General features: G+C 38.8%; 2 protein-coding genes across 4 annotated transcripts in view; one reads left to right on the forward strand and one right to left on the reverse strand.

Moving 5' to 3' along the window:
* Positions 1-16,450: 16,450 nt before the first annotated feature.
* PYROXD1 (pyridine nucleotide-disulphide oxidoreductase domain 1) lies at positions 16,451-44,083 on the forward strand. Of its 3 annotated transcripts, none has more exons than XM_002926570.4 (12): positions 16,451-16,626; positions 21,743-21,823; positions 26,933-27,052; positions 29,528-29,656; positions 32,043-32,116; positions 34,991-35,151; positions 37,534-37,634; positions 38,647-38,782; positions 39,657-39,769; positions 40,351-40,473; positions 42,651-42,788; positions 43,389-44,083. In XM_002926570.4, the coding sequence occupies exons 1-12, from the start codon at positions 16,543-16,545 to the stop codon at positions 43,635-43,637; spliced, it is 1,509 nt and encodes a 502-aa protein (XP_002926616.2). In that variant the 5' UTR covers positions 16,451-16,542; the 3' UTR covers positions 43,638-44,083. The 3 variants fall into 3 exon arrangements, with proteins under 3 accessions (XP_002926616.2, XP_019662876.2, XP_034502417.1); XM_019807317.2 differs by lacking the exon at positions 16,451-16,626 and adding an exon at positions 16,643-16,905; XM_034646526.1 differs by lacking the exons at positions 16,451-16,626; positions 21,743-21,823; positions 26,933-27,052 and having other exon boundaries at positions 29,600-29,656; positions 35,065-35,151.
* Positions 44,084-56,670: 12,587 nt separating this feature from the next.
* LOC117796813 (cationic amino acid transporter 3-like) overlaps positions 56,671-72,089 on the reverse strand; it is a 19,417-nt gene continuing 3,998 nt past the window's right edge. Inside the window, 2 exon segments of the mRNA XM_034646509.1 lie at positions 56,671-58,472; positions 58,474-59,212. Coding sequence (XP_034502400.1) covers positions 57,084-58,472; positions 58,474-59,025 — 1,941 coding nt within the window. The 5' untranslated portion in view covers positions 59,026-59,212 and the 3' untranslated portion in view covers positions 56,671-57,083.

Genomic DNA, 72,089 nt, shown 5'->3' on the forward strand with positions numbered 1-72,089 from the left:
TTGGTTTATGATGAAATATTCTGAATGCACCTGTGAAGTCCATCTGGTCTAGTTTGTCATTCAAAGCCCTGGTTTCCTTGTTGATCTTCTGCTTAGATGATCTGTGCATTGCTGTGAGTGGGGTATTGAAGTTCTCTACTATTATTGTTTTATTATCAATGTGTAATTTAATTTTGTTATTAATTGGTTTACAAATTTGCTGCTCCCAAGTTAGGGGCAGAAATATTTACAATTGTTAGGTCTTCTTATTGGTCCCTTTAATTACGATATAGTGTCCCTCTTCATCTCTTATTATAGTCTTTGGTTTAAAATCTTATTGGTCTGATATAAGGATTGCTACCCCAGCTTTCTTTTGGTGTCCATTAGCATGATTAATGGTTCTCTACCCCCTCACTTTCAATCTGGAGGTGTCTTTGGGTCTAAAATGAGTCTCTTGTTGACAAGATATTGATAGGTCTTGTTGTTGTTGTTGTTTTTAATCCAATCTGATACCCTGTGTCTTTTTATTGGAGCAGTTAGCCCATTTATATTCAGACTAATATTGAAAGATATGAATTTAGTGCCATTGTATTACCTGTAAATTCTGTTTCTGTGTATTATCTCTGTTTCTTTCTGGTCATTGTTACTTTTAGGCTGTCTTCGCTTAAAGGATACCCTTTGATATTTCTTGCAAGGCTCATTTAGTTATCACAAATTCTTTAAGTTTCTGTTTGTCCTGGAAGCTTTTTATCACTTCTTCTATTTTGAATGACATCGTAGCTGGATAAAGTATTCTTGACTGCATATTTTTCTCATTTAGTCCCTTGACTATATCATGTCAGTCCTTTCTGGCCTGCCAGGTCTCTGTGGACAGGTCTGCTGCCAGCCTTATGTTTCTACCCTTGTACATTAAGGACCTTTTGTTCCCAGCTGCTGCTGCTTTCAGGATTTTCTATCTCTCAAATTTTCAAGCTTCACCATTATATGTCAGGGTGTTGACCTATTTTTATTGATTTTGAGGGGTCTTCTCAGTGCCTCCTGGACTTGAATGCCTATTTCCTTTCCAAGATTAGGGAAGTTCTCAGCTATAATTCATTCAAATAGACCTGTCTCTCTCTCTTTCTCTTTCCTCTTCCTCTGGGACTCCAGTTATTCTGATATTGTTTCAATTTATGGTATCACTGATCTCTTGAATCTTCCCCTCATGAGCCAGTAGTTGTCTATCTCTTTTTCTCAGCTTCCTTATTCTCCATCATTTTGTCTTCTATATCACTGTCTCTCTCTTCAGCCTCATTAATCTAGCAGTAAGATACTCCATCTTTTATTGCATCTCAGTAATACTCTTTTCCATTTTAACCTGATTTGATTTTAGTTCTTTTATTTCTCTGGTAAGGAATTCTCTAGAGTCTTTATGTTTTTTTCAAGCCCAGCTAGTAATTTTATAATTGTTTTGAATTCTAGTTCCAACACCTTACTTATATCCATATTGATTAAATTCCTGGCAGTAAGTACTACCTCTTATTCTCTTTTTGGGGGTGAGTTCTCCCATCTTATCATATGTCCAGAGAAGAATAGATGAAAGAGAGAGAAAATACAAAAATAGCAGCAATGAAAAATATACACTAAACAAATCAGAAAAGAACAGAAACCAGAAAAAAAAAGAGAGAGAGAGAACGAGAATAGTCAAACAGAAGGTGAACAGAACAGAACAATAAACTAGATCCTGACTCTGTTTGTTAGAAGAAACTATATCCCAAAATAGGAAAGAAAGAAATATATATATATATATAACTATATATAACTATATAACTATAAATATAACTATATATAACTATATATAATTATATATATATATAATTGAATACAATGAAAGGAAACAAAAAATGAAAAATATATATAAAAACATAAATATAAAATTGAAAATTAAACAAGACTTAAAAAAAGAATTGATAGAATAAGAAAATATCTGAAAAGGAAAAAAACTGAAACTGAAAGACAAAAGAATCATAAAACAATACCACAAATGCTGTATACTATTTTCCCCTAGCACTGGAGTCTTGCAGTTCTCTATGATCTGTAAACCTGGTATTAGCTGGATGTTCCTGCTGGTCTTCTGGGGTAGGGGCTTGTAGCGCTGATTCTCAAGTGTCTTTGCCCTGGTTGGAATTGCACCACGTTTGTCAGGGGGCCAGGCTGAGTAAGCGGCCCAGATTGCTCTCTTTGTTCCCCAAAGGATTTCAGCACTGATTTGAGGGATATAAATGGCAGTGCCCTGATTTTTAGTCCCAGAGTGGAAAGTTCGCACCCTTCATTCTTCAGTGCACCCTCGCAGAAAAGCAGTCAGTCACTCAGCTCCCAGGTTTCCCTTCAAACTCTACGTTCACCCACCTGTGACCAAGTGTTTTTATCTCAGGTATGTGACCCTGCTTCAAGTCTCCATACTTTACAGACTACAGTGGTGCATACCCATGCTGCTCCTCCTGGGGCAGGGAGGGGGTCTCAACATGGTTCTGCCTCTTGCTGGGCCCCTGAGAAGAGAGCAGTCATGCAGCAGTTCACAGTTTATGGCAACACTGAGCAAAAAGACAGCACCTGGGCTCACTGTTTGCAACCGATCTCCCTGCTCCAAAGCCTGAGATCTCTGCTACATTCAGGCATCCCTGTTCTTTTCGTGATCCCAGGGGTCCTGAGACCATGCTGCCCCACCTGGGATTTCACCCCTCTTCACCACCTGAGCACCTTTCATGCAGGGATGTCCCCCACTGGAGCAGACTTCTAAAAGTTTTGATTTTGTGCTCTGCTGCTCTATCACTTTCCAGTAGCTGGCTTATGGAGGCTCCCTCCCCCACAGTATATCTTCCAATGTATCACCTTGGATTCATGTCTCCACACCTCCTATCTTGAAAAAAGTGGTCACTCTTCAAATTGTAGAACTTCAGCAATTCTTTTCTCAGGTCTAGAGTTGATTTTTCAGGTGTTCAAAATGATTTGAAAACTATCTAGCTGAATTCCAGGGACCAGACGAAATTAGGGTCCCCTACTCCTCAGCCATCCTAACTCCAGGTTCCCCCAAATGTATATTTTTTTAAAAACTAAATTTTTTCAAGTGATGCCTTGATATGTTGATCTTTAATATATCTGGAGTCGATTTTTCTATATGATATGAGATAGTAATCCAATATAGTTATTGGACAATTTCTCATTTCCCCATTGATTTTTCATGACACCACAGTCATATACCAATTTTCCAAACACATTTGGGCCTCTTTCTGGGCTCTCAGTTTATTCTATTTGTCAATTTATTTCTGCAGTATTACCACACTGTGTTTATTACCATGTCTTTATAATAATTATTAGAATAATAAACTAAGTCCTATACACCCACAGACTTTCCTTAAAAGCACCCTGTTTGTAACCTTTTACTTGGCCATATAAAATCAAGATAATCATCAAGTTTCATGTCTATGAATTATACTAAATCTATAGATCAGTTTTGGGGGGAAATGCCATCAGTATGATATTTAGCCCTATTTATGATCATTGTATATCTATCTGGAATTTAAAAAATTTCTAAAGTTTAATAATTTTTCCTATAAATATAACAAATATATTTTGTTAAATTTAATCATTTCATAGATAATTTTATACGTTTAAGATCCCTTTCCTTCTATTCCTAAGTTATTTGAAATATTTACCATGATTACCTGTTAGATTGTTTTAACTATTAATCAAATGATAATATGTTTTTATCTCTTAATATGTTAATGAGTTACATTCATGAGTTTGTTTTGTTAGTTATCTTTTTTTTATATATATAATTTTTATTGTTAGTCACCATACAGTACATCCCCAGTTTTTGGTGCAATGTTCCATGATTCATTATTTGCATATGACACCCAGTGCTCCATGCAATATGTGCCCTCCTTAATACCCATAACCAGCCTATCCCAATCCCCCACCCCTCTCCCCTCTGAAGCCCTCAGTTTGTTTTCCAGAGTCCACAATCTTTCATGGTTCATTCCCCCTTCTGTTTACTCTCCCCTTCATTCTTCCCTTCCTTCTCCTACCAATCTTCCTATTTCTTATGTTCCATAAATGAGTGAAACCATATGATAATTGTCTTTCTCTGCTTGACTTATTTCACTTAGCATAATCTCCTCCAGTCCTGTCCATGTTGCTGCAAATGTTGGGTAATCGTTCTTTCTGATGGCTGAGTAATATTCCATTGTATATATGGACCACATCTTCTTAATCCAGTCATCTGTTGAGGGGCATCTCGGCTCCTTCCACAATTTAGCTATTGTGGACAATTCTGCTATGAACATTGGGGTGCATATGGCCCTTCTCTTCACTACGTCTGTATCTTTGGGGTAAATACCCAGTAGTGCAATTGCTGGATCATAGGGTAGCTCATTTAAGAGAACCAATTTTGGACTTTCTCCCTCTTTGAGAAGTAAGAGTTAATTTATCCAAAACTAATTCTCTGTAGCCTAGCCTCTGGAAAGTTCCACTGGAAACCAGCTACTTTTTAGTCCTTGGAGCAATCATTCTTGGTAGACTTTTAAGGTGAAGACTCAGACCCCAAGTTCTGTAAGGTTTGGATCTCAGCCCCTGATGGCTTGTGCTTTCCCATTAATGAATGTGGTAGTAAAGGATTAGGGATAAAAGACCAAGATTCTACCATGTTACAGTGCTGTGACTTGTACTCTGGACTTCAGCCCTTGAATGAGCCAGGAAAAATATCTTATGACTTACTTAACATAGATACTTAGTTTACTAATTATGATGCTTTCTTCTTTTCTAATGTAAGTCCTCAAAGTTATAAATTTATCTTGAATTTCCACATATTTTGATATATAGTATTTTCTTACCATTCAATTCTAGGCCATTTTTAATTTTTGCTATTTTTTTAACCTATGGCTTATTTGGTAACATTTTTTAAAAATATCCAAGTGTGTGGGGATTTTGTATTTATGTTTCATTGTTAACTTCTAATTCATTCTAGTTTGTTAATAGTTTTGTTCAGATATTTTAAATCTTTCTAACCTCCTATATGTTTGACTTATCAATAATCAGAAGAGTGTATGACATTCAGTACTGTCAAAATTAATTTGTATGTCAGTGACCTGGCCCATGTCACCAATGTAAACCTAAATCAGCCTGCACTCACAGGAAACACCTCTCAAAGAATCGTAACATACACCAATTACAGTTCTCCAACTTAGCTTTAGTAGGTTACCTTACCCTAGAAATTAGGACCTGCTACCCTAAACTTCCAGCCAATAATGCCTTGTTTCCAAGTGGCCTCTTCTAAAGTTCTACAAAACTCCCTCTTACCGGAAATCCCTTGGGACAGTGTTCCACTGCTTGTGAGGCACTATAATCCCCCAACCCATGAATTGCTTTCCCTTGAATAAAGGGCATCCTTCGTTGCTAAATTGTTTTAGTTTTATCATTTGACCATACAATAGTGGATATATCAATGTCTTTAATGTCTATCAATTATGATTCATGTATTTTAAGGTTTAAAATTTCTACGTTTTCCAAACGTATTGAAATCTTTATCATTATGTGATGATTTATTGTATTCTTTTTTTTTAGGGGGGAGGGACAGAGGAAGAGGGAGAGAGAGAATCTTAAGCATGCTCCATGCCCAGTGTGGAGCCCAACCCAGGACTTGATCACATAGCCCTGATCATGACCTGAGTGGAAATCAAGAGTCAGACACTTAACCAACTGAGCCACCCAGGTACCCAATTCTATTCTTAATAGTTATTTTTTATCTTGAAGTCTATTTTATCTGATATAAATAAATATACCAACTTCATCTTGGCTAACATTTGCCTGATATAATTTTTTAATATTTTTACCTCTGATCTTTGCATGTTTTTATATTTGGTATTTCTTTTGTGAAGACTATATGTTTAGATTATTTGTCCTATTGATCAATCTGTATCTTTTAACTGGTGAGTTCAGTCTAATTGTATTTCTTTTAATTATTTGGACCTGCTTCTACCTAATATACTTCTACCTAATATACTGGACCAGCTTCTACCATCTTAATTCATTATTTCAGCTTGTCTCCCTTTTACTAAGTTTCTTATTAATTCAGTTCAGCTGGATCAGGGGAAATGAACAGCTTAAGGAGGGAAAATTCTAAGGAAAAACAAAAACCAATACATTAATGATGTGTTTGAAACTATTGAGCTGGAATATTAAGTGTTTGAACTTAGTGATTTAGAATATCAAGTGTTTGAACTTACTGATCTAGAATGTTAACTTCATGAAGGCAGTAAGTAGCACATAGTAGGTACTTAGTATGTTAATTTTCTATATTCCTGTCATATCTTCAGTTTTTGGACAGTTTGGGAAGAAAGTAGAGATAGGAACAAGGAAAACTAAGGAAATGAAAAAACAAGGCAACTATGAACTCCAGGAAAAATGAAAAGGTTGTATAAGACAAGAAGTGTAATCACAGTGTAATAGCTTTGAATAATATTTATATAGTCATAACTATATAAACATTGAATACATGTTTAATCACAATCATAACTGACTATACTGGGATCCTATCAAAAGGAGTACTGTATGTGTAGCCATATGTATAATGGATTATTTGAGAGTTACATCTTCCATAGGGAGAAATAGATAAAAAGCATAAAGCCAGTTAGTTAGATTTAAAAAAAAAAAAAAGTGATGCCAGAAAAAAAATAAAATAAAAAATATTAAACATAATTTTCTTTGATGAAGGATTGTTTGGAAATGGGGAAAAATGACAAATACTATTTATTATTTTTTTTGCAAGTTTTGTAAAATTATTGACTTTTATTCCTGCATAATTTTGGCACTTATACAACCAATTCATTAAAAACAATTTATTAAAATAATTCATTAAAATATATAAACGAAATATAAAAAGAAAAACTATATGAACTGGTATACTTACTCAATGACCTAAACTATGTATAAAGATGGGAATTGGTGCATATCAAAGATAAGTTAAATTATGCTAAATTTCCTCAATTGTTTGGGAGGATAATGGAAGCATACACATTTTAGAAAAGTACAATTGCACATATGTATTGAAATTTAAGGATAATCAACAAACTTATAGAAATAGAATGTTGAGCTTTGCTTCTAGCTTTATGTCAGATAAGAGTGCTGAGAGACTTTCTCAATACACAATATCTTCTCCAGAACACCTCCAGGTTCTGGAAAGAAAAACATACTTTTTTCCAACATGGCATGGGTCTCCACAGAAGTAGGGGAGGTCTATAAGAGTGCCAAAACTTTATAATCCCACTCCCACTCCCACCCTCCACCTAGGTTGCCCTAAGGATGAAGACAACAGCAATACTAGTATTGGGACGTCTCCTTCCTTGAGCTAAAATTCTAGATGAAGGTTTCAAGTCAGTGGTGCCCCTGGGTACCAGCTGAAGGAGAAGGAAATCCTACCTGGAGAAAAATGTATCTCAATTTAGTTACATGATTAAGTAAATAATTAGCTACACAAAAAAAAAATGGGAAGGCAGATCTCTTTGAGTGAGAGTCAGAAGAAATAACAGAATCAGACCACTGAGAACAGCATATACTGGAAATTTCAGGCACAGGATATAGAATGGTTATTTATAAAGCTTTAAAGAGGTAAGGGAGTTTCCACTTAAAACAGAGCATTTAACTATTGATACATGCAACAAGCTGGATGATTCTCCAGAGAATTATGCTGGGTGAAAAAAAGTCAACCCTAAAAGGTTACTTATTGTCTTATTACATTTATATAACATATTTTAAATAATGAAATTATACAAGTGGAGAACAGATTAATGCTTACCAGGAATTAAGCAGTAGATGAGGGTGATAGAGAAGGGGAATGTGGCTATAAAAAGGAAGCATGAGTGATTCTTGTGGTGATAGAAATGTTTTAAATGGTTGTGATACTGTACTGTAGCTTTTCAAAGTATTACCTTTGGGGGAAACTGTGTAAAGGGTACATGGATCTTTCTGTAGTATTTCTTACAACTGCTTGTGTATCTTCCAGTATCTCAATATGAAATGCATAATTTTTTAAAAGTATGAAAGTATCACATGAAATTCAAATTTCAGTTTCCATAAATAAAGTTGTATGGGAAAATAGTCATGCTAATTTGTTTACATATTGTGTATGACTACTTTCATGCTTCAGTGACAGATTTGAGTAGTTATGAGAGAGACCATATGTTCTGCAAAGCCAAAATATTTATTATCTGGCCATTTACAAGGAAAGTTTGCTGACCTTTGATCTAGATAAATCAGATCAACCTGCACACTGAAGTAAATATATGTATATATGTATGCTGACCAAAATCTAGCAGAAGATAAAATGTGATGTAATTCTAGCATTCAACCATTCAGTGCTGCTTTTGTCCAGAAGACATTTGTTTCTGATTTCAGATAAATAATTTCAAAACTGACCAATTTCTATAGGATGTGGATGCAAAAGCTTGACTGGAGCAAATTTAAGAGAAAAGGAGAAAAGAAGTAGTATTTCTGTAAAGGGGTCACAAACGATTAGGGTGAACTTATGACCGTCTTGCCCTGATCTGTTCCCACTTATGCCTGTTGTCTTTGCATCAAAATTAATATCCACCCTTCTTTTTGGTTTCTGAAAAGTCAAGTTTGAATGATAATGGTTAACCCACCAATGACCTTCCATCACTAAATCTAATGGACATCTTTCAGTCTTCTCTTATTTGACTTATCAGGAGCATTTGATAAGTTTAGGATCCCTTTCTCCTGTAAACTCTCTTCACTTGGCTTCCAGGACACCACATTTCTTGGTTTTCCTCCTAACTTACAGGTGATTTATTTCTGTCTGTCCTGATGGACCCCCTTCTTCTGCATGATCTTCTAACACTGGAATACCTCATGGCTCAGTCCTTGTTCATCTTCTCTAATCTATATTTACTTCCTCAGTGATCTTATCAAGTTTAATGGCTTATAAATACTCCCTATAGGCCCGGATATTACTAGTAAACTTCAGAAATAATAGTATATCAAACTTAACATGCACAAAACAGAATAAAATTTCCCCTTCTGCCATCTCTCACTTTAAAAAAAAGAAAGACCCTATTCCACCTTCAGGTTTCCCTATCCCCATCCCCATGATATGGATGGCATATCATCCCATCATCCTTCTGGCTACTTAAGTAAAAAAAACCTCTGGAGCAATATTTGCTTCTCTTTATCTTCCTGCATTTCTCTCCCAGAATTCAATATTTATTTTGCCCAGAGGACATTTTTTTCTGACCCAGGATAAATAATTGCAAAATGGATTAAATTTTGTGGATTATGGGGCAAAGTTTGACTGGAGAGGAAAGAACAGAAGAAATTGTTCTGCAAATGGTGGGGAGGGGAAGATCTTTCAAGGTCACTAATGACTAATGATTTTATGTCCAGTTTTATTCAGGACAGTTCTGGCTTATGTCTCTTGTCTTGACAGAATACGTAATGGCATCCCTTTCCAGTTTTAGAAATGTCTAGTATACTTGATAAAAAGTATGTGGTCAACCTCCCCAGCTCCTGTTAATTCTTTCTTCAAAATATATTCAGAATCCAAATGCTTCTTACTGATACAAGCCACCATCTTCTCTTACCTGCTGTGTTTTTTCTCTTTGCTTTTGACCTTGCCTTCAGAGATTGTCATTCATGTTCAGAACCCTGCAATGATTCCTCATTTCATTAAATAGGTGGCAAAGTTCTCACATGGTCTACAAAGCTCTGCTTAATCTATCTACCTCTTCCTTGATCCTTTCTCACCTCATATCTTACTCCTTCCCCATCAGGGCTCTATTCTACCCAGATTGGCCTCCTGGCAATGCCTTGTTCATGCCAGATATGTTCCCATTTAGGGGCCTTCACACTTAGTGCCCACCACGTTGTCCTTGCCCCATCACTTATAATGTTCTTCTCCCAGACATCTGCATTGCTCTTCACCGCCTTCATGTCTTTTTTTTTCTTTTTTTTAAATTTTATTTTATTAGATTATGTTAATCACCATACAGTACATCCCCAGATTCCGATGTAAAGTTTGATGCTTCATTAGTTGCGTATAACACCCAGTGCACCATCCAATACATGCCCTCCTTACTACCCATCACCAGTCTATCCCATTCCCCCACCCCCTCCCCTCTGAAGTCTTCAGTTTGTTTCTCATAGTCCATAGTCTCTCATGTTTCATTCCCCCTTCTGATTACCCCCCTTTTCTTTATCCCTTTCTTCCCCTACCGATCATCCTAGTTCTTATGTTCCATAGATGAGAGAAATCATATGATAATTGTCTTTCTCTGCTTGACTTATTTCACTTAGCATTATCTCCTCCAGTGCCGTCCATGTTGCAGCAAATGTTGAGAATTCGTTCTTTCTGATAGCTGAGTAATATTCCATTGTATATATGGACCACAGCTTCTTAATCCAGTCATCTGTTGAAGGGCATCTCGGCTCCTTCCATGATTTGGCTATTGTGGACAATGCAGCTATGAACATTGGGGTGCATATGGCCCTTCTCTTTACTACGTCTGTATCTTTGGGGTAAACACCCAGTAGTGCAATGGCTGGGTCATAGGGTAGTTCAATTTTTAACTTTTTAAGGGACCTCCACACTGTTTTCCAGAGTGGCTGTACCAACTTGCATTCCCACCAACAATGTAGGAGGGATCCCCTTTCTCCACATCCTCTCCAACAATTGTTGTTTCTTGCCTTGTCTATCTTTGCCATTCTAACTGGCGTAAGGTGGTATCTCAGTGTGGTTTTGATTTGAATTTCCCTGATGGCTAATGATTTTGAACATTTTTTCATGTGTCTGTTAGCCATTTGTATGTCTTCATTGGAAAAGTGTCTGTTCATATCTTCTGCCCATTTTATGATTTGTTTATTTGTTTCTCGTGTATTGAGTTTGAGAAGTTCTTTGTAGATCTTGGATACCAGTCCTTTATCTGTGGTGTCCTTTGCAAATATATTCTCCCATTCCGTGGGCTGTCTCTTAGTTTTTTTGACTGTTTCCTTGGCTGTGCAGAAGCTCTTTATCCTGATAAAGTCCCATAAGTTCATTTTATCTTTTATTTCTCTTGCCTTTGGAGATGTGTCGTGAAAAAGGTTGCTCTGGCCGATGTCATAGAAGTTGTTGCCTATGTTCTCCTCTAGAATTTTGATGGATTCCTGTCTCACATTGAGGTCTTTCATCCATTTGGAGTTTATTTTTGTGTATGGTGTGAGAGAGTGGTCAAGTTTCATTCTTTTGCATGTAGCTGTCCAATTTTCCCAGCACCATTTATTGAAGAGACTGTCTTTTTTCCACCGGATGTTTTTTCCTGCTTTATCAAAGATTAGTTGCCCAAAGAGCCGAGGGTCCATTTCTGGGTTCTCTATTCTGTTCCATTGGTCGATGTGTCTGTTTTTGTGCCAGTACCATGCTGTCTTTGTGATCACAGCTTTGTAGTACAGCTCGAAATCCGGCATTGTGATGCCCCCAGCTTTGTTTTTCCTTCAACAGTTCCTTGGAGATTCGGGGCCTTTTCTGGTTCCATACAAATTTAAGGACTATTTGTTCCAGTTCTTTGAAACCGCCTTCATGTCTTAGCTCAAACATCATCTTTTCAATGAGACCTCCCCAGTGATTTTGATGAAAATTGTAAACAGCACACCTCCACACATATTACTTATCCTAATTTTCTTGTTCTAATTGTTTTCCATTCATTTAGCACTTTTAAACATACAACCCTGTATATTTTATTAATTTTATTGTCTGTCTTCCCCTGGTAGGGCAGAAATTTTTGTTTGTGTTATTCACAGATATATTCCAAGTGCCTAGAACAATGTCTGGCTCATAGCAGATGCCCAGTAAATATTTGTTGAATGAATAAGTCAGTGAAAATGTAATGATTTTTAATCTTTTAAATAACATTAGAATGATTACATTCATTTGCATTCGCATAACCCAAATGTTCACCTGTTAATTCATTTTATGTTCTTTATTACAAAATTAAAAATTATTGACTTTATTGAGCATGTTTGCCTAATTTTGATTAATTCAAACTTTTATGAAACTGAAGGAATATATTTAGACTTAGAGACTTACTACATGAAATTAAATAGAATCCATGATGATTGGGAGGGAAACAAAGCCATTTCCTTGGAAACAGTTGTATTTAAGTAACTACTTGATATCTCAGTCACATCTAGACATAATTATGGATATGCATAGGTGCCTGGGTGGCTCAGCTGGTTAAGCATCCGACTCTTGGTTTTGGCTCAGTTCATGATCTCATGCAATTGAGCCTTCTGTCCCACTCCATGCTCAGTGGGGAAGCTGCTTAAAGATTCTCTCCCTCTGTCCCTCACCCCCACTCATTCTCTCTCTCTAGAATAAATAAATAAACCTTAAAATATATAGATATGTAGATATAAATGTAGATGTGAACATCCATATAGATAGGTACATTATTCATTATAAGTTAGTCTGCACAGTGGCCTACCTCTTGCTCACTGCTAAGCAACCTCAATGTAGGAAGGGTAGGAAATTGAAATCTGTGTCTAATAAAATATGACATGCCTTCTCACAAAGCAAATTTACAAAAAGATTAATTTGGACTGGATTTGCAGGAATGATTAACATGAATTGACATAAATTGTGGTCAGGAATGGCATAAGGAAATCAAACCATCAGCAGGGTCTCCAAATTATAAATCATGTCATACTTACAGCAAAATGTTGCGGATAAATCACAGTGACAAATGCCGCAATAAATCACTGAACTCCTTTGAACTAAAAGCAATTTGTCTGATTTTGTAAATGATATAAAATATTACCTTCGGTTTTGTACACTTTCAAATACCACATTGAAGGGTAATCGGAGATGAGTAATAGGAATAAATATAGCTTGAAGATATGATATAACAGGAGTGAATCAAATGTTTCTGTCCTTAGGAAATAAAATAAAAGGGAGCTAGGTTCAGATTATGTTGAGCAATAAGCACAGAAAACTAATAGTGGCTTAAACATCCAGAGATTTATTTGTCTTAGGCAATGAGAGGCTTGGGGGTAGGCAATCCAGAGTTTTAAAAGGGGCTCAATTAAGTCTTAGAGAAGGGTCTTTCCATCTCTCCCCTGCACATCATTAGCAAATATATCTTCATCTTCATACTTCTGATCTCATGGTTGCAAGGTGGTTGCTCTACCCCTAATCTCACATCCACATTCCAGACAGGAAGAAGGCGAAAGAGAAAAGGAGGAACTAGTGGCACCTGTATCAGGAGAACAAAGGTTTCCTAAATGCCTGGCTGATTTCTACTTACTCAATGACCAGAACTGTGTCCCATGGACACCTCAGCAGTGAAAAGAGAATGGAAAGACACATATTTCTAGGTAGCACATTTTCGATTTAAACAAACTTAGGATTCTGTTAGTAAGGACGAGGGGAAGAATGTATATTCAGTAACCAACCAGAAGCAGATGTGTTATAAAAGCAGTATAGAGAGGAAAGAGAACTTCACAGAGAATAGAACTTTGAGAGACAAGCGCTTTTAGGGGCAGGCAAAAGAAAATGGGTCATCATAGGACAGAGCAAAAGGACCTAGAGATTTAAAAGGAAAATAAGAATATTGTGAAAAGAGTTATCCAAGTTTTGCAATATTATTAGGTTTGTATAATTTTATGACACATTTCTAAATTACTTTTAACTATGGGGAAGGTCATTACATTATGATTCCATAAGTCATGGCTATCTGATAATTGACATCAATATTCATTTTCAAATGGAGCATTGGTAAATACAAAAAAAAAAGATAGTGTAGGTTGCTGGGGCAGATGTCTGGGGCTAAAGAAAGGGGGAAATAAATGGTGTCCAATTTTCTACAAACACCAGACGCTGTAAATATTCTACCACTGGTAATACATTAGATTACTTCGACATGTCAAAAAGTGAATCATTGCACAGCCAGCTGATGTGTCTCTTTAAACATGTTTCATCCTCCTGAAGAAAAACTTTTTCCTTTATGAATGCAATTTCATAGCCACAGTAATAACTTTTTTTGGTGTTATATAAAAGTTTTTTTTAAACATCTGTTCTTCAAAATGTGATCCATACAATAAATAGCATCAACTGAGCCAAACCAGAACTAGGTTAAATTTGTGTCTCCCAAATCTAATGACACGTGAATTTCCTTGCATGTTGAATGTGAATCATTGTTGCTAGCAAATGCATATTGATTGAAGATCAGTTTGATGGCTAGAATTCCAAAGTCTCATGTAAACCTGGAAGTATTTTCAAGGCTAAAAAGGAGAATTTTGCCTAAACTTTCATATAAATCTGTGTTGGGTTAATGTGAACTTAAAAACAAATTAATAGAGAAGATAATGTAGTATTTGCAGTATTATTTGAAACAACATAATTTTTTTCTTTTTAAAACAGATAAAATTCTTTGATACAACTATTCTATTGCAAGTATTTTGTATCAACTAAAATAAGCCACATCCATTTGATACCATAATTCAGCATTTTTCTCATTTGGAAGGAAATATGCTTTACCTTCTTTATACTTCCATTTATTTTATGGGAACTACAATTTCAATAAACAAAAAGTAATAATACAAAGTGTTGTTCCTTTCCCTTCCCTTAGTATAATAACTAGCTGAGAGAAATATTTTACTTATCAGGAAACAATTTGAGTTTCTCTTACCTTCAGTGCAGCTGATGTTAAAATATTGCCTTATACACTAAAAATGGAAAATAGTTAAGTACCAGATAAGTAAACAATAATTCCATTCCAGTGGCCTTTCTCCATTTCCTCTGAATTCCAGGCTTTTCTTCTCTTTGCCCTTCCTCAAGGGGAACTAGCTTTCATAATATACAGGAGGATCTTGACCCTGGAATATGAATCTAAAGGTCTTTAGAGGACATCCGGGCAGTCTCGTGCTCCACCTATACTAATTCATTCAGGACATCTACACTGAGCACTCTCTACTAATTGAAGATTCGGGATATAAAGAGAGACAAGTAATAATCCCTGAGATTAAGGAGTTTATGGTGGTGGGGGGTGAGGGTCAGGTGGGATAGTAGGTAGTTTTAAAATAAGGTGATGTAAGTCTAAATTTAGGGGATGACAAGGTGCCATTGGAACATAGAGAGGAGACCTAGCTCAGTCTTAAGGACATTTGATAAAGCTTCTTAGGGAAGGTGATGGCTGGTTGAAACCAAAGGTCAGCGAGGATTTAGCTCCGGAAAATCAGGTGGAGGAAGAGCATTATAGAAAAAGTTATGTGCAAATGCTTAGAAAAGAAACATGCCATATCCTGGATGCTGCCAGTGTGGTTCAATCTAGATAGAGGACAGTGTGGGTGAAATCATGTGAAAATAAGAAGCTACAGAAGTAAACAAGACTGGATTTCAATGGGCTTAAAGTACTATTTCCTCATCGTAGAAATGTTTTGTTTGGTTGCCTAAGCTGGTAATAGGAATTAGAATCACTAGTGAACTCCTTATTATTTAATTTATTAAAACACAATAATTACTAGGATATCAGTAAATATCTGTAATTATGTGGTAGGTTTTCCTATTTATATAGAATGGTTATTTCCAGAGTTTAAAGAATTAAAGGGGGGGTTGTAATTGCCAGTTTTAGAGTGAGCCATTTAGAGAAATTGTACCTTCTTAATATTAGAGTAAAACACTAAAGGAAAATACTAGACACTAAAGGCAATAGTAAATAGCAAAATAATGAAAATAGTGAATACTGTAATTATGGGAATATAGTAAAAAAAGGTTTTTAAAAAACTTTAGCCATTTCTCAAAACAAATGAATGCCACAAAGAAAGGTATTAGTAGTAAAATTAAGATTGGGAATATTTAATTCAGTCTGCACACATACTATTTACCAGACACCGGAGAAATGTTCATTTATTTTGACAAAATGACGAGCAGTTCTCTATACTACTGGAAATTTTAGCTGAAGTCAAAATTGTAAATGGAAATAACTTCTCAGAGAACAATTCAGTAGAATTGCTTTGCTTTGCTTTAATATGCCAAGAAGAACATGCTTCCAAAATATAAAATCTCGGATAGCTAGGCGAAAGGTAGGTAAGGGTGATATTGTCTACCGCATGAGTTTAAAAGCTAAGTCTATGTCAAGAATGAATAGTGAAAACTTCAGTGGTTCATTTATTCTGAGAACGCTCTGTCCTGTGAGAACTCTGGTCTGTGTTTAGGCAATTTGCCGAGCTTCTTTTGGCGACCTATCCTCTTTACTTTGTTTTGTGTCTTCTCTTTAACAAATCTAAGTGGAAAAACCACATTCAGGTGTAGTGTTAGTAAAACAAAACCATGGCATCAAAGAGACGATCTTTGCGCTTCTGAATTGCCGCCAGAAGCGTATACGCGAGGAGACTAAGTATGAGCTGCTGGGCACCCGTAGCTCAGATTCTCAGGCTCAGGAACCGCACCGGAAGTAGCCGGCAGCTTTGCTTCCGCTCCCAGAGTACGAGCTTCTGCGGCCCTCCCACCGGTTGTAAGTAAAGCGCTAGGAGTCTGGGAGCATGGAAGCAGCGCGCCCTCCCTTGACGGTGGGGAGGTTTGTGGTGGTCGGCGGCGGCATCGCAGGTGTCACTTGCGCTGAGCAGGTAGGCTGGCGCGCCGAGTTCCGCCTCTTCCCCGACCCCGGAGGTGGCACCCTCCTGCCCTTCCCCTTGTCTCTCGTTTGCAGCTTCCTTTCCCGCCCCCCGCACTCCTGGCTTGCAGATGTTAGAGACTGCGTAGTGGCCTTTGGGTGAAGTTCTTAGTGCCTCTCAAGCTTCGCCTTAGGCGTAGGGAGTGGGGAGCAAGGTTTTGGTGGGGGGGGAATCCCCAAAGCTGACTGAACCAGACTAGTTATGCCAGAGCAGCAAGAAGGCTTAAAACTAGTAAGTACTTGGTCAGAAAATTCAGCCCCCTTTCTTAATTAGCTGACTGAATTCAGCTTCCAGATAAATGCCAGTTACTTAGTTCATCGTAACTAACTGATAAACTCTTACGTTTTCTCCTATACTTTTTCCTGTACTTCTATCCTATACTATACTAGATAGAAGAGATTTCATCTCTAGTAATGTTTTGTAAAACAACGAGCAAGTTATTAAATGTAGCTGGGGAGTGCTTTTCCGATTCTAGTGAATAATCAGACCGTATATATACATATATATTCGAAAAAGGACTAGATTATTTTGTTATAAAGTAAACATAAGCAATTATTGAAGCCACAGAAGAAGTGAAAGAAATTCAAGAGGTTTTTTGTTTTGGTTTGGTTTGGTTTTTTGGTTTTTTTGGCAAACTTTTAATTTTTAGGTGTGTTTTTTCTTTTTTTTTTTTCACCAAATAAATCGTTATGATCCAGGCATTGCACCTTATAAGGGCTCATTAGTTATGTATAAACAAAGCATGCCACCTCCTTTTTTAGAACTCACAATCTTGTGGAAGAGACATGAAAATAAATCGTTCCAATTTAGGGGTGCCTGTGGAGTTGGCAGGGTGTAAATTGGGGAGGGGGTGTCCTTTTGTCTCAGTATAGAAGATTGAGTAAAAGTTCACCAGGTAGACAAGAAAAACCAGAGGGTCCAAAGGGAGGCAAGGATATAATCTCAGGTGGAAAAGCATGGCATTACCTGAGAGCAGCAAAGCTCAAAGTAGGTGGTGTTTGGGGGAGGTGACCAGAGGTGAAGGTAGGAAGATTGCCAGAGACCAATCATAAAGGGTCATATAAGTCTTGTTAAGAATTTAACAAGAACTTGCAGGTAGTGAGATGATTTGGAGCAGTGGCCTAATGTGGTCAGATGAAATATTTTGAGAGGTGATTAGTTCCAGTGTGTTTGGGGCAGGGGCAGCTGGTTAAAATGAGATTGGAAGGTCAATTGGAAGATGAATTTAGTAGTATAAAGAAATTTTGAGGGCCATGTGTAGCAATGCAAACAAAGGGGAGAAATAAATTACAGAATATGTGAAGAAAAGAAAGGTGGAGAGGGTGGTAATATCAAGTATTATAGAAAGTTCAAATGAGAAAATATTAAAAAATCTGGTGGATTTTAAGGATGCACAGGTGAATTGAAGATGTTCTTTTTTTTTCCTTATTGAATTATTGACATACAGTATTGCCTTAGGTGTATGTCATAGTGATTGGATATTTTCATACATTGTGAAATGGTCACCTCAATAGGCGTAGTTACCCTCTATCACTATACAAAGTTATTACAATATTATTGGCTATATTCACTATGGTCTACATTACATCCCTAAGACTTATTTATTTTATAACTGGAAGCTTGTTCCTTTTAATCCCTTTAATTTATTTTGCCCAGCTCCCGTCCACCCCCAACCCCTTTCCACTCTGGTAATCAACAGTTTGTTTCTGTATCTATAAGTCTTTTTTGCTTTGTTTGTTTTTTAGTTTCCATAAATAAGTGAAATCATATAGTATTTATCTTTCTCTGACTTATTTCACTTAATACTCTCTGGGCCCATTTATGTTGTCAAAAATGACAAAATTTCCTTTATCTTATAGCTGAATAATATTTCCTTGAATATATTTATACCACATCATTTTTATCCATTCATTCTATCAGTGGACAGTTAGGTTACTTCCTTATCTTGGCTATTGTAAATAATGCTGCAGTGAACATAGGAGTGCATATATCTCTTTAAATTGGTGTTTCGGTTTTCTTCTCCTAAATACCTAGAAGGTGGAATTGCTTAATCATTTGGTAGCTCTATTTTTAATTTTTTGAGGAACCTCCATATGTTTTCCATGGGAGATGCACCATTTTACATTCCCAACAACAATGTACAATGGTTCCCTTTTCTCCACATTCTCACCAACACTTGTTCTTTTTTTTTGTAAAATGTTTATTTTTTTATTTTTATTTTTTTTCTTATATAGTAATATTTTTTTATTATGTTAGTCACCATACAGTACATCCCTGGTTTTTGATGTAAAGTTCCATGATTCATTAGTTGCGTATAACATCCAACACACCCATGCAATATGTGCCCTCCTTACCACCCATCACCAGTCTGTCCCATTCCCCCACCCTCCCTCCCCTCTGAAGCCCTCAGTTTGTTTCTCAGAGTCCATAGTCTCTCATGTTTCATTCCCCCTTCTGATTACCCCCCTTTGTTTTTCCCTTTCTTCTACTGATCTTCCTAGTTCTTACGTTCCATAGATGAGAGAAACCGTAAGATAATTGTCTTTCTCTGCTTGACTTATTTCACTTAGCATTATCTCCTCCAGTGCCACCCATGTTGCAGCAAATGTTGAGAAATCATTCTTTTTGATAGCTGAGTAATATTCCATTGTATATATGGACCACATCTTCTTAATCCCGTTATCTGTTGAAGGGCATCTCACTCCTTCCACGATTTAGCTATTGTGAACAATGCTGCTATGAACATTGGGGTGCATATGGCCCTTCTCTTCACTATGTCTGTATCTTTGGGGTAAATACCCAGTAGTGCGATTGCTAGATCATAGGGTAGCTCAATTTTTAACTTTTTAAGGGACCTCCACACTGTTATCCAGAGTGGCTGTACCAACTTGCATTCCCACCAAAAATGTAGGAGGGATCCCCTTTCTCCACATCCTCTCCAACAATTGTTGTTTCTTGCCTTGTCAATTTTTGCCATTCTAACTGGCATAAGGTGGTATCTCAGTGTTGTTTTCGACATCAGCCACAGCAGCCTTTTTCATGACACATCTCCAAAGGCAAGAAAAACAAAAGATAAAATGAACTCGTGGGACTTCATCAAGAGAAAAAGCTTCTGCACAGCCAAGGAAACAGCCAAAAAAAACTAAGAGGCAGCCCACAAAATGGGAAAATATATTTGCAAATGACACTACAGATAAAAGACCTGGTATCCAAGATCTACAAAGAACTTCTCAAACTCAATACACAAGAAACAAATAAACAAATCATAAAATGGGCAGAAGATATGAATAGACACTTTTCCAATGAAGACATACAAATGGCTAACAGACACATGAAAAAAATGTTCAAAATCATTAGCCAACACTTGTTATTTCTTATCTTTTTGGTAATAGCCAATTGGACAGTTGTGAGGTGATATCTCATTGTGGTTTTGATTTGCATTTCCCTGATGATTAGTGATGTTGAGCATATTTTTATGTGCTTGTTGGCCTTCTGTGTGTCTTCTTTGGAAAGAAATGTCTTTTCAAGTTCTGCCCATTTTTAAATTTTTTAATATTAAGCTGTGTAGTTTTTTATTATATTTTGGATATTAACCCCAATTGGATATGTGACTAGTAAATATCCTCTCCCATTCAGTAGGTTGTCTTTTTATTTTCTTGATGGTTTCCTTCTCTCTGCAAAGGCTTTTTAGTTTGATTTAATTTCATTTGTTTGTTTTAGCTTTTTAGCTTTTTGTTTTACCTTGCCTGAGGAAAATGGTTCAAAAAATATTGCTAAGACTCGTGTCAAAGAGCTTACTGCTTATGTTTTCATCTAGGATTTTATGGTTTCAAGTCTTACATTCAAGTCTTTAATCCATCTTGAATTTATTTTTGTATATGGTGTAAGATAGTGGTCCAGTTTCATTCCTTCGCATGTAAGCTGTCCAGTTTTCCCAACATTATTTATGAAGAAACTTTTTTCCCCTATCATATATTCTTGCCTCCTTTATCAGAGATTAATTGACCATCTATGTGTGGGCTTATATCTGGGCTCTCTGTTCTAGTCTAATGATCTGGGTGTCCGTTTTTGTGCCAGTGCCATACTATTTTAATCACTACAGCTTTGTAGTATGATTTGAAATCAGGGAGCATAATACCTCCAGCTTTGATCTTCTTTCTCAAGATTGCTTTGCTATTTGGGGTCTTCAGCAGTTCCATACAAATTTTAGAATTCTTTCTTCGAGTTCTGTGAAAAATGCCACGGATATTTTGATGGGGATTGGATTGAATCTGTAGATGGCTTTGGGTAGTGTGGAAATTTTAACATTATTAAATCCATGAGCATGATAGATCTTTCCATTTATTTATGTCTTCTTACATTTCTTTTGTCAGTGGCTTATAGTTTTCAGAATGTAGGTCTTTCACTTCTTCAGTTAAATTTATCCCTAGGTATTTTATTCTTTTTGATTCATTTGTAAACGGGATTATTCTCTTAATTTCTCTTTCTGATAGCTCGTTATTAGTGTATAGAAACTCTACCACTTTTTGTGTATCAATTTTGTATCCTGAAATTTTACTGAATTCATTTGTTCTAATAGTTTTTTTGGTTGAACATGGTCAGTTTTAATGGTATAGTATTTATTAGTAAGGGTTTGCTGTAATATTATCATACTGTAGGGAAGTGAAAATATTTTAAAATAAATAGAAGTTGGTTTAACTGTTATTTAGGAAAATATTTTCTTCTCATTCTCTGCATGACAACTTTAAATTGGTAAATAAGGTAGTTTAAGTAAATAAGGAATACCTCTTTATATCATTTTTTTCAGGAGGTCTTTATTAGTGTTTAGTGTAAATATATCACTCATTTTATCAATATCAGAGTTGAACATTACTCACCACTACCCCAGAAATAAGAAGACACAGAATAATGGAGACCTTTAGATGAGAAAAAGTGAGTTTATGGTTTCCTAGGTTAATAACATTATTAAAATTGCATTATCCCTGTCTCGCCCTCCATGGCATATATATTAATATCTAAAGTACCTAAAGTTATATATCATATATTTTCTCCTTTTTTTTTTAATAAGTTGGCTATTCAGTTTCCATCAGAAGATATTCTCCTGGTAACAGCTTCTCCTGTTATTAAAGCAGTTACAAATTTCAAGCAGGTAAGAACCTTTGTATAGCTTTCTTAGTATTAATGTTTTTAAATTTCAATGACTTGCATAGTAGTTAGTGTAATTATAGTTTTATATGTTTAAAGTGACAAATGTTCTTTTGATAGTCATTTTAAAATCAAAGCCCAGAGTTTAGAATTATATTAAATATCAAAAGCATCTAAATGATGTTGAATTTCTTATCTTTTTTTCTTCCCACTTTTTTCCTCTCGCTCAATTACTTTTTAGAAAATTTTAAATAAAGTTCTTTTGAGGAAAAATGTTATCCAAATGTAAATATGAGTACAAATAGATTTGGATATCATATTTACACAGTTGTATATATACAAATGTATACAGTTGTACGTGAATAAATGTGTGTGTTTGCAGATGGGAAAAGTGCTTCTTAGCCAAGTTGATATGTGAAGATAATATTTCAGATGTGTAATAACCATCTCAGAACATCCATGAATTTACATTACACACATCATAACATTACATTAGGAGTCTGAAATCATTTGAGTCATAGTATCATAGAAGAGTGATCTCTTACGAAAAATTTCTGATTTATGTCCTAATATATGTATATTTATATATTTATGAATTATGTATATACTGTAGTTCTATAATTATGTTATAATGCCTATGCAAAAAAATTAATAGTAAATCTTTTTTTCCCATACTTTAGTGAAGAATACTACCATAGCCTTTAATACAAGTTTTCCCTTACATCCTGATAATAAAATAAAACTTTCTCATGTAGTAAACCGCTAAGACCAAGGGTAATTTAGTGCAATATGTTGCTTGTTTATAACCTGCTTTGAGGTACCTAAGATATCTTACTACCTAGGTACAGCCAAAGAACTTAAGGGATTGAGAGAACCAGAGAATAAATTATGGCTATTAATCTCTTAAAAGAAAAAATATATATATTCAGTTATAGGGTAAGAGCATATACATAAGAGAAAGACGTATAGCTGGGTCTTATAAGTATTTTTCCGGAAGACAGAATTTGGTGTAGCTATTCCACAGTTTTAAGACTTGAGTTCAATTTTTGCTATTTTTGTAAATTTTGTACAGTAGAAGAAAAAAAATCTTGGGTTCTAGGCCTAATTTATTTACTGGCTGCATAGTGTTGGCAAATCTCTGTATCTCAGTTGGTTCACTTATAATATTAAGATAATACTTTCCTTGCTTAGGAAGTATTAAGGTTGTATAGAAGGCTGGGAGTTTAAGATATACTAATATATGTGAAAGTGCATTAGAATAACAAATATTATGCAAATTCGGTTATTCTTAATAGCAGAAGTAGGAAATTGCTTCCTTTTTATCATTTATTGAGCATTTGTATTATATATCAACCAGTGTGCTAGGTACCCAGAGTACAGAGATTAAAAGTATAGAGCATACACCAAAAAGTCACTACTGGCTATCCCTGGAGCCAGGGGACAGCAGTAGTGGTGGGGTAGTGTGAGATTCGGAGAACGGTAAAGAGACATATTTTATTTTATATTAGGTGTTGTTTGTTTAATGTTAAAGAACATGTTTTCTTGGCTTGTGTAATTTCTAAAGAAGAAAAAAGATTACTAATAATAACTCACATTACTTATGGAGTATTTAATATGTACCAGACACTCTTCTAAATGTTTTAAATGTATTAATTTAATCCTTAAGTAACTCTATGAAGTAGGTTCTTATATTATCCCCACTTACAGATGAGGTGAATGAGTCACAGTGAGGTTGGGTAAATTTCTGAGATGTGTATAGATAGGTTTTGAATATAGGCCCTTTGGCTCCATAGCCCTCATCGTTAATGATTAGCACTGTCTCAGAATAATTCCTTTCTATTGGGGCAACAAATCTACAAGACATAGTTATCATGCAATATGGTAATTATACTGATAGTGGCAAAAAAAAAAATCAAAACTGAGGTCATATTGCAACATATGCATAATTATCTTAATAAATATATTATGAATGAGTGCCAAAGCCTGCCTTTGCAAGAGTACAGAAAGGCTTTACATAGGAGGGTGCATTGAAACTGAGACTGAAAGAATAGTAGGTTTTCCCATGTTTGTAAGAGATTGAGTGGAGGCAGGCATGTGCCAAGGTACATGAAAGTATATTGCTATGTAATATGCTCTAACAGGTACCAATATAGTGCTGCTGGAGTGTAAAGTGTGAGGAACCAGTGGGCAGGGGCCAGACCACAGTGGGCTTGTATGCTATGATATGGAATTGTCTTTTTTCCAAATTTAGATGATGCCATACTTTTGGAGCATTTTCAGCAAGTGAGAATGCTGAATTGGAGATAGAAATTTAGTATCCATCATTGTTTCAAGTGTCAGCTGAGCCATCTGCATGGGATGCAGTCTCCGCAGCAGTGTCCTGTGGAACACTGACGTTTAAAGGAAGATCAGAGAGAAAGGAAGACCTGAAAATGGCCACCTTTATTAGTCTAGATTGAAGAGGAAAACTGAAAGAGGAGTATCGCTGAAGCCATGAAAGGCAAAAGTTTAAGAGGAGTGGTCACGGGACGCCTGGGTGACTCAGTCAGTTAAGCTTCTGCCTTCAGCTCAGGTCATGATCCCAGGGTTCTGAGATTGAGTCCCACATCAGGCTCTTTGCTCAGCGGGGAGCCTGCTTCTCCCTCTGCCTGTAGCTCCCCTTGCTTGTGCGTGCTTGCTCTCATTCTCTCTGGCAAATAATTAAATAAAGTTTTTATTTAAAAAAAAAGAGGAGTGGTCAAAGGTGTCAGATCCAAGGGAATCGTCAGGCAAGACAAGGACTCAAAAAGTGCCCATATCTAGTAAATCATTGGTGACTTTGAGACAGTTTACAGTGTCTTCAGAAATTATTAGGGGGTAACTCTAAAATGACAGTAACCATAAACTTTCTCTTTTGAAATTTAGCTGCAAAGAGAGAAAAGATAGGGTGGCAGCAAATAGAGGACATGAGGACTAGCATTAAGTTGAGTTTTATTCTTTTAAGGTGGAAAACACTTTAGCATGTTTACACTTTAGCATGTTGAGATTAAGAAGCCAGTAGAAAAGGCTGAAGATGAAGGAAAACAAGGAATACGTAATAAAAGCCCTGAGGAGGTGAGAGACGATGGGATATAGAGCACAGATTACTGGATTCACCTTGAAAAGGTTGAAATGGGTCAAGGAAGGCAGACAATAGCCAAAAAATGTATAGATGGTGGGAAAGAAGTACTAAGAGTTCTTAGTAGTCTCTTTAAGCCTAGAGGTAAGGTGCTTTGCTGGGAATGCGGAAGGTGGGATGTGTTTGGGAAATATTAGAATGATGAACTTTTGGTGGAATTACTGAGGGTTGGAAGATGTTCCTTAGATGTTCTTCTCACTATATTGACACTTAAGCACCGATGATGTAAAAGCAACGGTGGCTAAACTGGGCTAGAGGTCAGTGCATTCTTCACTGCCACACACTCAAATAGAGCCAGTAAAAAAAATGTTAGTTTTATTAAATCCTGACTCTTAAGTTTACATCTTTTTAATACTCTATGATGACATGGGTTGTATGCTTAAAGTGCTTATTCTGCACACACGAGTAGTGTTGTCTCAAGGAAAAGCAGTTGTGCAGTTGCTGAGCTGCAAGAGGAACTAATTTCTCTTCTACGGACGCCAGCTTTACTTGAAAGAACAACTGACACACCATGGTAATTCATATTTGGAAAATGAGTGAAGAGAGCCTGTCACTTAAAGGAAAACAAGTGACAGTATTTGTTGCCAGTAGGATAAAATTAGAGCTTTCCAGCCAGAATTAAAATTTTGGAAAACTCATTTCCTCACTGTGAGCTTCATGGTACTTAAAGACTTTTCTGTTGAGATTCTTGATGGTAATGTGATTTCTTGATATTGTAGTGATATAAAATGCGTTAATATTAGGAAGATCTCCGTAACTTAGGGAGTTGTCCAGATGACTAATATGATGTTACAAGATCCATTCAAAATGCAGGATAGACCAGTGGATTTCACAGTAACAGAGGATGAAAAATTATTTGATATGGTTTCAAATTCTCCATTGCAACTAATCTTTAAGAAACCGCTTGTTGAGTTTTAGTGTACCATCAAGGAAGAATATACGTTCTCTGAAAAGGCTGCATATACTTCAACCAAATTAACTTACTGTAGTAGTTTGAACACAAAGGCAGATCTTCTGTTAAGACCAGACGTTAAAGTTATTTGCAAAAATGTGAAACACTGCCATTCTTCTCAATTTCTTTTATTCTGGAAAAAATTGTTATTTTTTTATTAGAAGGATATTAAATCTGTTTAACATGTATTGGATTTATTATACTTCTAATTGAATTAAATATTTTACATTTTTCTCAGTTTTCATAGCTAATGTAGTGGATATCACTGGGTTTAACTCACACGGACAAAAGCTCTTTGTAGCCCTCAGTCATCTGTAAGTGTTTAAAGGGGTCTTGAGACTAAACGATTTGAGAACCGCTCGGGCCATGTAGTAGGATTTTCCAGTAGTATTTACGGGGCAGCTGAGGTCAAATGCCAGTCTGCAAGGTGCAGTCCTTCCACAGCAGACTGGGTATATAGGCCTGGAGAAAGCAGTAGTTCGATCTGTGGTTGGGGGTTTTCAGGGTAATTAATGGTTAAAGATGAGAGAGCAAGGAAGTAAAAGTTTGGGCAAAACACGAAATGATCTACCATGGAGTCACGACTGCACAGGAAGAAAAGTGAGTCCAGGAGGATGCTGATGTGTTTGGACAACAGGAAAGAGTCCAAAGGCTAGATTGCAATAAAGTTAACTGGTGAGTGGACAGAGGAAACTGTAAGGATAAGGAAATCAGCAGGCTGTGTGGTGAAAGTATGCAGAAGTGAGTAGAGTTAGCCCTCATTTTCCAGGCTAGGAGACTGAGGTGCAGTGACCTGGCTGACTTGCCCGAGTGGTAAGACTAATATTTGAGTTCAAATCTTAAAATGTGGAGTTAGTCCTCTTTACGCTGTATGTGGTGCAATTGGCTGACTTTGTTTTATGAATACGAAGTAAGTACTGTATAAAAACAAATGAAAGTGTTATAATTTAAAATTATTGAAGTATGTTGTAAACCTACATTTTTACCTTTCTGATCTAATACAGGTTTCTAAAGTCTTGGAGGAGTTTGATGTTGAAGAGCAATCGAAAACCGTGTTAGAAAATCGCTTGCCCAACATTAAGATTATAGAATCTGGAGTAAAGCAACTGAAGAGTAAAGACCACGTAAGAGGATTTCTTTCTTTATGATGCCCACTGTTCAATCTCAGTGAGCTTTTGCCTGTTTTCTTTTGACCCCGCCTCTACCACCACCATCACCACCACTAAGGTCCCTAGCCTATAAAGTTTAGTGACACTGATTTATATTATTACTGGGAAAATTTATACTTGTCGTGAGTCTATTGAGATTATATAATTAGTTTAGCATTTTAGGTTTTACATTTCACAAGAGCATTAACATTTATATAGTGTCTGCTGTGTTCTGGGCACCGCGTTGCCCTGGGAGCGCCCAGTGTTGTAGCGAATACACGTGCACACGTGTTTAACTATAGGGTCATGAAAAGCACAGTCACTGAACTCTTATCAGAGCTCTGATATCACAGAGATTTGCAAGGACTTCACAGAGGGAATAATATTTGAACGAAGTTTAAAAGGTGGGTGAATTAAGAGTTCTTAATTAGGGGCACTGTAGGAAAAGGTGGTGGCTTATTCAAAGGCCCAAAGAAAAGGAAAGGGGCACGTGGAAGAGTGACGCTGTCAGAGGGACTGTAGTGGCGACAAGGAAAGGGGAATGGCAGACGAGGGCGAAGAAATAAGACTGCAAAGAGCTGTTTACATCATGCCAAGAAATTTATAACCAATGGAGAAATGAGGAGATTTTAGGTGGAGGCAGGGTGATACCACGGATGCTCTTGTAGGAAGGTAGATGGGACAGCAGTGTTGAGGTGAAGTGGGGCGGAGTGCGGGGCTGGTGGCCAGCAACCCAATCAGAAGGTGTTCGCAGTCGTGCAGAATGGTAGAAGGCCTGAATTGAGACAGGCACAGGGTAAGTTGGAAAGAATGGCCCAGGTAGGAGTGAGATTTCTCCTGTAAACTCAGCAGGACCCAGTAGCCCACTGGACATGGGACTGAAGGAGGCGGGCTCAGGAAGGGTGTTGTCAGATGATCAGCGACTCCTCCGACGAGGGCTTCGGGGAGATGGGAGGTAGAGTTTGCAGTTTGCGAGCTCTCATTTGTGAGTCCTCTCTTAGGGAGAAAACACACTTCTAATACATTCGAAAGACAACTAATTTGACAGGAAAAAATAAATAAGTACTGAATTTTATGAGAAAGAACTTAAAAATCTGAATCCCAAAACCAAAATAAATTTCTAATATTTACAGTAGTACCTATCTTATATAACATCCATGTCAGTTAATTTGCAAAAAGAAGTGTGCTCAAATGCATACTAATAAATTATGAGGGAATTTATATTCGGGCATTTGAATAAATCAGAGTGCCGCCCATTGCCATTTGAAGTGTCCTAAATGAGATCATGTCTGTATTATCTTTTATATTCTTTAATGAATTAGAGATTATGTGTTTTATCTTCATGTCTACTTCCAAACATTTAACAGTAGCCAATGAAAAGAGTTCTATAACTACTGTTTGCCAAATAAAATTATGACAATATTATCTACAGGAAGACATGTATAGAATTTCTGTATGCACTGTACCCTGTGGAATTATTGGCTTTATGTTTTTGTTATGTGGTTGAAGAGTTACAACGGATAACAAATGTCTCAGTGGGTATCAAGTGCTACAGTTAGAACTTGCCATGTTTTGTAAATCAAAGACCTGGCACAATGTTAACCTCTAAACCACTCCACAAAGTCTGTCATCTCTCGTAATCATATGTACTTATTATAGATACATGCTTTCTAAAGGCTACTGCTTAGATGTGGGTTTTCATTCAGTATTAAGGAACAAAAACAGTGGATCTCAAATATGTATTTTTAGACTGAATGATGTCATTAAAAATTATATAAATAACTTTAAAGCCAGTACATGCTAGGATTTAAGGTTAACGCATTTTTCACTTATATGAAAATATCCCCAAAGAGCATGTTTACTGGTGATGTGATTGTTATTTGTACTTAAGAATATAAATACTGTTGTTTAGCACTTCTAATGTTTTCAGATAGTGTGCCCTTTTCTACCATACCGTACCCCTGTGTACCCATTCCAAGTATTAAGGTATGATACCATTAGAATGACTAGATCTTCCTACAGTAACATCCACTGAGATCAGAAATACTCATTAAGGGCTGCTCTAGGAATAATATGATCAGAATGCTCAATTTTAAAATTTCTGAATGTTTCATTTTTAAGCTGAGGTCAACATATCTCCCTGAATATCATGAGATTCCTTAAGTTTTATGCAAAATCTGCCCTGAATGTGCCTTTTTTCCCAGAGGAGAAAGACTGGTTTTCACCAGATTCCCAGAATGGTTCACAGCCCTACAATGATGATGATGGCAAATGAGTGGAGAACATGTTGTCATGTTTGCTTTGATTTGCAGTTGCTCTAACAAAGTATTGAGTGCCACCAAGAGGCAACCTTAGTGTATTTTTTGCTTTCCTCTTATTGAATTTTTTATTTAAAATGAAATCGTACCCACGGATGGACATGTTTCTCCTCTCCCCTTGCTGTTTTTACAGTGCATTGTAACGGGAGATGGCAGTCAGCTTGTGTATGAGAAACTCTGTCTGTGTGCTGGAGCTACGCCGAAGTTGGTGTGTGAAGGAAATCCTTACGTGTTAGGAATCCGTGATACGGACAGTGCTCAGGTAACACTTGAGGTTGGGTCATGGGAAAGGAGCGTGAATATTTCTTAGACTTTTCTATATTTGAATCAAAGTATTCCACTTACAGTGTTAATTCCTAAATTATAGAAGAGGTCTGCTTTATGATCCATAAACCAGAAAATATTTATAATGTTATTGCCAGTTTTATTTGGCTTTGGTTGATAATTTTTTTTTAGTTCATGCTGATGTTCTGTGTTCTTTCCACTGTGCAGTGTATCCCAGATACAACAACTGAGCTGAAGGTTATAACTTATTCATTACTGCACTTTGGGAATATGTGATTTGCAATCTAAATAATGTAATGATCTGAAAGGTAAAGCGTATCCCAAACTTACTGAATTTACCCTTTAGCCAAGAAGTTAATATTCAGATGTTTGTGGTATAGAATCATGACAGAATCCTAGAACTGAAAAATTCATTTGGTTTATTGTCATGCTCAGGAACCGTAGTAAACTATCCCAATAAGGTGAAACTCTGTGGAACTTTCTACAGCTTCTCCTGGTAATGGATCTCAGGGCTTTGGGGTTCACTGACCCTTTTTTCCAAGAAGCTCTTCCTAGTTTCCGATCATAATATTCTGCCTTACCTCAAGCTCATTGTTGTAGTTCTGTCCCATAGGGTGGTAGTTTTACATTTATTAATGATATTTTAAATTCTTGAAAATTGATGTTTTTTTTCCAGCCTGTTCTTAATTAAATAGGAATGTAGAGAAAACTAGAAAAACTTAATTATAAATTATAACTTAATTAAAATTGTAAACATTTCAGGTTCCTGTTATCAAAGACTGAGTTCATAACTGTCTTCCAGCTAGGCCGCTACATACTGCTTATGATAATCCTGTGTGACAGTATTACTCCCGTCTTACAAATAGGAAACTCTGATGGAGAAATTAAGTTTTTACCTATACTAAAGTAGTTATTAAGTCTATCCAAGGTACAGTTTAAACTCACGCCATTTATCTCCGTGTCCAGTGTTTTTAACAGATCTTTCTTACTGTCCTCAGTGAAGGACAAACTAAAATTAACTTTTCTTGTAGCATTTTAAACAAGTGCATTTCAGTAGTTATTTATTGACTATTACAGTAAAGTTTTGTGTGGATTTAATAGAAGTTTAGTAGCAATAGAATTTAATAGAACTTGACATAGTAGGAAGAGGAATTTGGCTATTCAGATGTCATCCTGAAGTAGTGGGACTATTCTGTATTTTTGAAAGTGCCACAAAAATGACCAGGGCTGGGACACCTGGGTGGCTTAGTCATTAAGCGTCTGCCTTTGTTTCAGGTCATGATCCCAGGGTCCTGGGATTGAGTTCCTGCTTGGCTGGAAACCTGCTTCTCCCTCTGCCCCCCCCCCGCCCTCCATGCTCCCACGCGCTCTCGCTCTCTCTCTCTCTGACAAATAAACAAAATCTTAAAAAAAAAAAAAAAAGACCATGGCTTCCCTAAGCTCGTTGTGATCTTTTTTAGGGGACAGAGGAGGAAGGTGGTAGAGGCATCAATTGGTTGTCTTAGAGTGATAAGAACTTAACATTTTCTTTTGACATTGTGCCTGTTCCTAACAGCTTTATTTATCTTAACGCTTACAGAGGCCTAATGAGATAGTCACTTCTTGTTTCCATTTATAGTTGAAGAACCAGAGGCACAGAGGGGTTAAGCAACATGTGCAAATTACTCACTGCTGGGGGCAGTTACTAACTCCTAGAGTCAGGCAGTTACTAACTCCACCAAGCTGTTGTGCTGCTCATTTGTGCAAGTTTCCAGTGTTGACTGACTCCGGGGAAAGTGTCAAGGGACTAGGTGAGAAGGAATAACCCTGTGTGTAGGAGACAGATCAATGTCTTGTTAGTAAATTGATTTGATGAAGGAGTTAGGAACGTGATGAACTAGAGGTCGTGCCGCTTGCTGGAAATCTGAACTACTCTCAATGCAATGTCCTAAAAGGCAAGGAGAACCAGCAGAGGCACTGCTGTGAAGACCGCTTACTAAATTAGCATTTGTGATATTGGGAGGATGCGTCCTGGCAGAGTGGGGAAGTGAGATTTATTTTGTTCCTGTGTAAATCAGATAAAATTCCTACATTTTAAGAATATTATCAGTGAAGCCTCTTGCTTCAATTTTTTTTTTTAAAGATTTTATTTATTCGACGGAGATAGAGACAGCCAGCGAGAGAGGGAACACAAGCAGGGGGAGTGGGAGAGGAAGAAGCAGGCTCATAGTGGAGGAGCCTGATGTGGGGCTCGATCCCATAATGCCGGGATCAGGCCCTGAGCCAAAGGCAGATGCTTAACCGCTGTGCCACCCAGGCGCCCCTCTTGCTTCAAGTTTTGCCCACTATTTACAGAACACTGTCTCCTTTTCTTTTTAATACAGGAATTTCAGAAACAGCTTACTAAAGCTAAGAGAATAGTGATCATAGGGAATGGCGGCATTGCACTTGAACTGGTGTAAGTATAGATTTTTAAATACTATTTAAACACTGCTCTGTGATTCGTGTGATTATTGGCTGACTAGAAACACCTTGGTATTCTGAAATTCAAAGATAAATGTAATTGTTTTTCATATATTTTCAAGGAAAATATCCACTTTATATTTTTAGCTTTCATGGAGTTCATAGTTGCAGTAATGTCATTGCAAAACATGAGTTTAGGGAATATTTTCTGTCTCAAGAGGTCACACACAGGTGACTGGAGAGATGTGATCCATAGAGGGGTCATTGAAAAACAATTTGAATGTGCACACTTTTAGAGTTTCCTAGTCACAGCCCCCACCACTTTTTGTTTATATCCATCCTGCTTTGCTCATTTATATGGTTACCTGTCTGGCCCATGACTCCCTATTTGAAGATCTGTGGTACTCCCAGCTCTTGGTTTTTTGGAAGTTGGAAAATGTTGAACACATAAATTAATATGAAATCTTAATATCTTAAGATGATATTTCAAGTTCAAAGAACACTGAGGAATCAGTATCCTGCTATGGTCTATAGAGCATTGATTTTTTTTGTGATTTTCTCTTCCAGTGGATGGCTGACATGGAATAGTCTGGACATTTTCAAACCAGAAAGTTGAGTCTAACTAGAGAGGACAAATTTGTATCAAAATGATGAGTTTGCCAAAGCCTGGTCCATTCTAACTCTTGGACTAGGTTTTTGCTCCTTTTTTTTACAGGGTGGTAAGTCCTGGTGGAAGCTTATAAGATTTCCTCAGTTGCCTGAGTACTAGGGGTGGCAGTCATTCTTGTAATTATGAAGTTTGTGGCACTATGGGGAACTGCAGAGAAACAAACAAACAAAAAACTCGAGAGTCAAAACCAAACATGGCCAAGTGGAGGGAGGGGGCACATGACAAATTTTCTCCATTAGAGATCACCAAAAGTGTAACTTAGTACTATTAGTCTCTACATTGGAAAATTTTCCTACATTCAGAAATGTTCAGTCTTACAACATTTAATCCTGTTAATCATTTAATCCATTTAATCATTTTCTTTAGGTTGGAGATAGAATATATCATTTGATACAACTAAAGAAAGGCCGCATGTAATGCTGTTGTTCCAGCGTAGGTCCACGGATGATCAGGTGTTTGTCATCTCATGCTGAGAAATGACTCACACAAACCCTTTCTGCTCTTCAGCAGCCCTCATGTCCCCCTGAGGCAAATGCTCGTTTTTGTCAGGGTACTCTTCTTCTTTACTAGTGTAGTTTAATCTTTTCTTTCCAAAAGGCTTTTTTTTTTTTTTTAAATCTCATAAAACCATACTTCATTGGTTGTTTGTTTTTTTTTTTAAGAGTGGTTTTAAAAGTGAAAGTCTTCTGCTACATGTGAGGATACCTCTGTGGTGACACATCTCGCTGAGGGCATAGTTCATAGGCTCAGGGGAGTACAGGGTGTCCCGTGAGGTAGGGCACGTACAGGAGTTGCTCGTGGTTACTTATTACTGTGGCCTACTAGTCAGCCATCAGTATTTTAAGCTATACTGATATGCATTATACTGTTATATTACTTTAAAATTTTTAAAAAATGGTAGAGGAATTTCTAATTTATAAAAACAAAGTATTTCATAATAACGATGTGCCTATATGTAATTAAGATATGAAAATTATTACTGAATGTTTGTATATCGACGTTCTGCTCATCATCGATCCTGTATGACTTGAGGAGCATAAAATAAAATATTCTCCAAAGAATGTGAAATTTAGTAACTATAAATATTTGTTTCTGCCATAGGGGAGCAAGAAAAATAAAGGCTCATTAGACAGGGCAGGGGGATCCTTTACCATATTGTCAGAAAGCATGAACGTCAGGTGACCTGAAGTCAGATGTACTAAACCTTCTTTTCTGTGTATCATCTGCTTATTGATTAGCTTGAAAAGTCCACGTGTTACGTTATAGCATCTGTGACATAAAGATGGTGATACTTAGACCATAAGTCAGCATTAAAAGTTCTTAACACACAGTATTCTTAGTACCACTACATGTTCAAATAAAATCCTAGTATAATTAGGATGACCGTATATCCTGTTTGTCTAGGATTGTCCCAGTTCATCAGTTGTACCTAAAACAAGTATTAATAGCAGAAAAATCTAAGGGACTTCAGGGACTTGGTGAAATGAATACTAAGTAAACCACATTCTTGGTAACCAAACCTAGAGAGAAAACAGTGTGCAGGAGCTCTGGCCATCTCATGAGTGGTAATGGCCTGTATACACGATGGCCATTCCTTTCTTCCTTGATTTTTCTGTGAACCGGATCGTTCTTTGGCTGGATGGTGTGGAAACTTCTGAGGCAAAGGGAGAGGATTGCAGGAGAGTTAAAATTTTAGTTAATAACTCTAATTCTCTCCTTTTTCTATCTCCTTCCATAATGTTGTGCTTTGAGTACACAAAATACTGGTTACCAGAGAAGTGAGGTATTCTCAGTATTTTAACTGTGTACCATCCATCCATCATTGATTACATTGTAACTGTGTCAACAAAGCACTGCTCACTCATGGAACCCTGGGGAACATCCATACAATAATTATGTTGGGGAGACTGAACACTTAGAGAAGTGCTCACTAATGAAATTTTACCTGATACTCAGTTACATACGTTTGTCATTTTTATGTTCTTTCAATAAACTGGTTAAATTTCTTTTACTACTTATTCTGCTTTAACTCTTTTTATCCTGAAAGAGTATTACATTCCTCCGTATAATCATTTTTGCTCAGTTTGTCTTAAGATATTTTCTTTACTTTTGCCTTCACAAGTAATTGTTATTTGCAAATACAGAGATTTCTACTCAGACTTTCAGAATTGCTCCGAGTAACTTTAATATTCCTTTTAGGTATGAAATTGAAGGCTGTGAAGTCATTTGGGCCATTAAAGATAAAGCTATTGGGAATACTTTCTTTGATGCAGGAGCAGCTGAATTCTTGACTTCAAAGCTCATTGCTGAAAAACCAGAGGCTAGAATTGCACATAAAAGAACTAAATATACAACTGAAGGTAAATACAGCATCTTGTTTATTCACAGATGAAACTATTTAGCTTTTTAGCCATACAGAAAAAGGCTGTAAGAACGTTGAGCAAAATATTATAGTTGGGAGATAGAAATATAGATAATATTTATTTCTGTATCTTACATGACTTAGATTTTAAAGGATTTTTTTTAAATGACAAACATGTATAATTAAAACTGGAAATTTAAAGTGAATTAAATGAACCAGCCCATCTCCATCTTTGTGAACAGATGGTACAACTGGTTAGGATCTAAGGTAATTTTACAAAAACTGCAATGAGTTAAAAAAGAAATACAGGGGTCCCTAGGTGGCTTAGTCAGTTAAGCTCCTGCCTTCAGCTCAGGTCATGATCTCAGGGTCCTAGGATGGAGCCTGGCATGGGGCTTCCTGCTCAGTGGAGAGCTTGCCTCTCCCCCTTCCACTGTCCCTCCCCCCAGCGTGTGTGCACGCGCGCTCTCTCTCTCGCTCTCTCTCTCTAGCAAATAAAATCTTTAGGGAAAAAAAAAAAACCTAGTTTTTTAAGAATTTTTTTTTTAAAGATTTTATTTATTTATTTGACAGAGATAGAGACAGCCAGCGAGAGAGGGAACACAAGCAGGGGGAGTGGGAGAGGAAGAAGCAGGCTCATAGCGGAGGAGCCTGGCCTGTGGCTCGATCCCATAATGCCAGGATCACGCCCTGAGCGTGAAGGCAGATGCTTAACCACTGTGCCACCCAGGCGCCCCTAAGAATTTTTTTCTAACTTTTGGCTTATACAGTTCAAAAAGAATTCTATAAGTTTTGAGGGTGCTAAAAATTGACAGTGTTTAAAAAACGATGGCTAATTTTTTTTATTGAATTATAACAGACTACAATATATTAGTTTCAGGTGTACAACAGTAGTGATTCAGTATTTTTATACATTGTGATGTGGTCACCTCGTAGGTTTAGTTACCCTGTCACTGTGCAAACTTATAGTACCATTGACTATATTTCCTGTGCTGTACTTTACAGCCCCGTGACTTATTTATAACTGGAAGTTCGTACTACTTACTACCGTTCACCTGTTTTGCCTGTGCACCAGTGCCTCCCCTGTGGCAACCACCAGTTCTCTGTATCTGAGTCTGTTTCTGCTTTGTTTTATGTATTTTGTTGTTTTAAAATATTTTTCCTAGTTTAGCTTGCATGTGTTTATTTAAAACAGTTTTACTGAAGTATAGTTAACATGCAGTGTTAGTTTCAGGTGTACAATAAAATGATTCAACAGTTCTGTACATTACTCAGTGCTCCTCATGATAAGTGTGCTCTTAATCCCCTTTATTTCACCCATCCCCCCATACATCTCCCCTCTGGCAACCACAAGTTCTCTGTATTTAAGAGTCTGGTTTTTGGTTTGTCTCTATTTTGTTTCTTAAATTCCACATAAGAGTGAAATCATATGGCATTTGTTTTTGTCTGACTTATTTCACTTAGGATTATACCCTCTAGGTCCATCCAGGTTGTTGCACAAGGCAAGATGTCATTCTTTTTTATGACTTAGTAATATTCCATTGCATATATACCCTACCCCACATCTTCTTTATCCATTCATCAGTTGATGGACATTTGGGATTGCTTCCATATCTTGCTTGTTGTAAATAATGCCATAGTTAACATAGGGCTACATATATCATTTCAAATTAGTGTTTTTGTTTTCTTTGGGTAAATAGCCAGTAGTGGAATCACTGGATCATATGGCTTTTTTTTTTTTTTTTTTTTTGGTAATTCTATTTTTAATTTTTTGAGGAAGTTCCATACTGTTTTTTTTACAGTGGTTGTACCAGTTTGCGTTCCCACCAGTGGTACATAAGGGATCTTGTTTCTCCACAACTTTGCCAAGACTTGTTATTTCTTATATTTGATTCTAGCCATTCTACAAGTGTAAGGTGATACCTCATTGTGGTTTTCATTTGCACTTCTCTGATGATCAGTGATGTTCAGCATCTTTTCCTGTCCCTGTTAGCCAGTTGTATGTCTTTGGAAACATGTCTGTTCAAGTCCTCTGCCCATTTTTTATTTTGGTTGTATTTTTGTTACCAAGTTGTAGGAGTTCTTTATATATTTTGGATATCAACCTTTCATCAGATAGATCTTACCCTTCATATAAACATACCTTTGGGGATGCTGTGTTTATACTCAACACTTGATTAAAAGATTATCCATTTTATAGCTCTGTTTCACAAAATATTAAAATAATCAAATAATCCATACAGATAACTTAGTTAAATCATGCTGTACTTATGTACGTATGAGAATTATAACATTCCTAAAAGTTTGAGAACACAAAGCATAGTTCTCTGCCTGGCAGTTTTTAGATCATTTGAATTTTGAGTTGAGTTTATCTCTTCAGGAAGGAAAAAGGAAACACAAAGCAAAGCTGGTGCTGGTAATATGGGCAGTGCCTTGGGACCTGATTGGCATGAAGGCTTGAATCTTAAAGGTACAAAAGAGGTATGTGTTCATATACTAATTAAATCTAAGATGCAATTTTAAATTCTTAAACCATTTGTTAAAGACTGGTCACAAATAAGTCAAACAACTAGTAGGTGACTTAAAATCCAAAGTGCTAGGACAGACAGAACCAATAGCACTTGGTCTGATTCCTTACCACAGATAAGTGAGTATTTCCTTCATCTAAAACTGACTCACGGCCTTCTTTTTAGTTCCCCAGGCAGACAGATTTCCAGAACTGGACTACAGTGAATATAACTGTCCTATTTTAAATTAATATTTTCTCAAAGGTCACTTCACATGCATTATATTTTAAAGATTATTAGATGAATTCTAAATAAAATACATATTTAACACCCTAACTGGATAAGCAAATGACTTGCTTTTGCTCATTTATTAGATATTTGTGTTTAAATAGTTAAAAGGCTGTGATAAATACTGTAAGAAGCGTACATGGAGTCCTTATTACTGTGTATGATTTCTTTTCAGCCTTGGGTAGTTTGGAGGGGAGCTGGCTTCATGGCATATCTAATTTTTGTGATAGAAATTATACAAAATCATTTCTTCCTGCATCTTCAGATCCAAAGATTAATAGTATTTTTAACCTGAGAACTTCAGCAGTTTGGTTCGGTAAACATTATCTCCTTTGTACTTTCCCTAAGGTTCTGGATATAACAGTAAGTCGGCATGGACCTGCCCTCGAGAGGCTTTTATAGTCTCTAGCAGTTGTAATTTTTTAACAACTCTATTTGTAATTATCACTGAGGCTAATACTTAAAAGCATACCCTGCCGGGGCAGCTAGCTGTTCTCTGAAGTTCTGAATGGATTTCTGCTCACTCCCTTCACACACAGAAATTGAGAGACTTATTTTGGGGCATCCAGTGTGTTTCCATTTATATTGTAAGAATTATTTCTTCTATATGTTTCTACAAGTGTATTGTCTTTTTTTTTAATCATCAGTAGCCTAAGTCATTTTTTGGGACTTGTTATGGTGACCAGTATTTCTTTTAGTTTTCTCGTAAGATTCACATTGAAACTGTCTGTGAAGTAAAGAAAATCTTCCTTCAGGAAGAATTTAGAATTTCTAAGAAAAAGTCCTTGCCTTTTCCCAGAGACCATTCTGATCAGTCAGTCACAACTGATAAAGGTAAGTAATAAAATAAAAAATACAATAACCAGTAATTTAAAATGATGAAACCTTAATCTTACTATATTAAAAAACTTAATTTCCATATGAAATTTAAACATAAAAAGTAAAAATGAAATGATTACAATGTAAGTCATTTCATTTTCATTAGTCTTCAAGTTCCCTAATAATTTGTATGCAGCTTTACATTTTACATCAGTCTCATCGTGCTTTGACCACCACAACTCTTAGTCAATCAGAATATCTTGCAGATCAAAACAAATATCCACTAAAAAAACTTTCATATTCTCAGAGGTGAAGTGACTTCTCCAAAATCAAACAGATTGAAAATCTAATTATGGAATTAAGAAACAGATCTAATCCCTATTTCACACTTCTGTGAAAACTACCACCATCTTAAAAAACACTCAGCCAAACTAGCGCATATGAGATACTCCACTGTTTTTCAATTCTTTGAATTTTTCCATGGGAAAATGTAGTGTTAAGAGTTTGAATATGTGAGTAGTAAGGGAAAACATTAAAAAGTGAGTAATCTATTTGGACTAAACTCTTAGCGGAGTATATATAATAGCTTAATCGTTTATAAAGTGATCAGTTTAAAATCATTTTGTTACAAGTTCTTTGTCTAAATTTGAACAACAAATATTTAGAATGCCATAATTTTTTAAGTATACCCAAAACAAGGAGACAGTACTGATTGCATTGTAATCGTTTAAGCAAATGTGCCTTATAAAACTAAGGGGTATGTTTTAAAGTCCTCTCCTGCCTTTTTCTTTCACTCTTTGTTCTAGGCATTTGTTCACATAATGCTAATGACAGCTGGTGATGATTACATTTGAGAATGAAGGTGGTTTTTTGTTTGTTTGTTTTAAAGAGGTATGGCCGGTATATGTGGAATTGACTAATGAAAAGATATACGGCTGTGATTTCATTGTCAGTGCTACAGGAGTTACACCAAATACAGAACCTTTCCTCTGTGGCAACAGTGTAAGGTGAAATTTTTTGTCCTACTCTGAATATTTTTAAAGTAGTATGAGATTTCTAATTCTCAAGCATAAATAACTGTTGTTTTAGTATAAAACTGTAAGGAAGCTTAAAACTGTTTAGTTTACAGTCATGTTTGATTTGCAGTGTTTTGTATTGCCTAAAGTCCTTAACAGTGTCCCCATAAATGGGACATAATGAACAATTCATTTGTCTAAACGTTGATGAGACGGACACCTATGAAATCTTACATATGAGTCTTTTAGAGAAACTGTCTTGTTTCAAATGCCTTTTAGCATTTGAAGCTTGCAAAACTGAGGAATATTGCAGTTATGAGTGGGGTAGTCATATGATTACTGAGTGTTCTTGATGTTGAAAGTCTTAAGAATTTTTTAGTTGGTCTGTCCTAGTAGGATTTTGATTCCCTGGAAATTCAGCTGAATTGTCTAAACTTTGCAGCTGTTTTTTACTCTCACTGAAGATCAGTATACCTAGGTGTAAAAATGTGAACTGTTCTTTCACTTTAGAACAAAAGGCATCTTTCATTTTTCTTCCCACATATGCTTATCAGGAACTCTGTTTAGTTTGCTCTAGGAGAAGACGGCGGCCTGAAGGTGGACGCTCACATGCACACGTCTCTCCCTGATGTCTACGCCGCGGGTGACGTCTGCACCGCGTCCTGGCGGCCCAGCCCGGTCTGGCAGCAGGTGAGCTGCACCCACCATCACACCTTTGTATGCAATTTCTCAGATTCCACCTGACGGTATGGAGTGGCTACCAGCAAATCCAAATTTCTGGTTTTCCCACTTAAGTAGGAAGCTATCCTAGAGTTTTTTATGATATTTTAAAAAAAAAAGAATGTTTCCCTCTGGTAAGTTATCCTATAGTGATAGAACACACTGGGATGTCTTGTAATTCAAAAAGAATTATGGGCTATGACTTTTTCATCTTCAGATACTTACCAGCTGTCCAGTGGGACTTTGTGACGACAGAAACATTCTATACGTCTGCAGTGTGCAGTCAGGCAGTCACCAGCTACATGTCTGTATTGAGCCCTTAAACTGTGCTAAATGTGACTGAGGAACTGAATTTTAATTTTATTTACATTTAAGTTTAAATAGCTCCATGGGTCCAGTGGCTGCTGGACGGCACAACTTTAGATGAATAAATAACAGTCTGAGGTATAAACTGTATAGATGAATGATGACCCCTGAATGATGAATGTGGGAATTTGACTGAAAAAATTTCCTGTAGTGAACAGCCTTCCTCAGCCGAACAGCTCCGTCCAGCTGGATGTCCACGTCCTCCTGCCCTCAGGTGCTGCTGCCTCCTCACGGTGGAGCAGAAATCCTTGAGGAAGATACTCAGACCGGGGCCGTAGGCGAGGTGGTCTTAGGAGGAGTAGAGACACAGGTAGACGTTACAGACAGAAGAACCAGGCGACGGTCGGTGAAAGACCAGCTCCACAGGGAGAGATTTTACTCCTTCAGCTCAACTGCGGAGTGTGAAGTAGCAGAAGAGCTAGATCCATTCTAAGGGCACCTTCAGAACTTGGTGTTTTTACGGACAGAGACAACAGTCACAGGAAGAGTGCTTTCGGCCTGTTTCAAAGTGCTAGCTTGTTTTCAGTTTTTTCTACATTCTGTCACTTCTGTGGCATATCTGTCCTCAACTCTCAGGCCCTGGTGTTTGTGGGAATTTTTTTTTTTTTAAGACTTTAAACCCTCTAGGATAAATTAGATCTTATGTGTCATACTCTGCTACAGGCAATATCTAAAAAAAAAAACAAAAAAAAAAACCCAAAACAAAACAGATGGCTCTTGTTCTGAGTGAATCTAATAGACCTTGTCTCTTAATTTGTAGAAGCAATAAATAAGTACAGTAATTAATTAGTTTTACATGATCCAGGACCCAAACTGGAGGGCCTCTGAAGCTGGTAGACATTAACAACGGTCCAGCGGTGTAACTGCAGGCCGCCTCCACTAGCCGTTCTCTAGTGTTGTGCTCAGTTTGCTCTGCTTCCTTCCCACAGACTCCCTTTCGCTTCATCAAACCGATCTTGTTTATACACAGGAAACTGAATTAAAAAATCTATCCATTCTACCGGAAATGATTGTAGTGGTATTTTTGCACACAAAAGGACGTTAGTTACACACAGGGGTGTAGGTTAGCTTACTTAATTCTCTCAATAGCCATGGAATAGGTGGGGTACATTTGTGTTTCAGGTGCAGAAATTAAGGCTGTTACTAAATAAAAACGAAAAGTTAAATATGTAGAAGAGTTGATATTTAAATCTCTTGACTTTCACAGCCAGTGTTCTATCAGGGATTCATAAAACTCTGTAGAAATAAACATACAATGAAGGAGAAATTAATAATGTAAGGGAAGAACTTAAAATTCCCATCATCAGTCTCTGAAATCTGATAAGATTTCCTGAGTCTGGACACCCAATTAATACATCGATTTAACTGCATGGGAGGCCTTAACTAGCACCAAAATCTAAAGATTAGGAAAAGAAATGCATTTTTCAGTGATAATTTGTCATCTCTACTTATGCTGATAATGAGACTGGCTAATTAGTAGTATTCTTACCTGGTATACCCTGAAATGTTTTAGTTATTTGTAATAGTTTATTGAAACATATAAATTTGGTATCATCCTTTAATTTCAAAGGCAGTAATTTGGATAGAATTATCAAATAGCAAATCAAGTTTGGTTAGTATAGATTGGTGATGGCTTCTATGGCAAAGACGGTCCAACTAGTCCTCTAGCTCGTGCCAATCTCAAGGAGTGTCAACATTGAACCCCTTCAAGGACTTTTGTAAAGCACTGTTAAAGTAAGAACAGTGAAAAATTTTTACCTCATGACATTTTTTTCTTTCAGATGAGGCTGTGGACCCAGGCTAGACAGATGGGATGGTATGCAGCGAAGTGCATGGCTGCAGCTAGCTTAGGGGAATCTATTGACATGGACTTCAGCTTTGAACTTTTCGCACATGTAACAAAATTTTTTAACTATAAGGTAAGATAAGCAAATTAGTGTCTTTTTCTGCTTGTTAGTTTTATAACTAAAACCATGTAAATACTCAAATGAGAAAATTAGATAATTATTTTACAAAAAATGACACATTTTCTCATTTCTTGGAAATCAGTACCTGGTATTATTGCTGGTCTTAATTCCTAGTCATTACCTACCTTTCTGTGCTATACTGTTTTATAGTTAAGGGGGGGAAGGTCTCTTCTAGGTTTATTCCCTGTTGGTACATTTTGAGATTCATTCTTGCTTTGAGGGGGGAACCATGGCTATCGTACTCAAGAATGAACCAGGGGCTTTGCCATGCATATTATTTACTCCTCTTTACGTTACTCTAAGTTTTTTCTTCACGACTCTAAGCTGATGTAGTCCAGATCCTACATACTTGTTAATTCACTAGATATTTTTAATGTTCAGAGACTGTGTGCTGGTGTGATCCATACAATAAATGCAGTGCCATTCAAATGTTTTCTTTGGGATACTCCCCAATTTTTGTGAATAGATTTCTAGCATAACAACACAGTGTAACTACATATAGTGTTTCCTTTTTGGTACTCACCAGAATGATGTTTTTATCCCTGCCTTTAGGTTGTATTGCTGGGAAAATACAACGCACAGGGCTTAGGTTCAGATCATGAATTAATGCTGAGATGTACTAAAGGACAAGAATACGTCAAAGTCGTCATGCAGAATGGGCGAATGATGGGAGCTGTCTTAATTGGTGAAACAGACTTAGAAGAAACATTTGAAAACTTAATTTTAAATCAGACAGATCTTTCATCATATGGAGAAGATCTGCTAGATCCAAATATTGATTTAGAAGATTATTTTGATTAAAAAAGGTATTTCAAGAACTACATAAAGTTCCAAATAACTCAATGTCACAATAAGGCAAATACACTGATATAATAAAGAATACAGAAGTGATAATGATTTTAGTGGGAAAATATTAAAATATAATATTGAAAAAATAGATGTAAATTATTTGATCTTTATAACACAAAACTGACCACTTATGTGAATTCAAGGATTTAAGTTACTCATTTCTGATTTAACTAGGTTGTTATCTACTTAGCCAACAACTTGGTCTGGTATACTAAAGTCATTCTGATTGTGAACTGTCAGGGTTATGGTTTCAAGAGGCTTATAGTTTTACACAGAGATGTAGCAATATCTTACTTGCTAATATCATTTGTATTGATACCTTATTCTGTTTACATTTGGATTCTACAGCTGTTAGGAGCTGAAATCACTCCCTTTCTGTAATAAATCTTTGTAAAGTACTCTGTGTAATTTTGCTATCAAATGAAAATAAACATATCAAGGCATAAGAGTTTAAGATAGTTGTGAACTTAAGTAGTTTACATTTTTCTCATTTCGTATTGTCAGTTTTTACAAATCATGATCTGAAATGTTCAAGTCCAGTACTTCAGAGATAAGTTCCATATGTATAAAATATTAAAAAGTGTCTTAAACTTTTAACTACAAAATAATGGTGTATACATGCATAAACTGTTTTCTTGGAAAATATAGAAACATCCATCTCATGCATTATCAGTTTATTCTTAGATTGCTGAAGCCTGTTCGGAAGTTACCTGAATTTTTTTCTTCCTTCTTTTTATCAGCTCTTTCAGAATCCAAGTTTGAGATGATTCAATCTACAAATAAAAACAAAGCAAACATTCTGGTCAAAACTCAGCGGTTCCATTTTCTCTTCAAAGTAATAATCCCACTGGTCCTTCTAGATCAGCTCTTTAGTTAAGTATCTAGTGGTCTGTTTTTTTTATCTTCAAGTATCTACTCAAATATGCACCCTATCTTGAAGGGATATGCTGTCAGAGACACAGTGGTACATGGCACACTTTTGCAGGCTTGAGAGTATGTAGTGTGTGAGAGTCATTGGTTCTCGACCTCTGCTGCACAGACTGCTCAACCAGTGTTGATCACAACTCATATTGTGAAGGCAGAGTGTATCGCAAACTAGACAACACTAAATGGATTTTTCCTCTTCTGAAAGGTTGGAAACCCTCATCTATATTTAAAAAAGATAGACTAGTTTAAATTCCATTCCTTAATATCTCTACAGAAAACAAAGGTATGTTCCACTGGACTCAGAACAATACTAGTTACAGCATCCCATAAGCTTTAATATGTTTTTTCACTATATAGAAATAGCCAGTTACCCTGAAACAGCTCTGCATGGGCTTCTTTACTTGTGTGGTAATAAAATGTGCATCCCTATTCAGATTAGCTTTAGGTCCTATCTTCAAATATGAAATCTCAATGAGAAAGGTTTTGAGAAATTATGAAAAAACAAATTTATAAAAAACCATAAGTGCAGTAATTTTAATATACTGATATGAAACTTGGACAGAACAAATACTTTCTATAAATTACTTGTAAATTTTATATGGCATTTAAAAATTTACATGAAACAATGGGAAAAAACACTTTTTCCCATTATAAGAAACAATTATAAAGACAACACTAAAGGACGAGACATAGATTTATGTATACTTAAGTTACTGCTCTAGAAGAAAGTGCAGTCGTTTTCACCAGGTCTCTATGAGGAAGTTTGGGAGGAGTAGCACCTACCACTCTGTCAGTTTCAGCGGAGTAATAAGCTTTTCATTCAGGTCCTTTGCCTTCTTCAGGATCTTAATTGGATCTCTTCAGTGTGCAGTTACATTCTTCCACATGCTGTATTGAGAAAGGCAACTGGGATTTAGAAATTAAGGACAGGCTAGTCTAAGTGGTTAAACTGGCTTAAAATGAGTCATCAACGTGAGCCACCCTGAACACTGACTTAATTTGTTCTGAACCCAAACCAGGCTACTCCTCAAGTCTATTACTAAGTTATAGTCTCTGAAAGACATTGTTGAATTTACAGTGATGTAAAGGAAATAAGCTGGTTACCAGAAGGCCTTGAAGTATGCTCTATGAACCAGGGTGTTTGCCAGACATGACTGAGGAAGAGATTTATGAGATCAGTCTATACTTCATATTTACCTGATTTGTGCTCATTGAGCAATATTCTGAAAGCTATGGTTTCCTTGGTACTCTGATTTAGAGACAAGAATGTTCTGGTCAGATATTCCTAATTATTGATTCTAGCACCCTGATTTATATATATATCAGACTTGTTAATGTGGTCAGGCTAATGCAGTGTAATAAACTCATATACAAGTTTTTCTAGCTGCAAAGTTAAAATTGTAATGACCTTCTTCACCCACTAAGGCATCAGAACTCTGCGAGGGGGAACTGGTTAGTCCAGCTCTTCAGTCACAACATACACACAGGATGAAAAAACTTAAAATGCAGGGGCGCCTGGGTGGCGCAGTCGTTAAGTGTCTGCATTCGGCTCAGGGCGTGATCCTGCCATTATGGGATTGAGCCCCACATCAGGCTCCTCTGCTATGAGCCTGCTTCTTCCTCTCCCACTCCCCCTGCTTGTGTTCCCTGTCTCGCTTGCTGTCTCTCTCTCTGTCAAATAAATAAAATCTTTAAAATAAAAAAAAGAGAAAAGTTAAAATGCAGCACCAAAATATTGCTAAATTAGTGTCTTATGAGTGGTTAGCCATTATCTGGTTCAAAAATGATTGACTATAGGGGTGCCTGGGTGGCACAGCGCTTAAGCGTCTGACTTCAGCTCAGGGCGTGATCCCGGCGTTATGGGATCGAGCCCCACATCAGGCTCCTCCTCTATGAGCCTGCTTCTTCCTTTCCCACTCCCCCTGCTTGTGTTCCCTCTCTCGCTGGCTGTCTCTATCTTTGTCAAATAAATAAATAAAATCTTAAAAAAAAAATGATTGACTATAATCTCTCTTCTGCATTAAATTTCTCTTCCCAATCAGTGACTATAAAGTATTAGAGATTAGCCTTTTCTTATATAAATAGTATTTCTGTTCAGAGGAATGTAAACCTCTCCATTCCTTAAAAATTTAACATGCCCTTAGTATAGCAATATAAAATAGATGCATACATGTATCACTTTTCCTTTATTTACCTTGTTTTAAAACTCTGAGTTACTTTTGAATCTAGAAAATGCTATTCACAGCTTGCTTAATCCATTTTGGGGCCTAATATTGCCCCCACGTAGTCCTAGCTATACATATTAGCCTATAAAGTTTAAAGAACGATGAACTAGGGACTGTTCTAGTCCATGATGGTATCACAGGAAGATCCTGAACTCCCCTCCACGGGCACACACCAAATCTACACCAATTTATAGGCACTTCCTCCTGAAGAGCTGACTGACCAGCTTCTGTACAACAAGACAGACCACCTAGAGAACACTGAGAGACTGAGACGTGGTAACAAAGGGTGACCCCACCCTCGATGCGGCAAACTGCAGTGCAGAGGATAGTAATGAGGTACCAGGAGCAGATTCATCTACGCTGGGCCACAGAAAATAAAAGTCATGGCTTAAAAGAGTAACCAGAATATAAAGGAAATAGCTCTTGAACCCTCCTAACTGGCAGGGGAGCTGCTGCAACTGTCTGTGGGTTGGAGGGTCCAGTGAGTGCCACAGTTTACATTCCCCCACCACCTTGACAGCATAGATGGGAGCAGGGTCCAGGCACCCTAACCAGCCTACCACCTCAGTGAGCCCTGGGCCCCCAAGCCACACCAGCCTCAGCTGTCCCACAAGGGCACCCCCATGGTGGTGCACACCACAACAGCCCTGGTCAATGCTCACTACAGCTCCAGCTGTCTCGCCACACTGAGGCAGGCGCAAAGCACCCTGGAACACTGCAGGCCTACACTGCTTTGGCTTCAGATGGCTTTCTAGGGCACCCCTGGTTGATGCCTTTTTTCAGCTCCAGGTGCCCTGCCAGGACACCTGGGCTTACACCTGCTTCAGCTGTCCTACCACAGCACCATCTGTACCGAGAACCCTAGGGCAATCCCTGTCCATGCCCATTTCAGCTATAACTATCCTTCCCAGATGGCGCCCTGCACAAAGTAGCCAGGGACGCTCCAGCCAGCAACCACCTTGGCTATGCCTGCCCATACCAGGGCACCTTCCATATACTCCAGAACACCCCAGCTTACTCCCACTTGAGTTTCAGCCATTCTGCCAGGGTGTCCTCTGCACAGAGAACCCTGGGACCACCCATAGCTTACAACCACTTCAGCTTCAGGTGTCCTGCAGGGTGCCCACTGTGCACAGAGTCCAGGAACCACACTAGCTGGCACCCACTTCAGCATTAGCTGCCCTGCCAGAGCATCTTGTGTGTGGAAAGCCCCCAGCTTGAACACATTTACCTTCAGCTGTCCTGCCAGGGTACCCTCTGCAAAAAGGCTCAGGATCAACTCCCAACCCACCCCCAGCCACACTCACTTAATCTCCAACCATTCCACCAGTGCAACCCCAGCACGCACGGGGCACCCTGCAATCCCCAACCCATGCCAGCCACAGCTCCAACCAGCCAGTAAAAGTCAACAGGTATGTACAGTTTACACAGGGGACAACCACATACCAAGATCATTCCTTCAAGTTTAGAAAAAGTAGCTGTTATGCCTAATTCATAGAAACACACACAAAGTCAATCAAAATGGGGAGAGAAAGGAATGTGCCCCAAATAAAAGAACAAGACAAAACCTCAGAAAAAGAAATAAGTGAAACAGAGATAAGCAAAGTGCCTGATGAAGAATTTAAAGTAACGATTGGAAAGATGGGCACTGGGCTGGAGAGAAGAGTAGAAGAACTCAGAACTTCAACAAAGACCTGGAAAATATAAAGAACCAGGGCTGAAGAATACAAATGAAAAGAAAAAAAAAAAAAACACTAGAAGGAATCACAAGTACATTAATGGATGCAAAAGAATGATCTGGAAGATGGGGTAATGGAAAGCACCTAAGCTGAACAGGAAACTTCTTTTTTTTTTTAATTTTTATTTATTTTTCTTAAGGAAACTTTATGCCCAACATAGGGCTTGAACTCACAACCCTGAGACCAAGAGTCTCATCCTCCATCAACTGAGCCAGCCAGCCACCCCCCAAAAATAAACAATTTTTTAAAATGAGGATAGGTTAAGTGATCTGTTGGACACCATCAAGTGAACAAGCATTCATATTACAGGGGTCCCAGAAAGAGGAGAGAGAGAGAAGGTGATAGAAAATTTATTTGAAGAATTATAGCTGGAAACTTCCCTAATCTAGGGAAGGAAATAGATATTCAGATTCAGGAAGCACATAGAGCCCCTTAAGAAGAAAACCTCAAGAAGCTCAACACCACAACACGTAATTAAAATGTCAAAGGCTAAAGAGATCATTGTGAAAGCAGTGAGAGAAAAGCAAAAAGTTATGTACAAGAGAAACTCCACAAAGCTATCAGCTGACTTTTTCAGCGGAAACATTGCAGGACCCAAGGGACTGGCATGATACATTCAAAGTGCTGAAAGGATAACAAACAAAAAAACCCGCAATCAAGAACACCCAGCAAGATTATCACTTGGAATTGAAGAAGAGATAGAGAGTTCCCAAACAAAAATTAAAGGAATTCATCACTACTAAGCTGGTGTTACAAGAAGTGCTAAAGGGACTTCCTTAAGTGGAAAAGAAAAGGTTATAATTAGACATAAAGAAATTATAAATAAAAAGATGTAAAACATGGCAACATATATATAAACCATGGAGGAAGTAGTGAAAAAGAAGTTTCTTTAGAATGTGTTCAAACTTAAATGACCATCAACTCAAGATAGACTGCTTTATACTCAGGATGTTATACATGAACCTCATGGTAACCACAAACCACAAACCTATAATAGGTAAAAAAAAATAAAATAAAATAAAGGGAAAACGTACAGTATGCGGAATATAGTCGATGGTATTGTAATAGTGTCTCATGACGGTAGCTACACTTGTGATGGGCGCAGCATAATGTATAAATAGAGTTGCTGAATCATTATGTTGTACATCTGAAACTAATAATTGTGTGTCAACTATACTCAAAAAAGTCAAGAGAAATGAAAAACAATAATAAAAGAGAAATAAAGTAAAACAAAATACTACAGAAAGTCAGCAATCACAAAGAATGAGAGCAAGGGAAGGAACAAAGAGGAACTACAAACACAACCAAGAAAACAGTCAACAAAATGGCAGTAAATATGTAGCTATCAATAATTACTTTAAATGTAAATGGTCTAAATGTTCCACTCAAAAGACACAGCATGGTGGAATGAATTAAAAAAACAAGATGCATGTATATGCTGCCTGTAGCAGACTTCCTTCAGGCCTAAGGACACATACAGACTGAAAGTGAAGGGATGGAAAAACATATGCAAATGGAAGTAAAGAGAAAAGCTGGAGTAGCAGTACATACATCAGACAAAATAGACTTTAAAACAAAGACTGTATCAAGAGTCAAAGAAGAACATTACATAATGATAAAGGTACCAATGCAACAAGAGGATATAACAATCGTAAATATCTATGCACCCAACATAGGAACATCTAAATACATAAAGCAGGGGCGCCTGGCTGACTCAGTAGGCTTACTCTTGGTCTTGGGATCCTGAGTCTGAGCCCCACACTGGGTGTAGAGATTACTTAAATAAATAAAAACTTTAAAAAATGCTAAGAAAAAATACACAAAGTAAACATAACCAGATAAAGAAATTGATGGTAACACAATAATGATAGGGAACTTTAACCCCTCACTTACTCTTTATCTGTTTTGCAGAAAAAGTTCTGCAGTTCTGTGTGATCTTGGTCTCAGCTGGAAGTTCCTGTCGATCATCTGGGGGAGGGGCCTGTTGGTGCTGATTCTCAGGTATCTTTGACCTGGTTGGATTGCACCACCCTTGCCAGGGGGCTGGGCCCCTATAAAGTAGCTTGGTATTGCTCTGTGTGGCTTTTGTTCACTTAAGGCTTTCTACACAGCTTTAGAGAATGAGAATGAAAATGGCGGCCTCCCAATCTCCAGCCCCGAAGGAGCCGACAGCACAGGGCGCCACTCCTCAGTACACCCTCAGAGAAAAGCAGTCAGTCGCTCCTGTCTCCCAGCCTGTGACCAAGTTTTTCTCAGGGACATGACCCTGTTTCAATGTTCCAAACCCTGCTGACTCCTGTGGCACACTGCCATGTTGCTCCTCCCAGGGGGAGGGCAGTGGATCTCGCGTGTTCTGCCGCTTGCTGTGCCTCTGCTTGGAGAGCCATCACCAACCGTGACCGAGACCTGGTTCGCGGTTTATGGCAACACCGAGCTGAAAGCCCACTCCTGGGCTCCCTGATTGCAGCCGACTTCCCCTCTCCAATGCCTGGGAACTCTGCCACCCTCAGGCACCCCCGTTCTTTCTACAACCCTGGGGATCCTGAAACCTCACTGACCCACCTGGGATTCCATCAACTGAGCGCCTTTCAGGCAGGGATTTCCCTCACCCCCTCACCCCCTCACCAGAGCAGACTTCTAAAAGTTCTGATTTTGTGCTCTGCTGTTTAGCACTTGCCAGTAGCTGGCTGACGGAGGCTCCCTCCCTCCTTCCCCTATCTTCCCATAGATCCCCTCAGATCCACTTCTTCGCACCTCCTACCTTGCAAGAAGTGGTGGATTTTCCATTTGTAGAGGTGCAACTACTCTTTTCTTACAGCTCTGGTCGAATTCACAGGTGTTCAGGATGATTTGATAGTTATCTGCTGAATTCAAGGAACCAGATGAAATGAGGTTCCACTACTCTTCCACCATCTTTCCTCAAAAAACTCAATGAAAAGATTTCTTAATCTCATTACTGAGAAAAGCACAAAGCACAGAAAAGCGTATACTAGACTAATTAAATTAGGTGATTTCCATACGTGGGGAAAGAGAAACTCTTCCATCTCTTTTTTTTCTCTCCATAGGCAATTTTCCTCCATCTTCTGACATTGCGTATCAATAAATATCTAATTTCCTCCTACTCTGGACAAGAGATGCTGTTAAATGTCAGATGTAAAGTAAAGCTTGTCATAAAAATCTCTCATAAAACAATATCCCAAGCCCTGGCATTGGAAGGTGGAGGAGGGGTTCCTGTGCTGTGCCTGCCTTCACACCACGTGCAGGTCCTCCTGCCTCCTGCTTCCAGGAGCCTTGCTTCAGGTTTTCTAAGAAGTAAAAAGACATTCAACTCCTCTTACCATCCCTGCTTCTGTCAAAGCTCATTGCTTTCTATGAAATTAGTTTCACAAATGACCAGTTTCTCACAATCGCAACTCTAGATTCATTGATTAGTATATTTTTAAATTCTCTTCTTTCCCGGATGGCTCAAATTGAGAGTCCCACTTGGAAGTAAAGAAGTAAATAAAATGCCTCTCTTAGTATCTTCTATGAGGGGGTTCTGGGAGAGGGGCAGTGTTTACATGGGTGGTATACATATGGGGTGGCTGTGTATTAGGCTAGAACTGAAAAGATAGGACAAGATTGCCTTGTGGCTGCTGTTTCTCTTTCTGCGCGAACCTCTTCTGACTGTAGCAGATGTATAGGGCCCCATAGCATCAGCATCTTAGCCACAAACTTCCTAGAAAGAAAACTCCCCGAGGTTCCTTTGAGAGGTAATGAAGGGTTTGGTACAAACATACTAACCAGCTCAGGAGTGGAAGGCAGCAAGTTCCTTATAGCTGGTTGAACTCCTCCAGGATTTGTGTATACACACACACACACACCATACACAAAACGTCTAAGAAATACGCTTGTGTTTATTGACCTACTGAGATAAACATACCCCATTCCTTGGTGCATATTTCCACTCAAATTTAGACACACATGTCCATATATTTGGCACAGACACATGACTTGCAGTGAGGTGTGTCATAAATATATACCCAGCCTCTCCCCCTTTCCAAGTCCTGACTGCCGGGTGGGGCCCAGTGAAGGTGAAGGAGAGAGTGTCTGAGTATGAGCTGTGTGTGTCACTAAGTGTGTCTCTGACTACATCCCACAAAGCACATAGAAATTGTTTTTTCATTATTCACTATTTGGAATTATCCACTACCCTTCAGTTACCTCTATGCCATCAAGCTTCAGTGATCATCTGTTCCTCACTGAGCCACTACTCCATGTACAGTGTAGCTCAGGGCTTAGTAGCACAAGCTTTGCTCAAACTTGGTACAAATCCTAGCTTCACTACACACTTTGCACAAAGGACTTAACCTTTCTGAGCCCTAGTTTCAACTTTTGTAAAATGAGCATAAAAATACTTACCTTGTACAACTTTTGTATTAAATAGGTGATTATGTAAAGTGTTTGACACAAAGTCCAGGGTGTAGTACTCAGCAAGTGGTAGCTATGACTATCATCATCATTTTGTGGACATTGGACATATAAAGAAGTAATACATAAATGTGATGTTTTGTTCCCTTAAGAGGTTTTAAAATCTCGTCAATGAGACAAGATAAATACATGGAGAGTGGAAGGACATGGAAACTCAGAACTCTTATTTGAGTCCTAAAATGCAACTCATTCCCTAAATGTAAGCTCTGTTTTAAAATTTTACCAGGTTTCAATGCTCTAATAAGATTTCTTTCTTCTTCTGTCACTAACTTGCCATCCAGAGTATAAATTCTCTCTCCCTAAATGATCTTAGATGCTATCACAAGGTTTTTGCATTGGTCCCTTAAAAAAGCACCTAAAGGATTGGGTAAGTATATGGGTAATCATGCCCCTAGCAGGCTTCCCTGGAGTCACCTACTCCCTGTTGGGAACATGAAAAATTCTGCAAGTAAGAAAGTAGCTTCCTATCCCTCCATCCCAGGGCAGACCCCATACATAAATACAACAGAAAAACACTGGCCCTTCCATTCCAACCACAGACTGCATCAAGAAAGGTGCCTGTTTTGCCCACACCAGAACCAGTCTCATCTTCTGGGATTCCCTGGAGTCAGATAGAGCTGGTTGGGCCTTCTATCAGTTTCACTATGTCCAGGCCCTCCCCACATCCCCTGGGAAAAGATGGACCTGGACCAGGGGTGATCATGTCAGGCATTCTCCTACCCCAGGGCTGCTCTATCCCTGTTGCTCTTTGAAGGAACAAATCTGTTCTTCACTGTTCAGGAAGGGGAGAACCTACCTCCTTGCTTTAAGCAAGATTCCATTCTGATGGAACAGGCAGGACAGTCACCAGAACTCAGGTATAGCCACAAAAAGGCAAAATTAGAAGTGCCTGGATGCTGGGCACAGAAGTAGATACAGTTCTAGATACAGTTCTGGATGGAGAGAAATGCTGTTCATCAAGGAAGTCTCCCAGAAGATAGTTTTAAAGGAACAGCACAGTGCTAGCCTGAAAGGAAGAACAATTTTCTGTACCAAAGAAATGTGTAAGGCTCAATTCAATTGAACATGAATTTATTAAATGCCTATTATATGCCTGGCCCCCAGCTGGATGCTCTGGGAGTGTGAGCAAGATACACTCCTTACCTGTGTTCTACAATCAAGGAATAAATAAAGGAAATAAAGACACAAAGATAACTGTGGTTTTTATTTTTTGTTTCAGCTTTATTGAGGTATGACTGACATATGAAATTGTAAGACATATAAAGTATACATTGTGGTGATTTGATATAAATATCCATTGTAAAATTTTTCACTATGATTTCCCCGCTGTAAAAAGGATTAATGATGGTACTTTAATCTAAATTTTTCATTAAAAAAATATGTGGAAGTGTGTGTACAAAGAGCTCCTTTGTTTCCCTCCTTTCATCTTTACATGTGGAGGGGTTTCAGCTGGAGTTTTGGTTTTCAATGTGAAGTCCCTGGACCAGCAGCATCAGCATCTCCTGGGAACTTGTTAGAAGTACAAGTACTGGGCCCCATCCAGACCTGCTGAATTCCAAATACTGGGGTCAGGACCCAACAGTCTGTTTTCAGAAATCCTCCAGGTGAGGTGACATCCACTGAAGTTTGAGCACCACTGAGCAGAGTACAATTCCTGGCCTTTCACCAGTTCCCTCTGTCTCTGTGTCTTCCATTAGTCAGTTAAAGAGACAGTACCAAGCATGCCCAGCTCAGCTCCTTCCAGCTTTTTGTTGGTTTCCTTTTTTTCATCCAGAACCAACCTGCCCTTAGAAACATGCATTCCAACTTGCTCATACATGAGAAAAATCTAGTAAAAGCAGACTCTCGTGGGAGGCAGGTATGCTCAGCACTACTTATGATGATGTGTAAGACTGTCTAATTTAGTGATGCAGGGTTAGCGATCCAATTAGTCTACAGCTGATGGTTTAATCTTCAACTGATTATCAAACACTGGAGGGGGAAGTGGGGTGTTATTTATTGGACCTCTACAGCTCCGACAATGGGTTGTAGTGAAAAGCGGGCAGGGTGCAGGTTCAGATCACATGCACTAAGGAGACCTACTTAAGAGAATAACAGGACAGAAGAACCAGAGCAAATCCTAGAACTTTGTAAGTAAACAGAACTTTAGAAAAGATCAGTTCTGACCTCTCATGTTACACATAAATAAGCCGAGCATGGAAGGAACTGAGTGGCTTGCTCAAGGTCACATTAGTAGTTAATGGTGGAAACAAGACCAGGACCCAGGACACTTGGCTCTCAGTTTTGCACTTTCTGAGCAGGTGGACCAAAGCAGACCACGGTACAGAAACTTTAAAGTCCAAGAATGCAGATATCACCAAGTAGAAGAACCAGCCCCAGGGATTTTCAGCGTGGGTGGTGGGTTCAAAGCCAAAGTGCTTCGTGCCCAGAGGAAAGCTCTGGTTCCAATCCACCTGTGCACGCTCACACAGCCTGCTCAGGGTGCTCTGAATGCTGCTTTGTTTTCCTGTGCTTTTCCTGGTGTTATTCTCTGCCTACAATCTCCTCCTCCTACACACGTGTGGCAAAAACCTATCTGTTCCTGGAGAGAGCCAACTCAAATGCCATCCCTCTACAAGTACTCTCTGATTTCACCAATCAGCCCTCACCTCTGTGCCAGCCACAAATGATCATTCTCCACTCTGAATTCCCAAGACACTTAATTTTTATATTACTAATGATAACTTCCTACCTCGTGTTACAGCTGTGCTTTACCCCTCGTATTAGAATATAAGCTCTGTAAGGACAGGGGCCATATTTCATCTTTTTTGGGGGTCTTTCTCTAGTTCCCTTTATTTTCTTATTGAAGTACAATTAACATATAGTGTTGTTATATTACTCTCAGGCATACTATATAATGATTCAACAAATCCACATATTTCTCAGTACTCATCAAGGTATGTACTCTTAATTTCCTTTATCGATTTCACCCATCCCCCCAACCACTTCCCTTTTGTCAACCATCAGGCTATTCTTTGTATTTAAGAGTCTGTTTTCTTCTTTGTCTCTGTTTGTTTGTTTGTTTTATTACTTTAGTTCTACATATGTGTGAAATCATATGGTGTTTGTCTTTCTCAGACTGATTTATTTCACTTAGCATTATACCCTCAAGGTCCATCCATGCTGTTATAAAAGGCAAGATTTCATTTTTTTCAATGACTGAGTAATATTCCACTGTATATATTTATATATACCTCATCTTCTTTATCCATTCATCTACTGAAGTGCCCTTGGGTTGCTTCCATATCCTGGCTACTGTATATAATGCTGCAATAAATATAAGGGTGCATATGTGTTTTTGAATTAGTGAAAATAAGAAGCTTTTGCACAGCAAAGGAAAAAATCATCAACAAAACAAAAATCAACCTACTGAAGGAGAGAAGGTTATTTTCAAATGATATATCCAAAATATATAAAATGAACTTATACAACTCAACACCAAAAAAATGATTTAAAAAATGGGCAGAGACCAACAGACACATAAAAAGATGCTCAGCATCACTAATTGTCAGGGAAATGCAAATTAAAAATACAAAGATGTATCACTTTATATTTGTCAGATGGCTAAAATAAAAAAAGACAAGAAATAACAAGTGTTGGGGAGTATGTGGAGAAAAAGGAAATCTCATGCACTGTTGGTGGCAATGTAAATTGGTGCAGCCACTGTGGAAAACAGTGTGCATGTTCCTAAAAAACATAAAAATATGATTACCCTATGATCAATTAATTCCTCTACTGGATATTTACCTAAAGAAATCAAATACACTTTTTCTAGTTTCTTTTAATAATAATTCTTTTTAAAGCCAGTAAAGCAGCTACAGACACAACTGAAAAGTAGATAGTTAAAAAAAAAAAAAAGGAGAAAGAGTAAACATACATCATTCACTCCACAATAAAGTGTTCCCCTACCAACATCTCATGGAGGCCTAGTTTCCACATGCTAGGAGTACTCCAGATTATTGTGTAAGGAGAAGAGACTGCATTCAGATATGATAATGTTAAACCAAATGTGTACTGGTGCTGCTGAGTTCAAGGTCTACGGTTTAGGCCCTAACTGAAGTGGAGTTGGTCCTTCTAAACTCCTGCATGACATGCTGGATCCCATAGCTGAAGTAGAGAGCAAACCCAATCAGCATCCAGATATCAAATTGGGCCCAGCTGGCAGCTGTCATCTGCATCAAAAGGCAAATATTCATAAGGATGCTCAGGAGTGGGAGGAGAGGCAGAGCAGGGACCTTAAAGGAAAGGGGAGTGGGGCTCTGTGGCTGTCTCCAGATGACCCCAGTGATCCCAGTGATGAGCGCCAGGAGCAGCACGACCACTGTGATAGGACCTGGGTCTCCAGAAAGCAGACCTGGCCAGTGGGCCAGCACCAGGCAGAGGAGAGTCAGCAGCAGAGCAAGCAGTGAGGAGCAAACATAGACAACCCAGCCAGAGAGTGGAGTGGGGGTGGGGCTGCCTGGAAAAAATAGTCCCTGTAGAGTCAGCTTCTCTGCTGCAGGTCTGTTCTTCTCCTGCACCTGTGCTTCATCTCCCCCATTCTTCTCCTGCCTCTCCACTTCATTTCCCCCATTCTCCTCCTGCACCTGCACTTCATTTCCCCCATTCTCCTCCTGCACCTGCACTTCATCTCCCCCATTCTGCATGGCATGTGGCTGATACCTCAGGATGAGAACACAAAAAGCCACCAGAGAGTAAGCTAGCAGGGAGCCAATTGACCTGAAGTTCACAAGATTAATGAGTCCAAAGAAAAATGCCATGATTGGTACAATAATGCCAAAGATCACAGTGGCCACAATGGAGGCATATGTGCCAGTGTGGATCCTGGTAAGGACGGGGAACAGGAGGCCATCTTTTGCCATCATGTATATCAACTGACGTATGGGGAACATAAAGCCCAAGTGGCTGGCAGAAAGACTACAGAGGAATCCAAAAGCTACAACATAGTAGGCAGGGGCCCAGCCAATATGGAGAAATATCTCAGGCAAGGTGCTCCCAGGTCGAAGCTGGTAGTAAGGCACCATGAGTGTAAGTGCCGCAGAGACACCGAAATACACCAAAAAGCAGATGAGCAGTGAAATCACAATGCCCATGGGGATGGAACACTGGGGATTCTTGGCTTCCTCAACTCTGGTAAGAATATTGTGGAAACCAATAAATGCATAGGAACAGGTAGCTGCACCATGGAAAATCCCCTCAAAGCCAAAAGGCACAAATCCTCCAGAGCCCAGAGGGCCCAAGCCAGACGTGTCATTGAGTCCAGCCTGTATGTAGTCCTCTTCTGCGAGCTTCCAGTTGTGCAGGTCCCCCTTAATGAAGCCAGAGATGATGACAAAACTGAGAACCAAAAGTTTCACCAATGTGACCACTTTGGTCACCACAAAAAAAATGACTATTGCTCAGAGACTGCAACTCCATGAGCAGCACCAGTCCCACAATAAAGAAGCCTAGATAATCTGCAAGGACTTCGGGAATGTGCAGTAAGATGCTCTTATGCAGGGTCTGAGAGATCTGGTTCCCAAGCAGTTTGGTAAAAGCCAAGGTCCAGGCCCAGGTCACATTGGCTCTATTAGCAACAAGGGAGAGGATGAGGTTCCAGCCAGTGATGAAAGCCCAGAGTTCACCCATAGTGACATAGGTGTAGAGATATGAAGAGCCAGAATGGAGAAACCGGGTACTAATCTCTGCATAGCACAGTCCAGACAACACAGAAGATAGGCCGGCCACCAAAAAGCAGATCACAATGGATGGTCCTGCTTGATTGCCGGCCACCTCACCAGCCAGGATGTACACACCTATACCCACTGTGTGGCCCACACCCAGGGCCACTAAATCCAGAGTGCTCAGGCTTCTTTCAGAGACAGTCTCATGTACCAGGTGCTCCAGCGGACATCTGCGTACCATTTTTTGACCAAATCTGCGAAGTGCCTGACGCAGCATTGTAGCTGGAATTGAAGATGATTCTAGAATTAGAGAGCTGTATCAAGCCCAAGTTGCCTGGAGTCTCAGATTGGGTTCAGTGAGGCTGAGTTAGGCCGAGTTGAGTTGGGGCCGCTGAGTTCCTTTGCTCAGGCTTCAATACTACTGCAACATATTTCATCTGGTATGTGTTATCTCTCCATAATGCCTAAATAAATAAGAAATGTTTACTGAACAATGGTGTTCAACCAATGAACCAAAATTGAAAAGTCCCATGTCACATGTGGCATCACAAATATCATAGAAACTGACACCAAAAGACATCATAGAAAAATCAACCCTGCTTTCCTCCCAGAAAAAGGGCTAAATATCTCTCGACATTCTTCTTTTTTACCCACCACATGACATAATCCCATTTGAGCTCATCTAAGTCATGTAGCTTCACGAACTAATTAAGCTGTAAGACACAACAGGGCATGAATGTATTGTGCTTTAATTCTCATGTGGGATGTTTGCGTGGTGTTTCTGTGTGAGTTATGACACATTAATTCATGGACTAGAAGGCCTCCTTGCAATAATCATCTTCTAAATATTACCTGAATTTAAAATACAAATATTGATCCTCGGTCTTACAACTCTTTGCCCTAAAGTCAGCTAAGGTCAGATGGTAGTTTAACTCACTTTCTCCTCATTCTGCATCATACATTCAGCTGTATTGATGGCCAAGAATGTACAGTCCACCCCTTCCTTTTACCTACCTAGGCCCACAAGGACACTGTAAACAGAGAGGAGGAGGGAGAAAGGGGCAAGACCTTCATAACCACCTGCAAGAAGGAGAGGACCAGGCTGTCTGGGAAGAAAACACTAGAGAAATGGGGGCAGCAGCCGACCCAGGGTCCAGGACTGAGAAGGGAGAGGAGCCAAGAAGGTGGTTTTGTGAATTATGACATTCAATACACCTCACCCAAAGCAACCAGGAAAAATGCACTACAGTTTTTATGTCCATGGTTATGAATGTATTATGGGTAGAGAGAAAAGAAATAAGTCACCTAACTCAGTGGCTCAAAACCTAAACAATTCCTTCTGTCTCCTCCTCTCTGGGTTCCAGGAGAGAAGGTGAGCTCACTTTAGCAGACAGTCTCCTCACTGGCCACACTGTGCTCTCTACACACCCTGAGCCATCTGTGATGTCAGATGCCAGGGGCCTGGAGAATGTGCCCTGTTCTGTGAGCTTGTAGTAAAACACTCACTTGTAACTCCTTATGAATTTTTCACAATGAGTTATTTTTAACTCACTCCAACCATGGTCTGAATGTGTTTTCTTAATGAAGAAACACTACATGTAGTTCCTCCTTCTCCCTCCTCCACTGCTACTATTCAAATGGCCCCCTCCTCAAGGGGAGCAATGCTTTTGATGAACAGTTCACAGCAATGCCCTGGAATGAGTAGCGGAGATCAGAGAAAGCAAAGTCATGCAGCCCCCACTTTCCTCCCTACTCGGGCTTTCATTTTGAAAGAATTTTTAGAAGTGTTGGCAGAAGTTTTAAAGACGGGGTGCCTGGGTGGCTCAGTCGTTAAGCGTCTGCCTTCGGCCCAGGGCGTGATCCCAGCATTCTGGGATCGAGCCCCACATCAGGCTTGCCGGCTAGGAGCTGGCTTCTTCCTCTCCCCCTCCCCCTGCTTGTGTTCCATCTCTCACTGGCTGTCGATCTCTCTCAAATAAATAAATAAAATCTTTAAAAAAAAAGAAGTTTTAAAGACAAAAAGATCAAGTGAAAATTGAGAAGTCTACTCCATAGATGTTCAAAAGGAACCCCTGGGTATGGGCCAGACCTTCTGTCTACAAATTCATCCCTACTCCTTATTTGCCACCCACCAGTTCCAATGTTATGATTTACCAACAAGCACACGAAATAGATAAGGAGGGTCAATTCTTAAACATGGAAACTTTCTACACTATAAATGTGATTGAGGTGTCCCCCGCCCACCACCAGGCTTCAGTGATTCCCCCGAGGACTTCCTTCATAGTCCTTTCTTCCTTCGAAATCTGAACTGTGCTTATTCCTCCAGCCTCATCTTCTGCCCAGTTCCTGCTCCAGCTGCAAAATTCAACACTCACCCTGTTCCCTTGCCTCTAATGCCCTCTTGGCCCCTTCACTTAGCTAATTCCCACTTCTCTTTCAGTTCCCAGCTCTGCAGTTGCTTCCCCAGGAAGCCTCCCTTGACCCTTATGCTGCCCTTCCTATGTGCTTGCCTAGCACCTGGTTTCCCCCATGTGCCATTGATCCTATTGTATCTAAATTTCAGTGGATGGATGTATCTAAATACACATGTAGAGCATGGGCTGGAAGAGCATTTGTTAAATACACTAAAGCAAGTGCCTCCAGTGAGGAAGAGAAATGAGAGTAGAGAAAAGGATAAAAGGGGAAAATAAAATGCATTGTAAAGGGGCTTGACAGGAAGTGATGGTGCGAACATGCCATGACTGAGGGAGGGACTGACTCCACTCTGTGCACTGCAGCTTCAACACAGGAATGGCAGGAGATAATGTTGTGAAAGGACCTGGTACAGAGCCTGATAAATGACAGGCTTTCAATAGATTTAACATGAAGGGGAACTGGAATCCTGTAATGGTCAGTATATGGAGAATACAAAGAAGGAATGCCTGCTAGAAAGAGGGTGAAGAATAAGAGAATATGGGGCACCTCTCCTACTAGTTCCCTCTGAACCCATTTCCTTTTCCCCAGTTCCTCTTTCTCCTCAGTTCCTTCAACTGACTTTGGAGGCGTCTGTAGTTGGCACTAAGGATGCTTGTACCACATTTCTCTATCTGGGGAACCATCCCCAGCCACCTATCTCTCAACAAAGACACAACTGTGGTTCTTCATATTTGTTGAATCACAGACTCCTCTGAGGTCAGCCACCTCAAAAAAATGTCATACACCCTTCTGAAGTCCATCATGGACCCTGAGCAGGAATCTCAGAGGAGGACCATCTGAATGGCAGGGTCAGAGAGGGGTAATACTTGATAACTTCTGTTTCCCTCAACTGTGTTGTGCAGGATGGTCCTTGTGCTGCTCTTTCCACTTTTACTAAAAGTGAGTGAAAGTCGGCCTACAGACAAAGTAAGAAGATACCACAGAAGCAACCTAAAGAACATAACATCTGGGAATTAAATAATCATATTTTATGACTCCAACAGAAGGAGGCAGAACAAACAAATGGACAAGCAAACTTTCAGAAGAGAAAGCAAACCCATGATTGGGAATCCTGAAAGACCCTACCACAAATCCAGCTCATAAAAACACAGAGAAACATGGTCCTCAAACACCATGTTCAGAAATGCCCTTTCTCTATAAAATAATCTGTGATTATTCCAATGGTTTCTATTCAGTCCAGACCCTCTGACCCAGATGTCAGTGCCCCCCTTATTCTCCCCCACCCCTCAGCCCATCACCTTCTTCTTAACTCAGCTCTTCACGTCCTGACTTACCCTTCCTGGGATGAGCCTTTGCCCTGGATAAGTACCTGCCCTGCCAGGGATGCCCTCCTCACTCCTTCTGTCCAGTCCTGGTGTTCTAGATCTTCTCAACCCTATTCTACAACCTTTCCCCCTCTATGTCTAGGAAGCCTTTCCTAAGCTATCCTGACTGATCCCCATCTCCAACCTTCCTCCCCTTCCCACCAGTCCTTACAACCCATCCTGATGTTCACCTGAAACTAATTTTCCCTTTCTGTCTGGTGGTGTCTTGGGTGTGTCACTTAAATTCCTTTATAGTCTAAAAGCTTCCAGAAGGCAGGGCCAGGATCCACATATATCCTCCTTCTGATTTCCATACTCTCACCCCAACTCTCACCACCCAGGACAAAGATCTGTTCATAATTGCAGCAAGCAATGATTAGAGGCATTTAGGACAGAGAAAATAAATATGTAGATGTATTGATTGACTATGATATTTTGAGATTCTTAAAGTAGGATATTTTTTGAAAAAGGGAAAGACTCAAATGAAACAGGAGACTGGAATATGGACCATCATCTATTTCAAGAGCATTTCTTGAGGACATTTCCTAGGGAGGGCCCTGGGTCTGTGAATCTCAGTTTATTTATTTTTTTAAAGATTTCATTTACTTATTTGTCAGAGAGAGACAGAGAATGCAGCCACATGTGCACAAGCAGGGGGAGCTGTAGGCAGATGGAGAGGCAGGCTCCCTACTGAGCAAGGAGCCTGATGCAGGACTCAATCCCAGGATCCTAGGATCATGACCCAAGCCAAAGGCAGACACTTAACTGACTGAGCCCTCACACATCCTGTGGATCTCAGTTTAATCAGGAAACAGCCTCTCCCAAAAGAGGTGCTTGCTCAGGGAATGTGCTTAAAGAAATGCAAGGAGGGGCCAGGGAACAGGAAGGCAGCTTGTATGGATTCCATAATGCCCCTGGCATCCCCTCCCCTCCACCCTTCTCCCTGTGTTTCTCACAGTCTTTGAGCCCCCTCCAAATTCCAAAACAAGAGCTCCATTCTGAAATTCCAAGAAAAACTGTCAAATCCAACAATTCACCCCCTAAATTTCCCTCTGTCTTGCTATCCCAGCCAGCCGCATCCACTCTCCTTTGCCCTGGAAGTCATTGTGTTCCTTCCTCTGTCTCTGAGAAAGGGTACTTAAAGCCCTCACTCTGGACCTTTCCTTTTCAAAACATTTTTCCAAGGCAGTAAGTTCCACTGGTTTCCATGGTAGGGAGTTAACACTCCTGACAATCAGGAAGTTGGCCTTGTGGCTCCTCCTGCTCAGCTTCAAAGACAGTTTGGATACCAGTTGCTTTGCTAGAAGTTTGATAAAGACTTGAGAGAAAGGCTAACCAGGCTGTTCAATAATTATTTTCAAGCTCTCAAAGTTTCAGAGAGGTAGACTGTAAATGCAACATCTGCAAAGATTATAGCAATCCCTTTGTATCCAAGCATAGCTCCTTCCTGATCCCAAAGTGTATAAATTTTCTCTTCCTCCTTAAAAGTTCCAGACAATGAAAACTCCAGCGCCAATCAAACCAGTGGCTTCCAAACAAACTAGAATGAAGATTTTTTGATAACTGGGATTCCCCAGAGTTTCTGGGCTTCTAAGTCAGCAGCCCTGGACTCTGGTAAGGGGTAGTCAGGAATACAAGAGTACGGGCTTTGAGTTCAGGGTGAGAACTTTAAATTATAGTAGGTATGGTGGATGTGTACACCAACACTTCCAAAGTAGAAAGAGTCAGAATACATGTGAAAAGGTAAACAGAGCAGAAGCCACCATGAACACTGCGGCTGAGTATCATATATAACAGTAGAAAAAAAATTAGTTAAAAGCAAATGAAAAATGGAATCTTCCCATTTTCTCTTTCCGTTTGTGCCTTCTCTTAAAGTCTGTGTCCAATCACGGTCATTCATTTATTCATTCAACAAATATACTGGCCCTATTTATTCAGCACTGTGGATAAAGCAGAGAAAAAGACAAAAATCCCTCCACTCAAGTTGCTTACATTCCTGCAGTAGGAAGCAAACAAAAAACAAGTAAGTAATATGAATATATATTGTGCTGGATTTGCAACTAGTGCTGCAGAGAAAAGGAAAGCAAGAAAAAGTTAGGATGTTCTCAGAGGGGGTGTTGTGATTTTAAAATGGGTGTTTCAAGACAGCCTTTTCTTCACACTCTTGTGCAACCATCACCGCCATCCATCTCCAGAACTTGTTCATCTTCCTCAGCGGAAACTCTGTACCCATTTAACAGTAACTGCCCATTATTCCCTCCCCAGCCTCTGCCAACCACCATTCTATTTCCTGTCTCTGGATTTTACTACTCTAGTCAGCTCATATAAATGGAATTATGCAATATTGTCCTTTCGTGATTGGCATATTTCACTTAGCACAATGTCTTCAAAGTTCATACATGTTGTAGTATGTGTCAGGATGTCCTTCCTCTTTAAGGCTGAATAATACTCCTTTGTACGTATATCCCAATCTTATTTATACATCCACCCACTGATGGGCATGGGAATTGTTCCACCTATTAGCTATCATGAATAATGCTGTTATGAATATGGGTCTATAGATATCTTTTTGAGTCCTTGCTTTCATTTAGGTGGGATATATATCCAAAAGTGGGATTGCTAGATCATGTGGTAATTGGATATTTAATTTTTTGAGAAATCACCATACTGTTTTCCACAGTGGCTGTATTAATTTACATTCCTACCAGCAATGCATAAGCATCCTAATTTCTCCACATCTTCACTAACACTTATTATCCTCTATTTTTTCTTTAATAACAACCATCCTTATGGCTGTGAAGTGATACGTTGCTAGTTTTGAGGAATAATAACGAGGCCTGTGGGGCCAGGACACAGTGAATGAGGGGGAAGCAGTAGGGAATGATGTCAGAGAAAAGCAGGAAGCCAGATCCTTCACATAGATTCTGAGAGGCACTGTGAGGACTTTGACCATTATTCTGGGTGAGATGGAAACCCTAGAAAAAGTGATAATTTCACATGTTGCCTACTGATTTTCATGTTCTCTGAGCTAAGTATTGGGTTCCCAAACTAAGGAAGGGCCTCCTCCAGAGTTTGAAAGCAGGGCACGAAGACAAGTTTTGCAGGGCTCTCGATAGATGTCTCGATAGATGGCTTCTGACAATGCAATGAGGGCTGAACAAACTGTATGCTTCCATCTGCCTCCCTCTCTAGATGCCAAAGAAGAGATGCCATACAGCCATGCTTGGGACAGTGAGATGACAGATTGCTTTCATTGAAGCTGTTCACTTTCTACATTATCTCCAGGACTACATCACTTAAAAATCAAACAAAAGTCATTTTAATATCATTGACTATTTTAGGTTTTTCCCACCATGATTTTGGATAATCAAGTGCTGACCTGGAGATAAAAGCCTCTTTCCCTGGAACCTCGTGAAATTAAGGAACGAAAGACAGGGATAGGTAGGCTCTCAGGGAGGCGGCAGGAACCATGTGAACCAGACACTCACAAGTGCAGAATTAAATAGATGAATCCAGTCCCAAGCTCCAGATGCCTCTGGAAGGACTGTCAGAAATGTCTGAGATACCCAGAGCTGGAGAGAAGACCCCAAAGGAAAGACTAAAAACACATTTCGGAGAGGCAAAAAGTAACTTTCGTAAGGTCACTTCCCCCGGGGCTACAAGGATGAAATCTACATCTAAATGAGAAATCAAAGTATTACAGATAATAATCTGGAGAGGATGGCCACCCGACTATTGCTTGTAAATGTTAGGAAATACACACTTGTGGTGCGGGTAAGGGGGAGATGGTGGGTACAGAAGGAGAGAATTATGGGGCTGTCCCCACTGGAAAAGGTGGAGAGACAGAAATCAGTTTTCACCATGGCATTCTTAGGATTCATATGGGGGTCAGAGGAGGGAAGTATAGTGAAATCTGGAAACCAAAATAACTAATTTCTCCCAGCAGGAAACAGGCCATGTACTCCTATTTTCTGTGTGCTGTGTTTCTTTCCAGCTGAGGACCACCTTATTCATCCTCCACTCTCAACGTGCTATGATCCCCACCCACATCCAGGGTAAAGGGACTGCACAACTTGACTCACATCATAATCCCATCTCATTTCCCTTCTCTGTGAGCTCTTTACAGAGGTCCTGGGTTACATTTAACCTTCAAACATGTACAATAAAAAAAGGACTAGAATATAGAAGTCCGCTCTTTCTCCTCTCCTCAAATAGAAGAAAAATAGACCTAAGTGGCAGTGAAAGTCTTAGGTCATTTATCCATGTGTTCGTCCAATAAATCCTAAACACCTTCTAAATGCCAGTCCTAGTGCTATAGACACCAGAGGGAGGAAAAGGCCTTTTCCCTGTATACATGGCACACATTTAAGTTAAGAATGTTCTTATATCATATTCCTGCCCAAAATGTGTAACCTGAATCTAATAATAAAAACAAGCAGTCTACAAAACAACTTCTACATGAAGTTGACTTTCTATAAAACAACTGACCTGTGCTGTTTGAAACTGTCAATGTCAGGAATGGCAGGCTGAGGAACAGTTGCAGATTAAAGGAGAATAAAGAAAAAACGACAATGAGATGCAATGCAGAGCCCTGGATTGCACCTGGATCAGGGAGAAACATTTTAGGATAAAAAAAATGGGAAATTAGTCAACTTTGAATATGGACCATATTTTACACACACACACACTCACACACACTGGCAAAAGCAAGCAAACATGGAAAATATTAACAGTTGTTCACTCTTGGTGAATGATAAATGGATATTAATTATATTATTTTTGTAACATTCTGTAGGTTTGATATTTGTCAAACTAAAAAGGTAGGAGAAAAATAACAATGTCCCAGTAGAAAATGTTGTGGCTTCTCCTTCCGTAAATGTCCTTTATACACAAACTTGCCATCACTTTTGGTTGGAAGCAAATTCCTTCCAGAATGATCTACCTTCAAATCAGGAACTTTAGATCAGAGGAGTAGGTGGGAAGATAGAACTCCTTTGTCTTTGATTTACAACCAAAGTTATCAGCAAGAAAACTGCCTGGAAAGAAACCACAATGTTGGCTCATGTTAGTATGGTTATAATAGCTCTATACTTTTATTGTCACTTTGTGGGACTACCACAAACTAATACACCAGCTCCAAAACTTGAGCTCTAGAGGCATTGGGGGACATGTGCAGAGGCTGGAGGCAGAGAAAAATAGTATCTGGCAAATAGGGGTACCAGGTATATGTGCAAGATTTAGGGCTACATGGACAGAGAGGTGAAAGAGAAAGAGTTTAATGAGCTGCAAGTAATGCACAGATGTGATTTCATTTAACCCCATAACAATCTAATGACAAAAGTATTATTATTCCACTTTACAGACTGAGAGGTTAGACAACTGCCTCCAAGTTCTTATAGCCAGTACGAAGAAAAGCTGGAAGTTCAACTTGGTTCTTTGCTTCATCAAAGACAATGTTCTTTCTCCTGCAGCACCCTACTTCCACAAAGAGTCAAGACTCCAGTGCATTTGAGCCAGTTCTCATATTAGGTCAGTTTCTGCTGGTGTCATCCATTTCCCCCCTAATAGATACTGATGGGCCAGAGCTAGAAGTACTGTGATCATTAAATCTGAAAGCTCCATCTAAACTGTTTCCTGCTAAAATCCAAACCTAATCTAAGGCCAAAATGTCTCCAGACCATCCGTTTAGATGACAAGAAAGATTCCAAGGCATCCCTGTACCTATTCCAATAATTCTCAGATATGATTTTACATGTAATTGTAATTCCTGCCTACAACTTTAGCCCATGTCCAGTGCATTTAAGGAGTGCTAGAGTAGAAAATGAAACCTTTATTCTCACTGTGTTAAGGAAGATGGGGGTGGGGAGTAGACATTTCTGAAATGGGACCCCAGTGGCAGGAAGAGGGTTGCAATCTCCCTGACAATGTGAATGCCTCCAGGTCTGGCCTTCCCAAACCTCAGCTATCATCCAAGGCTTCCAGATGCTGCCTATACATACTATTAGGAAACATCTGTCACAAAGGACAGCCCCAACTGGGACAAAGGAGGGTAGGAAGGCAGATGGTGCCAGCTTAATGAGGGTAGTTTAACAAAACATCTTTTTTAAAGATAATTTAGTTATTCATTTGACAGATAGAGAGAGAAAGAGAGAGCACAGAGGTAGAGGGAGAAGCAGATTCCCCAATGAGCAGCTCGCCAGTCATCCAAAATATGATTAACTCCTTTCCAGAGCTAAAATGTCAGAGTGATGCTAGTAACAGGACTTCAGCTATGTCAGATTGATCATTCTGGCTTTGTTGTTGTTGACCACCAGTGACCTAGCCCAGTAGAATATTAAAAAATGAGCATTAGTGTTTCCCATTGTGACACTTGTCTGTGACCAGGTCAGAGCTCACAGCACCTAGGGCACTGTTAATATTTATTAATCACCCATGGATATAAGCACAAAGACCAATGGATATCAGGTATCAGTACAGACCTCTTCATCTATTTTGGATCTCTTCATTATTATTTTTTTTTTTAAGTAGGCTCCATGCCTAGCATGGAACCCAACATGGGGCTTGAACTTATGACCCTGAGATCAAGACCTGAGCTGACTGCTTCTCCTTCTCCCTCTGCCTGCTGCTCCTCCTGCTTGTGCTCTCTCTCTGTCAAATAAATAAATAAAATCTTTAAAAAAAAAAAAAGACCTGAGCTGAGATCAAGTGTCAGACACTTAACCAACTGAGCCACCAAGGTGCACCTCCTCATTATTTTTTCAAAGTTATTAATGAATATGGACTTGAGGTAAGGAATAATGGGCATTGTGAACATGCTCTTAGTATAGGAATATCAACAGAGAAGATAAAGGATTACCTTTCTGTTTTATCTTCAAAAGGAAGAAAACGCCAAATATGTTTAGAAAAAGGGGATCGACAAAGTCACCTCTAAAGATCCTGACTTTATTCAGGAAACTTGCATATAAATTTGAAGCAAATCTAAGAAACTACAACTGAACTCATTGATATCAGATATTTGGGGATCACCAAAGTAGACCTCAATTCAACTCAGCTGAGATGAAATCACTTATACACTTAGCACCTTGTCCACACTAAACTATCTAGTAGGTTTCCAGGGTTTACAAATAGTAAAATCAGGGCCAGCCTCCTGCTGTACTCCCTGATCCACCCTCCTGGTTCATAAAATTGGTAACTCTAAACAAATATCCTCTCAGGTCTCAGATTCACCCAGCAGCCATTAGAGAGTGCTGCCTTTGAAGCAGGATAAAGTCCTAAATCACATTCTTCCTGAATACTACACTGAACCAGGTAACTGAAGTGTGAATGCTCTCTACCTTCCTTCTGGAAAATAACACTTTCCTCAAGTCTTAAAAAGACACACACACACACACACACACACACACACTCCCAACCAACCTGCAGTTTCCTGTCTCTATTCAGTCAAAACTTTGAAGATTATGTTTCTGTCTTTCTTTTCACTGTTCTTCTACCACTTATTCCTACCATCAACATTTCCTGTGGCTCCTGCTTCAGCAGATCAAATCTTTCTCCACATATTCACATTTGTGGCGTTAACATCAGCCCTCAAACAGACTGAACCTCTCTGCCTAGAACACACTCTTTCCAAACCCTGTTCAATATGACCCTCCTTCTCCAAGCTTCTCCAGTCATACCTATACAGAAATATCTGATCTGTCTAGCATGGTCTCCTTGACCCCTGTACCCCCCACCCAATTAATGTCCATAGCATAACTCAGGGCCTAGAACTCTGCACTGGGAGAAATCCCAGTTAGGAAAGAGGGTAGGAGTAGCAGGTGGTGAGGTGGAGCCCAGGAGCAGAGCTTCTGCCTGAGGATGCTTTCAGCTTGCCTTTCCCTCCCCATCTGAAGCCTGAGGTACGAAGAGTTAACTGGCCACAGCCAAGGAAGTACCCCCAGGATTTACAGCCTAGTTTGGCAAAGTCTGAAATCTGACACAAGAACTGAGGTCCAAGTCTCTTTCACTACAACAAAGTGAAAGTACAGAAGAAGTAACTCAAGTTGGCTGAGATAAAGTGACATTTGTGATTTGCTCCAGTGTCATCTGATGTGTGTCAATTGAACAGACAGACAATACAGAATTTTATTACTTCCACTGCTTTACTTTATTTGAAAAATATGTTATCTAATACTTTGGCATTTGTCAACATGACATGATTCTCGAACTGCAATAACTATATGTAAGGCTAATTTGCAGAAGGGAGGAGTGTACAATAGTCAATTGATTGCATGGTGTGTGGAATAGGATTTGACTTGTTTCAGGAGGATAGGGAAATGTCCATGAAATACCTTTATACAGGCACCTGGGTGGCTCAGTTGGTCAAGTATCTAACTCTTGATTTCGACTGGAGCTGTGATCTCAGGGTCATGGGATTAAGCCCCTGTCAGGTCCTCACTCAGCATGGGGTCTGCCTGGGACTCTCTCCTTCTCATCTGCCCATTTCTCCCACTCATGTGTGCTCTGCCTATCTCTTTCGCTCATAAATAAATAAACACTTAGAAAAAAAAAAGAAATGCCCTTATATAGTAAGCTCCCTGAGGGGGGAAAATCTCTATTGGCTACAATTTTTCCTTACTGTCTTTAGAAACCTTCATAGATGGGTTCAGTGTACGTTGGGTTGGGTCTAAAGTGAGAAATTGGATGGCCCCTGAAGTAGAAACAACAAAAAGTTTCTAAGTGAGAAAGACTGGATTCAATCTATGAAGGATCAGATTTCAACTGAGTATAAATGAATACAAAGGCAAATTCTAAATTAGAAAATTCAGGCACCATACTGATTCTTTGTGCAAAAGAACTCAACCAAAAGCAACATTTTATTTCCCCTAAATTATCAACACCACCATTATTACCCCCAAATCGTCATGCACTCAGTTACACACAGTCCAAGACAATGATGGCGAATAGAGAATTCCCCTCTCTGGGAACTTAGAATTAACGACATTTCGTGAACAAGTGCCCACCTGCCAAAATAAATAAAAGGTACATGAACTATGAGCCAAGAAGAGTATTCCTCAATCAGAAATGAACAGGCAAGGCAAGGGCATGTCAAATTCCCAGATGTCTTCCTAGGTGATGGAAGATAAGAGCAGTAAGGACCCCATTTTCCAGTGTTGGCAAGACTAGTGGGTATCTTCTGTACACTGCGGGTCAGCCCAAGAAGACTCCATGGAAGCGGTGTAATTACCCTATTTTGACATTGTGTATAACTGTTTTCCAGGAAAACATCAGTTCAAGCTATATCTTCAGCTTGGGCCATGATCCAATAAATAGAGCCTCTTTTAGACCTTCCTTCCCTGCCCACCACCAAGAACACAAACTCCATTACACCCTCAACTAATAAATACGGTTTGCCCAGCTAGACAGATCCAGGTAATATATGTTACAGATATTGATGCAGATCTATATACTAAGATATAATATCAATAATAATTAATAGCAATAATTCTCATTCTTTGTCTATGCAGAAAAGGCCAGTAGAGACAAACCACTGCAGTAGTAATAAATGTGTAACTGCTCTTCTGGG

Source organism: Ailuropoda melanoleuca, chromosome 16, assembly GCF_002007445.2.
Source record: "Ailuropoda melanoleuca isolate Jingjing chromosome 16, ASM200744v2, whole genome shotgun sequence".
Lineage (NCBI taxonomy): Eukaryota > Metazoa > Chordata > Mammalia > Carnivora > Ursidae > Ailuropoda > Ailuropoda melanoleuca.

Excerpts from the sequence above, each read along its gene's own strand:
- PYROXD1 (XM_002926570.4), top strand. The coding sequence starts at position 16,543 with ATGGAAGCAGCGCGCCCTCCCTTGACGGTGGGGAGGTTTGTGGTGGTC. Across the intron at positions 32,117-34,990 it reads GGCATTGCACTTGAACTGGT|GTATGAAATTGAAGGCTGTG; the intron begins GTAAGTATAGAT and ends TATTCCTTTTAG. Across the intron at positions 40,474-42,650 it reads CCAGCCCGGTCTGGCAGCAG|ATGAGGCTGTGGACCCAGGC; the intron begins GTGAGCTGCACC and ends TTTTTCTTTCAG.